This window comes from Elaeis guineensis, chromosome 2 (genome assembly GCF_000442705.2).
Source record: "Elaeis guineensis isolate ETL-2024a chromosome 2, EG11, whole genome shotgun sequence".
NCBI lineage: Eukaryota > Viridiplantae > Streptophyta > Magnoliopsida > Arecales > Arecaceae > Elaeis > Elaeis guineensis.
The window spans coordinates 97,220,137-97,281,084 of NC_025994.2; the positions used below are offsets into that span (position 1 = coordinate 97,220,137).

At 40.8% G+C, this 60,948-nt stretch overlaps 3 protein-coding genes, 2 non-coding genes and 1 pseudogene across 6 annotated transcripts; 5 read left to right on the forward strand and 1 right to left on the reverse strand.

Annotated features, from left to right (window-relative positions):
- Positions 1 to 4,218: 4,218 nt before the first annotated feature.
- LOC140855732 (peroxidase 3-like) lies at positions 4,219 to 6,195 on the forward strand. Its single transcript, XM_073252306.1, has 4 exons — positions 4,219 to 4,598; positions 4,675 to 4,866; positions 5,321 to 5,483; positions 5,567 to 6,195. Exons 1-4 carry the CDS (start codon positions 4,392 to 4,394, stop codon positions 5,980 to 5,982), a joined length of 978 nt encoding a protein of 325 aa, XP_073108407.1. The 5' UTR covers positions 4,219 to 4,391; the 3' UTR covers positions 5,983 to 6,195.
- Positions 6,196 to 6,412: 217 nt separating this feature from the next.
- Positions 6,413 to 11,362, reverse strand: LOC140855334 (peroxidase 57-like; annotated as a pseudogene).
- Positions 11,363 to 30,736: 19,374 nt separating this feature from the next.
- Positions 30,737 to 31,733, forward strand: LOC105052758 (NDR1/HIN1-like protein 26). Its single transcript, XM_010933700.4, has one exon. The coding sequence runs from the start codon at positions 30,843 to 30,845 to the stop codon at positions 31,503 to 31,505; it is 663 nt and encodes a 220-aa protein (XP_010932002.1). The 5' UTR covers positions 30,737 to 30,842; the 3' UTR covers positions 31,506 to 31,733.
- Positions 31,734 to 43,944: 12,211 nt separating this feature from the next.
- Positions 43,945 to 46,943, forward strand: LOC105052169 (protein NDR1). Of its 2 annotated transcripts, none has more exons than XM_010932896.4 (2): positions 43,945 to 44,796; positions 45,215 to 46,943. In XM_010932896.4, exon 1 carries the CDS (start codon positions 44,111 to 44,113, stop codon positions 44,744 to 44,746), a length of 636 nt encoding a protein of 211 aa, XP_010931198.1. In that variant the 5' UTR covers positions 43,945 to 44,110; the 3' UTR covers positions 44,747 to 44,796; positions 45,215 to 46,943. The 2 variants fall into 2 exon arrangements, with proteins under 2 accessions (XP_010931198.1, XP_019705314.1); XM_019849755.3 differs by having other exon boundaries at positions 46,078 to 46,943.
- LOC114913053 (small nucleolar RNA Z157/R69/R10) lies at positions 45,205 to 45,300 on the forward strand. Its single transcript, XR_003799079.1, has one exon. It is a non-coding gene; the product is annotated as a small nucleolar RNA Z157/R69/R10 (small nucleolar RNA).
- On the forward strand, positions 45,531 to 45,663 carry LOC114913061 (small nucleolar RNA snoR80). The gene has a single exon (XR_003799087.1). It is a non-coding gene; the product is annotated as a small nucleolar RNA snoR80 (small nucleolar RNA).
- Positions 46,944 to 60,948: the final 14,005 nt, after the last annotated feature.

Sequence of the window (60,948 nt, forward strand, 5' to 3'; positions counted from 1 at the left end):
CATCAAAAGTTATTTTGTGAGACAAGCAATCTGGAGACAATAAATCGGCATCCTTTCGTTTTTTCCCAAAAGAAAAAAGGATGTCTTAATGAAATGTATGCTGTGACAACTTCACATGTATGTATATTAGGCCATGATATTGCACTTCGAGGTCATTTGAGGCTCTGAAACGTCTTGTCAAGATATTTGACCAAGATATATCATTCGCGGACAAGTTAGCTATATGATGAAAGACAAAAAAAAATATAAGAGTAAAGATCTGGTTTTCTAGATTGTTTTGATAATTTTGTTTACTGAAAAATTCTTGAATTTAATTAAAATTTGTAAAGAGAAATCTCAGTTGAAAATAGAGCTCTTGTACTATAGTTTTATAAATCGGATTTTAAGAAAATAAAATGGGCAATACATACTCTCAAGATTTCATAAAAATTTATCTTTTTTTTTTTTTTTGGAGCGACATACCGAATGAATGGCAAGAATGATTTTTTTCTCCCCGATTTGATCAAATGAAAGCTAAAATTAAGATTTGGATCAACATGAATTAAGCTTGATTTGATACCAATCAGACAAATATGGGACCTAAATTCACTTCAAGCTATGGTCTGGATTGCTTTCTAGCCTCGAGCTAAGCCAAGTCCCTAGCGTAAGATGTTTGATAGGAATTTTGCCTGGTGCTTAGTCCAGCCCATTGACAAGCAACCTTTCAGAGGATTACTATGTGCTCATCATTAATCCAGCCCATTCATATCCTTATCCACCAACTAGCTCTTTATATGTCCAGTCAAAATGGAGCAAATTTATCCTAATAAGCACTTATTTAGATGTTTGGGCTCAAAATCTCAACGAATTCATGAGTTAGATTGGCAGAACTAGAAAAAATCAGCCTGGTTAACTTGTATTCACAAATACTGATGAACCTTTAGAGTGGGCCGGTCCAAATCCTATCGTAAGGATAAAGGCTCAACCCTTGGGTATTTGTTAATCAACCTTATCCAGGCTGATTTTTACTAATTATGCTGGCCCAACCAATGAATTCTATGAAATTTTAGACTCCAACATCCAAATAGATCCTAAATCTAAGAAATAACACATTTGGAATCGAAACTGACTTGTTCTACGATGCTGAGATTGTAATAGATAGCATTAAAAATCCAACCACAACTAAGAAAAATCCAACCCAATCTGAGAGACCACTATCTTCATGTTTAATGTGCTTCTCTGCTTCAACATACTTAAACCTAAACCCAAACCCTGATAAAGTTTACCCCTGTTCCCAGCCATTATTCTAGTACCGTTTCTTTTTCTTTTTAGAAATGTTCAGTTGACTGCTTTGGACTTTGATGTGTTCCATCTGATCTCATACTTTCACATCATATGAGCGAAAGCAGCTAAAATTCACTCAACCTAACCTCATAATCTGATCATAGTTGGCCTTTCACATCATATGAGCGAAAGCGACTAAAATTCACTCATTCACCTAATCTCATGATCTGATCGTAATTGGTAGTAGTAGATCATGTACTTCACTTCCTTCTAGACCTTGCAACAGATCAAGTGCGTCGTTCTAAACTTGTACTAACAAATGTGGTTGGCCGTGGTAAGCGAAGGGGGAATTATTTCAACAGAGTGTCTGGCTTGAAGGAAGAAAGCCTACCATAAACTTTCAAATGAAACCTTTCACGCAAAGTAAATTAGTATACTATATTTTGTGGAAATTCCACTTTTGTAGCTAGGATTAATTGAAGTGAAAATCTTTTAACTATAATGACAGATTAACAGGCTTTACGTTAGTCGGACTCAAAACGGTACTGCTCTTACCATCATCATTCTGGAACAAGAATTATTCTAGAGCAAATTATGCAAGTATTTTCATGACTAATCTTTACAGTGAACCCTAATTTTTCTAGTTGGTTTTTCTTAAAATTTGTGCATTTGTTGATACTCTATCGACTATCCAAGGCCAAGTAAACATTATGCATCATATGGGATTCGTTGGGGTAAAGGGCGAAGAAATTAGATATCTTTTCTTTTTTTTTTTTTCAAAAAAAAAGGAAGGAAAGAATATCCATCTGATATGACTTTTTCTTGAGATAACAATATACACTCAGTGTTCAAAGAATTTATCATTGAAGGTGAAAAGGATTGCAGAAATCAAGGAAAAAACCCAAAAGAATCCATCTAATATGACTCATGTGTTCAGAGAGCTCAAATATTTGAAAATGCCCCCTCCAAGTAATTAAAAAGTTTCATATAGTTGTATAATATTTGAGTAAGATTTTTTGGCTAGTCAGGCCACTTCAAATAGGCATGGTAAACAGGCTTCCCATTATAGATCGTACATAATTATTATGGTATATATTGTTGACATTTTTAGTAGTTAAAATTTTTGGGTTGAATTGAATAAATACTCAACTATTTATTTAATTATCTGGGTGCATTTCAATCATTTATTATTTAATTATCTCGATAATGTCTTGACTCATCTTAGTCATTATTTTTCATCCGGTGCTTGGTCGAGACACATATGACTTCTGAGGGAGGAGTGTTAAGCTTTAATATATATTATTGACCCTTTCAAATTAGCTTAAATTTGCACAATTTTCTTCTACTTATAAAATATTTTTATTATTTTAGCATTTTTCCATGTTCGCTTGATGCAAACTAGTAGTCAAGTGGGTCATGCTATCAAGCAATTATTTTAATAAAAAAATTTGTAGAGGCTATTTACACTCTCTATCCCACATTCATCCCATTCCATTTAGACTAGATCCAAATCCTTGGGCAGACCAAGATATCCTAAGAAAGCTCCCCTCAGCCTTGCCTCAATTAGCAAGGGATCGTACCAGCCCGCTGTCGGTGATGCACTTCCGGTGTACTGCGCCAGCTACCGAGGAAGTCCGTTTCGTAAAAATTTTCCAATGCAGATTTGTTTATGCGTCAAAAGGAGAGATCCCACATTTGATATTGTTTTAGTTGCAACTAAAAACTAAGCAGAGTCATGCAAAGAGAGATCGCTATCATGTTCCTAAACGTGGTATAATTGTTGATCAGGTCACATGCCAACTACTCCAAGAATTTAAAATTTTTAGATTTGGATCACGCCAAACTCACATTCCATCCCCCTGGATCTGTATGTCCACATTAACAAGGCAAGAATAAACCTAAGGAGGATTCGATATCAGGCTTTACAAGCAAATCATGTTTGCGGTCTAACTACCAACTTCTCTAATTTATTAAATGATCACGTTCTAAAGAAAAAAACCAATTTAATCCTACATTTTTTACCAAAACAATGTCATGCCTTATTCCACAATTTACTTCAGCAATGATTAAGTACTAAAATTGTAGAAGTACTTGTAATTTTCCCTGCCAATAGCACTACCACTATTATATTATTATCAAGCTTAAAATCAGCACCAGTGCTTTTAAGCTTGCTGTAGTATAATGGTGGCACTGCAATGGACAAGGTCCAATGCTTTCATTAGAGAATAGTTTGATCTAAGATATACCATCTTGGTTAACGGTGCCATCTTGTTATCACATCGGTACATCTAGTAAGGAGGCCATTCACCCACATTAATATGTCTTGGCACCGAATCAGTACGATACGCTCCATACTGTCCAATTCAGTATGGTATGTTGCATGATGTATCTTACTAATTGCACCGAAAGAGAGAAACAAAAAGGGATAAAAAAAAAAAGGTTTGAATTTATGGAGAATCATAGTTAGCATGGCCCAATCCTAACCAATTTAGTGTTGAAATACAAAATTGTATCCCTTGTGAAGTGGGTACGAACTTGGCGTGCACACAATTTGCATATCAGTAGAGTTACACATGATCTGTAATGATAGTGACAATGGTAGATTAATTAGACAGACACATGATCTGTAATGTGGTAAGGTCGTATCCCATTAATAGATGACAAACATAATAGGAAAAAGGGCCAGCTAACGAAGACCAGTTGGTTTAACCAAAACACTGCTCACGTGCCACCAGTTCAATCATAAACCAAAAGAGTGCATTTTTCAGTTCTACGAAAAGGAGTGGGTGAAGTCTTGATTTCTTTTGAAGTTAGATATCTACCGAAAACATATAATGAATACATTTACTTGAAGACCCCACAACAAAAGTGAGTGAGACACCTAAGACTGGTCCACGGATCAGACCTTATATACCCAACTTTGCCAAAGAAGCTCGCTCTCAGCTAATAGGACAGCATCTGCTCTCATGAAGAAAACTGCAACACGCTAATGGACAAAAAACAGAGGGGAGGCCTATAAATCTCTGGATGTTGAGTTCTATTGAAGCACATAGAACATAAAGAGAGTAGCAAGGCCCTTTTGCATTCAACTACTGATCAAGTTTTGCGATTTATCTTTACTTAGAGCAATGAGGAAGACAAGCATCCAGTGTTTTGTGATATGTGTAGCGTTGAGTTTATTTTGTGCAAATGCTGATCTCAAGTTGGGTTTCTATGATGAGACTTGTCCAAAGGCTGAGAAGATTATATTCGACTATGTTAAGAAACATATACCTCATGCACCATCGTTAGCTGCTCCTCTTCTTAGGGTGCACTTCCATGATTGCTTTGTCAGGGTATGTAAATGCATGCAGCACAATTCTTACTTCCATATGGTAGTATAAGCTGTGTGTTAATTCTCTTTTGTTCCAGGGTTGTGATGCTTCTGTTCTGATTAACTCCACTAGCAAGAATCAAGCAGAGAAATCAGCATTCCCAAATCTAAGCATTCGTGGTTTCGATTTCATCGATAGAGTCAAGAGCTTAATAGAAGCAGAATGCCCGGGTGTTGTTTCATGTGCCGATATTCTTGCCCTGGTTGCAAGAGATTCTGTTGTTGTCACAGTAAGGAACCTATACTTGGCTGGTCTTTTCCTGCTTTCCTTCTTATTTTTGGCTTACATTTTTATGAAGAAACTTCATCTAATAATTAGGAAATGCAATCAGCTCTATTGACTTTTGATTTGTGCCATAGAGATGAATGCAAGATGCCAAATCTACCTTTCTTGCCTGACCTTCAAGTATAAGGGACCTTAAAGGTACTAGTTGGTTTCAAGAGTCTGAACTAACCAGTAGGGCATGTCAAGCAATTTGCTCGGCCATTCTCTTGCCTGAAGTTGGCCTTGTACAAGAAGTTGGCACAAAGTTATAGGATCAATGTTAGGTTTGAAAGCTGGCCGTATGATATTCGTAATCTTCACTTAACCATAGGTTTATTCCTTATTACCTACGGTTGTGGAAACTTCTCTGATACTGAAACTTCTTAACTATTGAAGCTGTTCTTTTCTTATTGCACCAGGGAGGTCCCTTCTGGAATGTTCCCACCGGGCGAAGAGATGGTTTGATCTCAAATTCCATAGAGGCCTTGAAAAACCTTCCAGCCCCAACTTTTAATTTTAGTGCTCTCCAAACATCTTTCGCTAGTAAAGGACTAGACTTAAAAGATTTAGTACTTTTGTCTGGTAAGTCGCTAATGGCATGTAGTTAATGCTTCGTATAGCATAGATCTTTTCCATTATATGAAGGCTAATATGCTGCGCAACAGGAGCTCATACAATTGGTGTCTCTCACTGCTCATCGTTCAGTAGTCGCCTTTACAATTTCACTGGAAAAGGTGATGAAGACCCTTCTCTAGATAGCTTTTATGCTGCAAATTTGAAGAAGTACAAGTGCAAAGTTCCTAATGACACGACAACGATTGTTGAGATGGATCCGGGAAGCTTCAGAACTTTTGATCTTGGATACTACAAACATTTACTCAAGAGAAGAGGTCTCCTCCAATCTGATGCAGCTCTAACCACTAATACTGCAACGAAGGCTTCTATCATGGAGCTTGTCAGCAGTCCTCTTGAAGTATTCTTCAAAGAATTTGCTTTTTCTATGGAGAAAATGGGGAGGATTGAGGTAAAGACAGGATCTTCGGGTGAAATTAGGAAGAACTGTGCGGTCGTGAATAGCTAGATGGCTGCAAGTTTTGTTTGACCATTTTTGATTTGTGATTTTTATGGTGAATGATTTGTCTCCAAGGAGTACGCTTCAACCAATGGTTTGTGAGTTTTATGGTGAATAATTTGTCTCCAAGGAGACTTCCTGCAAGGATTTGTGCTTTTTCTTTTTTGTTCTTTTTGCTTATTTCAAATGAAGCATTTCTGTATCGTCTGAAAGTTCTTTCAAGCAACTGTAACAAACGTTATGTGCTTAAAGGTGGAGATTGGTAGAGGAACTTTCGAAATTAATCAAATGGAAGCTATCGTTAGATACCCATTCACTCTCTGGCACAACTTAAAAGATTCCTCCCTTCTCCTCATAAGATACAATTATATAACAGCAGGCTCTGGCACAATAAATCCTTGAAAAGAAGAGACCAGAACATAGGCAGAAGTAAAATGCATCACAGCTTTGTTGGTGAAGCTAATGACTTCCCTTTAGACAAAAATTTCCAAGGAAGGATAACCTACAAGCGTGACAAAAAATTGCAACCATGAATGGATGGAGCCATTGTCATAGTTCCAAGTCTTGGATGCTTTTAGTACAGGAGTAGGAGGTAGAACAGTTTGCCTGAATGCCAATATATTGTGAGAGGGAGGAACTCTCATGGTTCGACTCACTGTCTACAACTCACGCATGAATTAAGATGCAACTATAATAAAAATATGAGCTTCCAGCTGAGATAATTAAGAATATAAAGACAGACCATGAGATGCAATGAATTTCTCAACTTGTTGGATGTATCACCATTTACTCTGCGACAGTTCAGTCTGATCTCCCCTTGCTGTCCTGCGAGCACACCCACATTTCCAAGTTTGATCAAGGACTCTAAAAGTGTCTCCTGACAAATTTTGGATCGTTGGCATATTACGCAGCTAATCTACCTGTGAGATCAGCGAAAGCCAACTCTTGGTCTAGCTTTAGAATTGCCTTCTTATTAAGCACGCCAAGATAAAATGAGTTGTCTAGAGTAAAAGGAGTGGAGGAAACTTGACACAGGGAGACTTTTGGGTCTTTGGTTATGTTTGCAAGTTCTACAACATGCGGAGGGCATATCTGTTTGAGAGTTTCGAGCAAGCTTGGTTCAATCTGTGGATCAGCTGACTCAGTGTCCCTGAAGTTGTAAAGCCGATCGGTGAAGAATCCACAGCGACAGATTCCAACACTATGAGCACCTAAATTTGAAAAGGGAAAAAAAAACAGAATCAGCCAAACTATGTTATTTTATAGAAAGATGATGATCATGCATGCAAAGTGTTTCATGCAGGACTCCTTTGTGTTATGAACTTCAATTTTTCTCAAAAATCTGACGGCCACAGAATCCAAAACTTTTCATCAACTCCAAATTTGAGGAACAGAGAAAGGTTAATGTGTATGCAGAATTGCCTCCAATAAAAATGAAAAAAAAAAAAAAGTGCAATGCAGAATGGATGGCTTTGGAAGCAGAATGAGACAAGCTACAATCCTGCTTTTTTTCATTCTTTCATCACCATACATAATGCTTAACTACTCTTCCTGCACTTGTAAATCTACAGTTTAAAAATTTTTCTCACAGTTCTATTTAAATGTTTTCCTGACAGGAACTCTAATAACAGTATACATAAAATCTACCGGGGAAGATTGTGATCAAAATAAAAATTGACAGTTAATAAATCCAAGGGTTATAGAACAATATGCCATGTCTCATGACTTGAGAACTTCACAAAAAGCATAACTGCATGATATATATAATAACTATGTAATAAAATGTGCAACCAGAATTGACTCCATGATGATGGTTATGATGCCTTTATCACAGATTGAAAAACCAATACAACTGAAGGACTATAGTTCAAATCCTGGGTATTGCTATTAAAAATCGAAAAAAAAAAAAATCAAGCCAATCAAAAGATTGTTGATGAATCATACAGGCAAAAATATCATAAATTAATCAAGCTCTTCATTGAAATGATGAAAACATAATAAAAAGAGATAGATAAAGCCAATTCCAATCATACATGTATGGGACCTGCAAGCAAGAATGGAATCAAGCTATTCATACACCTCAAGGTATTACAGTGCAAGGAAAGTTGGATTAACATCTGTTAACATATCCAAGGTATCACATTTTTCGAGAAAATCTCGGGGTTTTATATTATAGGCTTGAAACAAAAAAGTGCGCATCACAACCTTAAATCAGATCTACCTGTAAGCAACCTAAAACCATAATCTACCCTACTCTATCAACGTAAACCATGTTCTATGGCAAACTACTGAACTACTTACAATGAGGTCAATTTACCTAGCAGTGTAGTGAGATCCCACAAGTCAAGATTTATGCTTTTGAAGGCATCTAGTGCTTCTTGAACGGAGAAAGTGGGACTTGGTAAGTGAACATCTTCCATTCTAGAAATCATCCCGTCCCTCCTCCCAGTAGGAAGAGCATACGCGGCTCCCCCTGATAGCGCCACCGCATCCCTTGTGGCTAGCGCTAGCATATCGGCACACGATACGACCCCCCTGCATTCCTTCTCTAGCTCAGCCTTTATGCCATCTATCACATCAAATGTTCTTAGTGTTAGATTTGGAGGAGCCTCTCTCACATCTCGACCCCAACACCCGAATCGGATATGTGATGGCCGTACACTCCTTAGAGCAAGTCCTAAAGAATATGCAAGGCCAAAATAAATCATTACAACCTTAACATTCATAACAATTAATTTCAGTAATAATTCTAAAATCTTACATAATTTCAATTTAAATTTCTTCAATTCTCTGATCAAGTACTGTGACACTCTATTTATCCTTCTGCTCACCCGTAAATTCAAGCCATAGCCAATCATGAACGTCCTGTAACTCTGAGAAGAAAAGAAAATGAAGGGGTGTGAGCTTTACAGCCCAGTAAGAATTTCCATATCACACCAATATAATAATATAATCTAAAAATAATGATAGGCAATAACACATAAAAAGTCGATGTTCACTGTCCAGAATACTGCAAGCATTTATAGATTATCTGTTTTATCAAAAGAGATGCATCATCATATGTTAAATAAGTGAAACAATTTTATTCAACGATTGTTTCATGACTTATCTTTCCATTTTCTTCTATTATCACATCATCTTTAATCCTTTTTCTTTTTGGCTTTAGCTTTAGCTTTGGCTTTGGCTTTGGCTTTGGACTACCAAGATCATGCGACGATCTTTTATTTAGATCGATTTCTGTGATCTTCCTCGGATCGAAATATTCATGATCTTTCTCGGATCAAAGTGGCCATGATCTTTCTCGGATCAAATTATTCATGATCTTTCTCGGATCAGATTCTTCATGATCTTTCTCGGATCATATTCTCCCACACATAAGCCTGTAGGGGCTGTCCCAAGCATAAGCTCCTGGCAAGCTATTCCACATGACAAGGTCAGTCCAAACCATATTTCTCTTTCTCTTTATTTTTCATGAAACTATAATATTTGACTTCATTAATCAATTCAAATTTTACAGTGTAATAAATATGTCATACCCATATAATCATGCCATCAATCGCTGATACATATATATTGATATAACATACTCATACTCAAAATCACATAAATAAATAACAGTGTCTCAGATATAACAAATTCATCGATCTCAAATCCAACGATGCAAAATCAAGGAGATAAAACCAATGGTAAAATAACATATATATTGATGATCACGTACAGAGATTCTTACCTTTATCGGTGACTGATCCAAGCACAAAAATCAATGTTCTTCTTTGATTTATGAATTTTTTAACAAAATATTTCACTCGATATCATTTGCAGACAACCATCTCTTCATAACCCTGATCAAATATAAAGATCATATATGGAGAAAATTACCGATAATCGATCTTAATAACACAGATCGAGGACCTCTCTTAGGATTAATCAAAATTAAGATTTGTTTAAGCATCTAGATCTTCCACTGATCCATAAGACTTCTAGAGAGAGAAAATCCATGAAGAGAGAGAAAATTCTAGAGAGAGAAAGTAGAGAGAGAAAGTGGAGAGAGAAACTTTCGTATCCTTCCGATGAGGCAGTCATGATCGAGATCATCAGAGGTCCTATCAGGGTGACTCAATATGAATCAAGTGTTACAAATTTCGAATAGGATCAGACTGGGATCAGATCTACCGCACGAATTTTGGAGTAATTTCAAATCATCATATTTTTAATTCAAATATATTCAAGGGTCTGTAATGCAATCAGAGAGAGAGTAGAAAGATTCTAGAGAGATAAAATCCACAAAAAGAGAGAAAGATCTAGAGAGAGAAAATAGAGAGAGAATCTAGAGAGAGAAAATATAGAGAGAGGAGAGAAAAAATTTTTCTCTCTTCTTCTTCTTTTTATTTTATTTTATTTTTATTTTTCTCTTTATCTTTTTTTTTCTTTCTTTTTCTTTTTCTTTTTTCTTTTCTTTTTCTTTTTCTTCTTCTTCTTCTTTTCTTCTTCTTCCCGCGGCCTCCCTTGGCTGAAACAGGGAAAGACCGTGAGGTCCCCCCCCCCGTGGCTCAGGCTCTGATGGCTTGGCTAGAGATCCGACAACGGCCGGCGATGGGGTTCGGCCGGCGGTGGCCAGCAGCGGACGGCCGGCAGCTCTTTTTTTTTTTTTGAAAAACAGAGGATCTTCTTGTTCATGGATTTTCCGACGATCCTAACGGCTGGCGAGGAGTCTAAAATCATGGGAAGAAAGAGAAGAGGGAGAGGAAGAAAGATTGAACCTTACCTGAACTCCGGTGGCCTCTTCGACCTTCAATTTTCGACGAACACGAGAAGAGGCTGTCGCGGCTTCTACGGAGAAAAGGAGAGGAATCGGGCTCGACGGTCGCCGGTGGAGGCTCGTGAGGGAGAGGAGAGTCTTATTTATAGAGAATCCTAGAGTTCTAAGAGGCCTAGAGTTCTTCTCCGATCGGGATTCATCGGAGAAGAAGACTCCCTTTGGGAGTCTCCTTCCGTCCCTTTTTTTTTTTTTTTTAAATCTGGGTTATTACAGCCTCCTTCTCTGCTATGTTATCATCAGTGCTGTCGAGAAGAACTGAAGCATCGCAGCCCTATTGCAGCAACATGGACGCTGACCAATCACAATCCATCAAAGAAAAAGGTGGATGATAAGCTAAAGAAACGAGGAAACATATGATACGAGAAGTTAACATACTCTAACAAAACAATCATGGAAGTATAGGCGAAGTAGGCCAGCAGGGACTGATGGGTCTTGCTGGAAATGCCTTCTGACCACTTGACTAACTATGAGTTCAGCTCTGGGGCATGAGTTTCTATAGAAGTGGATTTCTAGAGAGAGAGTAGTGGTGAGAAGATGGGCTAATAGGAGAGCTATGGCGACAGCAGCCATTTGAGAGCAGGCCGTTCTGTGCTGCGATTTGGTTAGGAAGATGGTGAGTGCTACGAAGAGAGGCGTGAGAGCCTTTTATGGGTGGTAGAGGACTTCATCAACTCGATGTGATTCTCTGGAAGTTGTGGGAGGTGGATTGCTTACTCTTCACTTCTGTGCTTCTTGGGATTCTAGAGCCAGTTCAGTGCTGGGAGAAGGTGCCCACATGGTTTTATGAATCCGATCGCGCTCGTTCATTCTAGGCTATGCAGCAATAATTATAGTGAGAGTTTTAACCTTTGTTTCAATTTTTATTCTTTTTCAAATGAGAAATTGTGGGGAGTGGCCGGGTTTGGCATGCCTTTGCCAGTGCATTGATAGAGAACTCCACTTGCACGTAATTAATCTGCCTAATTAAGATATTGTGATTTTTCATCACGGAAGGATAGTAAGGTATTAATTTAACATAGTAGATGCTTTGATGAGATGGCTTTACATACGCACTGCGAATTCTAAGTCTACAAAAATATCAATGTACTGACCTAGAAAGATAACGCCCGTCCTTGTTATTGTATTTTTATGTGATGGTTGTTCCATCAGCAAAGATACTTCTAAGTCTTCCGCTAACCAGAATCTGAGCGCTCCAAAAAAACTAGAATCTTTGAAGGAACGACCTGCGTTGATGCCTATATATATCTTGAACAAGAGCTTGCGCGAATGCCACTTTCATAAGATTCTCTCCCGCTCGCTTTCATTATATTGTCCTATGTAATATGTTCCTCATTTCATTCTTTCGATCAACTTAATTTTGGTGGTTCATCCACTTTTTGCAGTAAAGAAAAACGAAAATTTCGGACAAAAACGTTGGATGAACCATTCTTTTTCATTCTGTAAAATGTGAAATGTGAAAGAACCAAAACTATCATCTTTCAAGCAAAAAAAAAAAAAAAAAAAGCAACTTTATCATATGGGACTAATGCAAACGCCTCGGCTTTCTTCTTTTTTTTTTTTTTTGAGTAAAACACCAAGGCAAACATCTAGGTTTAACTTCTCTCGTTCCATAGTTATGTGATGCATACAAGATTGATTTCTCTTGGACTCAAATCCTATCCTCTACACGCCCCTACTTAAGTTTTCACTCACATGCACTGCAGATGCCGCAGGCTACCCGCTAAAATTGACCATTCTACCTTTGATTTCCATTTTTTCCGAAAATTCTTGATGGTAGGGATTTTGCCATGGTACTCCAAAGCCCTTTTTATTTTTTTTATTATTTATTTTTTTCGACTATTCTGTCTGTTGGGTATAAAGTACCCCCGGTCGAAGTTTATAAAAGACCGATCCCTCCAGGGCTCTTCCGGCTCCCGACCTTATGTGTGGCATCTTTCCGAACCTCCTCAACCATCCAGACTTCTTTGACAATGAACTTCTGCATTCATCCACTGGGCTACCCCAAAGGCCCTCAGGTCTCCACTGTTAGCCGACCTTCTACAGCAACCGACTACCCCTGAACTTCTTTCGAACTTCATCAGCATCCGAGCTTCCCCGACAATGAGATTTCTACAGTAACCAGACTTTACCCAAGTTTCTACGGCGATCGACCGCCTCCCGGATCCTAATCGAGCTCCCGCGAGAGCCGAACTTCTGCTACGAACGGTCTACTCCGAACTCCTACAGCGGGCTGTCTACCCCAGATATCTACTGTAGACTCCAGTCGAGCTATTCCGTAGCGAGTGGGCACTGGACGAACTTCTACAGTGGGACACTACTCCGAGCTTCCACGATAACTGGTCCTCGTCCGAGCTCCTACAATAAACGGTCCCCTTTCGATCTCTCACGAGAATCGAAGCCCGTCCGAACTTCTCCAACGGATGGATTCCAAACGAGCTTCTATGACGGACGAGCTCCAGCAACTGGGTCCCTGCGATAGCTGATCGCCTCCGATATCTGCCGAGCCTCCCCAGCGCTTTTCGAAGTCCATCGCCGGCCGACCTCCTACCGGCTCCCCATAAAATTGGACTTCCCCGACGGACGATCTTCGGATGAACTTCTACATCAGATAAATCTCAGACGGACTTCCCTAGCGATCGGACTTCTCCGAACTTCGTCAACAAAAAAATCTCCATCCGAGCTCCTACAGCAGGTGACTCCCGCCTGAAAGGTCAGCACTCGAAGCATCCGACAACAGTAGATTCGTCAGCGACCTCGGAACATCCGAGCCTCTCCTAGAACGATGATGTAAAGAGTCATTCTGCTCCATCAGGCATCCCAGCCGAGCTCCACTCTCTGTAACGGATTCTATGCAGCTCCACCACTCTCTGACAAATGCCGACAACGGACACCACTTCACTCTCCGCAACAAGCTCCACGTGGCCCTGAACGACCCCTGACGCCACTACTCTCCGTAATAAACTCCATGCAGCTCTGAGCGGTCCACTACCAGACGGTTACAGACGTCGCTGTCAGTCAGTTACGCCCTCCGTCTATGAATAAGGACCCCTAGATATGTTCTTCTCTAAACTGGTAACTCTATCTCGAAATTCTGTCAAAATTTTCGCTCGAGCACTCCATTTCTGTTGAAGCAGAGTACTGACTTGAGCATCGGAGGGTCTTACTGGAGCACCCCCAACTCCTGTGTAGACTTTCTTTGCAGGTCCCGACGGTGGCTGCGGTTATCCCAGCTCCAGCTTCTCCGACTCCGACAGAATTCTGCACCAACATAATTCCTCTAGCACGAATTGGCGCTAGAGAAAGGGCGGCGTGTGTCTTTGCAGTACCCTTGTTCTTAAAGGAGTACTCAACGGGACTGATTTCGATCATCTTCTCTGACATCCTCTTCTCCTTCTTCTACTAGATCTTCACCCGATGCCTCCCCACAGAGCATCCACCAGGCGATCCACGGCCTCCGCGGCCAAATCTTAGGCTCCGACCTCACCTCCAGTTTCCCAAGCTCCTCCTTCTCCTCCGACAACGGCGGTCGGCGCAGAGTAATTCGACCTGCTGGTTCAGTAGGTCAGAGGCCTCACTGAAGCGGTGCAGGCCATGCAACAGCAACAACAGTAGCAAGCATCGGTGCGGTTGAAGAGAATGTCGTCGGAATTTCAAAATTCGACGGTAGGGTGGGCCACTTGGGCCAGTCGCCCCGTCTTTCCCAGAAAGACAAATCTGAGGGTGGAGAGCCCTCAGTCCGATCATGATTCTACTCCCGGAGGATCTCTACCTTCATTCTACCCGAAGACCCTCGAGACCCATAGTCGAGAGGACTTTCTGGATCGAAGGCTCCAAGAGATGAACCGGCGGATCGAAGAACTCCGCCACACTCCCCCTACTTATGGTGAGGACATCTGTACTGACCCTCCCTTCTCTCAAATGATCATGCAGGAACCGATCCAGCCAAACTTCAAGCTCCCCCAATTCGAAAGCTATGACGGGACCTCAGATCCGGTCGGCCACCTAGAGGCCTTCTGGACAATGATGCTGCTCCATGGCGTGCCAGACGCCATTCTGTACCGAGCTTTTCCATCCACCCTGAAGGGAGCAGCAAGGAACTGGTACTCGACGTTGAAGTCGGGTACCATCTTTTCCTTTGATTAGATGAGCCACCAGTTCGCGGCTCATTTTGTTAGCAGCCGACGTCTCCGGAGAGGTTCAGAGTCCCTCATCAACATCAAGCAAAGGGAGGAGAAATCCATCTGGGCTTATGTCAACCGTTTCAACGTCATTGCGTTGGAGGTCCGAAACTTGGATCAATCGATCGCGATGGCCGCTCTGAAAGGCGGCTTTCAGAAGAACGACCTTCTGTTCTCTTTGGAAAAGAAGTACCCCAGAGATTTTATCGATTTATTAGCTCGGGCTGAAGGATATGCCCGAGCAGAAGAAGCCTTTAAGATGAAGGACGAGGAGATCACGAGAGAACGGCAGGTGGGAGACTCGAGCAAGTCCGCAGTTGAAAAAGGGCTGAGTGAAGCTCAGCCACGCTCTCGAACTCCTCCCGGGCACAGGCACGCCCGAACTCCTCCTCGAGCTCGTAAACAGAGAAGCCCAGACCATCGAGTTCGACGAGGCTCTCCTCCCGGGAGATTCCACAGCTACGCCCCTCTCAACGCATCGAAAACTCAAGTGCTGATGGAGGTTAGGGAGCAGCTCCCTAGGTCAGAGAGGATGCGCTCGCATCCCGAAAAATGCAACATGAACAAATTCTGCCTCTATCATCGTGACCATGGCCACGATACGGAGGAGTGTATTCAGCTCCGAGACGAGATCGAGGAGCTCATCAGATGAGGTCGGCTCGATAGATTCATTCGATGCCGACCTGAAGGAAGGGAAGATCGGTCTAGGGCCCTGCCGCAGTCGGAACCACCAAGGAGGGAGGAGCAGCCAGAAGATCGGCCCCCAATTGGGATTATCAACTCCATCTCGGGAGGACCCCGATGGGGAGCAGACCTTCCACAGTTATAGGGTTTGAAAAATCTATGAATGTATTACCAACAACTTTGCCCTGAATAAAAATTCTCTTCATATTTATGCATTCTTTCTTTTGGTATGAGCTTATAACGACGGGAGATAACTCCCCCATACAAACAAAATTAAGCGTGTTAGGAACAGGAGGAGAACCTCGTCCTAACATGAGCAAAGTCGAAGGTCCGATTTCTTAAAGATCGGATGGGGGGAGAGGCCCTTACAACGGTCCTTATGTGCCCCCACAGCCTTGTTAGGAACAGGAGGAGAACCTCGTCCTAACATGAGCAAAGCCGAAGGCCCGATTTCTTAAAGATCGGATGGGGGGAGAGGCCCTTACAACGGTCTTTATGTGCCCCCACAGCCTTATTAGGAATCAGAGGAGAACCTCGTCCTAACATGAGCAAAGTCGAAGGCCCGATTTCTTAAAGATTGGATGGGGGGAGAGACCCTTACAACGGCCCTTATGTGCCCCTACAGCCTTGTTAGGAACATGAGGAGAACCTTGTCCTAACATGAGCAAAGTCGAAGGCTCGATTTTCTAAAGATCGGATGGAGGGAGAGGCCCTCACAACGGCCCTTATGTGCCCCCACAGTCTTGTTAGAAACAGGAGGAGAACCTCGTCCTGACACGAGCTGAAACCGACTATCGGGAATAAGGGGAGGACCTCGTCCCAACGTAAACAAAGACTCGGTTGATCGACAAGGAGGAAAGCTTTCTCAATGACTCCTCCACACTCTCACAACCCCATCAAGAGCAGAGGGAAGATCCTCACTCAAACACAGAAGAAAAAGGAAGATGAAAAGAAAAAGCGACGAACTACACCGACGATAGGTGAAAAACGAACTACATCAAAGGCACAAGGGACCTCATCTCGACGAGAGAGAAAATCTTTGTCGAAAATCTCTAGTCCCTAAGGGCAAATCGATACGGCGACGATCAGAAACCTTCAAACTACGTCGGCAACGAACAAGACGGAAGACAAAAAAAGTTCGGTGAACGACGACTCAAAGTAAGAATCGACGAGGGATTACAAACTACGTCGACGCCAAACAAGATGGAAGACAAATGGAGTTTGGTAAACAACCATTTAATACCAGAATGGATAAGGTAATAGACAATTTTATTTTCATTTTGTTGGTGAGGTACACGTTACAAAGCCTTAAAGATCAAAAAATAAAAAAAAAAAAAGAAGACAAAGAGGCTCTAAGGAAGCTCAGTTTCTTCCGACTTCGAGCTCTCGGTTTCGGTCCTTGCTGTGGATTACCTTAAATTTTTGACTTCCTCTTCTAGTTTCATCTTTTTCAGCAGTATATCCTGGAACATTCGGTGGAACCACCGGTGCTCGTTCTCTGACTCTCGAAGCCTCCTCCTCAAGACCTCAGACTCCACCTCAGCATCCTTGACTGCCTGCTGCTCGTGGACCAGCTGAACTTTCAACCATCGTAATTCGACTTCCTCCCGCCCAAGGGCTACAGACAGTTCTGCCATAGTCTCCCTCAAGGAGCAAAGCTCATCAGAACCTTGTGCAGGGACAGGCTGGACTCTCTCGGACAGCCACCTCTGAAGGCGGGCAACTTCGTCAGTCGTCGTTTGGAGCCTCCTTCGGTAGTCCTCTACTTGTCTGCTCCAGCCGACTCGATAGGCGTCGTAAGTCATCTCGGTGTCCTGCAGCTATTTTTGAAGGTCGGAGAACCTCTTCGACCAGTCTTGGTCGCGGTCAGTCTGGACTGTGAGCCGGGACAAGCTTTCTTCCAACCGATCGATCTTCTCCCGTGCGGCCGCCAGCTCGACTTTAAGGGAGCTGATCTTAGAAGCCTGAGTCCAAGACCGGTCGCTGGCACATTTTCAGAGTTCCTCAAGCTCCGTAATGAAGTCGGCTTTCCTTTTGGTGTATTCCATGAAACTTTTCTTGTGGAGGTCCCGAAAGTGAGTAGCCTTCGCGGTGGCCTCGAATGGCTCTCCTTCAGCTAGTGAAGTTCGTCTTCCAGCTTCTTGGATTTTCTTGTCAACTGACGAACTTTTCTTTGGAGGTCTTGTATCATCGACTTCAAGAAAATATCCTCCGACAAGGGAAGAGCTTCGGCAGGACACTATCGTTGGAGGACAAGAGCGCCACGACTCAAATTAATGCAAGAAGACAAAAAGAAGGAAAAGAATACAAAAAAAAGGAGGAGGGACCCTCCGTAAAGACAAATCCGACTTTATTGATCAAATAAATTTCCAGTACAAGAGAATGAAAAAAAAATCATCACAAAGGAAAAAATACAAAACTAGAGGTTTCGGACCTCTGGGGCAGAAGTAGAGGGGGTCGGTGTCCCTGGAAGATCGTCAGCGGTGGCCACGGCAGTCGACGAGGTCCTGGCTGGAAGAGGACCGGCAGCGACTTCGGATGGTTCGGCTTCATCATTGGATGCCTCATTCAGGAAGCCGAGATCCAACTCAGAAAACCTCCCAGCCACCTTCTCTTGGCAGAGCTCGAACCCCTTGATTAAGGCATCCTGGCCGAACTGGACCTTCAGATCCTCCATCTCGGGGGAGGCTTTGAACTCCTCCACTGCTCGAGCCCTTGCCTTCAAGACCAGAGATGAAATCCATACTTTCAACTCGAAAATCTGCTCCTTCAACTCGGAGACCTGTGCCCTTAAAGCGGAGACCTCGGCCTCAGCCTTTCCTCTCTCCTCCTCCAAGGCAGTCCTCAGATCGGACGAGGTTTGTCCCTCCTTTTTCAGTGCCTCTTGGAGGCTTAGGACCTCGGTGATCTTCTCCTCAAGGCGGGCGGCCCCGGCTAGGCGACCTTCTTCTGCCCGAGCTGCCTCCTTCTTGGCGATCTTCGCCGCCTCGATGTTGGCGACGAGCTGGTGCCCAATCTGCAAGAAAGATCGGGGAGTCGACATAAGGGCTGAAGAATAAATTAAAGAAGCAAGAAGAAGGAAAAGGATGACTTAACCTACTTCGAGAAAAAATCTCAGAGAGTCCCAGACCCACAGCTCGGGATCGACGAGGACGATCCTCTCAACTACCTCGGACAGAATGCACCCTTCAACCAGCCTCTTTATTAAGTCCTTGTTATTGAAGGAATTTTCCCCCAGGTCTTCCTCGGAGCCGTCAGCCCCCTCGACGGCAACCCTGCGACTGCGACTCCTCCGGACTAGGGTCTTCTTTCTCCTCCTCCCTTCGGCCCTGGATGCCCCCTCGGGACGAACCTCCGAAATGGGACCCTCGGCCGGGGGGCTCTATGAAGGGGCTCGGGCGACTTCGAGTTCGACGTCGGAAGGGGCTTCGACGGCGACGGGCATCGGAGCAGGCACGACCGAGCTTGTCTCTTCTGTCCTGACTTTCTTCACCGACCCCGAAGTTGAGGCGTCTTTTCTCTTGTGGGTCTTGAGACTCTGGGCTAACCTCTGAGCCACGCTTGCATCCATGTCTGCGATAAAAAAAAATTAGCATGGCTCCGAAATGGAACAAGAAGAAGGGGAAGCAAAAAAAAAAAAAAGAGAAGAAAAAAAAAGAGGGAGAGATACCGGCAGGGTTAAGGGGGCTCAGGCCGACAGTGAACAAAAGTTGTTCCCTCAGAAGGTCGGAGAGGAGGGGGGCTTGATAGGTCTCGAGCTTTTTGGAGGCCTCGAGGTTGTCCCTTTCCAAGGTAGAAGCCCGGCCGACAGAATCCCTCAGGGAGCCCCAAGGGAGTAATCCTAGCTCCAAGGTCGGGCATCGGACATTGAAGAACTTCTCCTTCCAGTTATGGACAGAAGAGGGGGCACATTTCAGCAACCCCTTTCTACCGAACTGAGAGAAAAAGTACCACCAATCCTTTATCGAGGGATGGTGCTTGAAGGTGTAGAAGTTTCTAAACAAAAAAAGAGTCGGTCGAACTTCGGCTAAACTACAAAGAGAAAGAAACCCTATCAAAAACCTAAAGGAGTTCGGCACGACGGAAACTAGAGAAATCTACAGAAAACGAAAGAGAGCAACGATAAAGGACGGCAGCGGAAGCTGAAATTCGGTACGAAAGGCCTCCTGGTACAGACAGAAGCGGCCGGGAGGAGGGGCGCTAGCCCGATCAGATGGTCCGGGAAGCTCCAGCTCGTACTCCGGAGGAACCCCATACTGAATCCTTATCAGTGAGAGTTCATTCGGAGTCAAGGAGCTGGGGATGGTGTCCGGTGAAAAGGCCAGACAGGGTTCGATCCTAGCTATGGGTTCGTCTATGATACCAGTACTATGGAGAACTGGGGCTGACGAACTCCTAGAACTGCTGGAAGAGGATATTTTGGATCAAATGGAAGCCACAAAAATCTCAGAAAATCGAAAAAAATAGCAAATAGGTCTCCGAGAAAGCTAAATGAACAGAATACGAAGAAAAAAAGATGAAAAAATGTCAGGAAGTTTCAGAACTGACCTAGATTGACCCCAAGAGTGCAGGGAGACGGCAAGGATGATGGAGGTCGATCCGGAGGATGCCTAAGATCGAAAAGGATGCTAAAGGAAACTGAAGCTCTCGGGGAAGAAGAGGGAAACCAAGGGATTCTCTCAAGCAAGGTGGAACCCCTGAAGGAGGAGAACGTGTTTAAATAGATCCCAGGATCCGGCACAATAATGATTGCGGATCTCCTCTGACCGGCCTGCACTCGTCGCGTGTCCCACTCACCTCAACAGATTGTTGGAAGCGGCTGGCAGCTGACAGAGTCATTATTACGCTGTACCTAGAGCCATGCCCCAGCGAGAATTCCAAAAAGAAGAAACCTTTTCCGAAAAAGCTCCAGTACCAACGTGCCGAACGTCAAAATACCTGGCAACCATCGAGTGCGGAAATCGAGGAGAGCAGTTTTGGCCATGAGAATTTCTCTGTACTTCCTTCATTCGGAACCCAAACTCAGAATTAGGGGGATCGGTGTTGGATATAAAGTACCCTCCGACCGAAGTTTATAAAAGATCGATCCCTCCAGGGCTCTTCCGACTCCCGACCTTATGTGTGGTGTCTTTTCGAACCCCCTCAACCATCCGGACTTCTTCGACAATGAACTTCTGCATTCATCCACTGGGCCACCCCAAAGGCCCTCAGGGCCCCATTGTTAGCCAACCTTCTACAGCAACCGATTACCCCCGAACTTCTTTCGGACTTCATCAGCATCCGAGCTTTCTACAGTAACCAGACTTTACCCAAGTTTCTATGAAGATCGACCGCCTTCCGGATCCTAATCGAGCTCCCGCGAGAGCCGAACTTCTGCTACAAACGGTCTACTCTGAACTCCTACAGCGGACTGTCTACCCCAGATATCTACTGTAGACTCCAGCCGAGCTACTCCGTAGCGAGTGAGCTCTGGATAAACTTCTACAGCGGGACACTACTCCGAGCTTCCATGACAACTGGTCCTCGCCCGAGCTCCTACAATAAACGGCCCCCTTTCGACCTCTCGCGAGAATCGAAGCCCGTCCGAACTTCTCCAGTGGATGGATTCCAAACGAGCTTCTATGATGGACGAGCTCCAGCAACTGGGTCCCTGCGATAGCCGATCGCCTCTGATATCTGTCGAGCCTCTCCAGCGCTATCCGAAGTCCATCGTCGGCCGACCTCCTACCAGGCTCCCCATAAAATCAGACTTCTCCGGTGAACGATCTTCGGATGAGCTTCCACATCAGATAAATCTCAGACGGACTTCCCTAGCGATCGGACTTCTCCGGACTTCGTCAACAAAAAAATCTCCATCCGAGCTCCTACAGCAGGTGACTCCCGCCTGAAAGGCCAGCACCCGAAGCGTCCGACAATAGTAGATTCGTCAGCGACCTCGGAACATCCGAGCCTCTCCTAGAACGATGATGTAAAGAGCCATTCTGCTCCATCAGGCATCCCAATCGAGCTCCACTCTCTGCAACGGATTCCATGCAGCTCCACCACTCTCTGACAAGCCACGACAAGAGCCGCCATCCTGCTCCACTCTCTGCAATGGATTTCATGCAGCTCCACACTCTCTGGCAAGTCCCGACAACGGACACCACTCCACTCTCCGCAACAAGCTCCACGTGGCCCTGAATAACCCCTGACGCCACTACTCTCCGTAACAAACTTCACACGGCTCTGAGCGGTCCACTACCAAATGGTTACAGACGTCGCTGTCAGTCAGTTACTCCCTCCGTCTATGAATAAGGACCCCCAGATACGTTCTTCTCTAAGCTGGTAACTCTATCTCGAAACTCTGTCAAAATTTTCGCTTGAGCACTCCATTTTTGTTGAAGCAGAGTACTGACTTGAGCATCGGAGGATCTTGTTAGAGCACCCCCAACTCCGGTTTAGACTTTCTTTGCAGGTCCCGACGGCGGCCGCGGTCATCCCAGCTCCAGCTTCTCCGACTTCGACGGAATTCTGCACCAACACTATCCAAGATAGACCGCACTCATTTATCCGCCTACAATCGATTTTAACCAGCCATGTGCATGAATGGTACAGTAAATAATCTAAATTATTGAAATGATTTGAAAATAAAAAGATGACTTGATGTTGTAAATAATTAAAAAGTTTAGGGATATTGTGGAAATCCATTCTCCTTCCTTCACTTTCCTTCTCAATTTTTCTTCTCCTTCCCTTCCAATCGTTATGGCCTCCTCTCTCCTCAACGCCTTGATTGATCAAGCCCCACCCCTCTCCTCCTGCCCCAACCACCTCTTTCTCCATCTCCGGCCAGCAATCAAGGCTTGCCCACCTCCACTTCTTCGTTTTCTCCTCCAACCACTGTGGCTCCTTCTCTCCTACTGTCTCCTTCTCAATCTCCAGCCAGCAATCAAAGTCTGCCCCACCCTCGACTTCTTCATCTCTGACTGTTATGGCTGGCTTGATCACCTTCTTCTCAATCTCCAGCTAGTGCGATCAAGTCCTATATGACCCTCTTCTTTCTCCTTCACCTCCAACTGCTATAGCCGCCTCTCCCCTCCACCTCAATCACCTCTGATCAAGCCCTGTCCTTTTCTCACTATCTTGATTGCACCGCTGCAGTCGCCTCTCTCTACTGCCTTGATTGTCTCCTTCTCAAGATCTAACGATTCCATCCTCCAATTCTGATTTCAACGTTTTGAAGCTCGACGAGCAGCCTTAGTAAAGGAGAGATGGGCGAAGGAGGATGAGGAGGGGGCAGCTGAGGCGACAGTGGGCAACGACGAGGAGAATGGTAGATTTTATGGTGATGTAATTTTTAAAATATTTTTTATAATAAAATATTATAAAAGAGTATTGTAGGGGTAAATATTCGAAATTATGATCTTGGAGGAATTCTGACAATCTTATTCGATCTATGGCCGAATATCAGCTGCATTGCCAATTCTATTCAGATGACGATCAATGATTTCAACCCGATGCTGATCAAATGACTTATTTGGCAATATGGTCATTTATAAATCGATGATTATATCAATATTCAACTGATTGTCCTATTTGATTAATGGTCGAGAATTTGAGAAAAAATCGTAACGCACGATCTGAAAGATCGATGGTCAACGAATGGTTACGATATATGATACGGATGTCAACTGCTCATAACTGAGATATCGTGAGTCATAATAACTGTCGATTAAATTTATCTAAATATGGTAACTTTCATATTTCTATAAGTTTAAAGACAGAGATTAGAGGACAACAACAGACGCCGGCGTTATATAAGAAAACAAAAGAGGAGGGATAAAGAAATTTTTTTTTAAGGGAGATATATAAAGTTCTCATTTTTATATTTTTTTTAAATAATTTTTAATAAAAAAATTTAAATTTTTAAATAATTCACGTGACCTCGAACCGAGGATCCTATCAGAATTTAGCGGCAATAAATACCGTTATAAAAATTTTGATAGCTGAAGCAGTATTCCATGAACAGTCCTCGGATGCAGCCCTGGAGTCAACCCTTTCAACACGGACTTGTGTTGCCACCATGTGATTATATGCCTCGTACAACTGCTACTTAAAGGGTGCTTTTTTTTTTGTTTTAGATGAAAGGGGAGGCTTTTTCCAGCCGGTATTTATTAAAGGGTGTTGGTGTAAAATAATTGAGAATGTCCGGTGACGGTGAGCTGTGGAAAGTGGAAAGTCGGGTTACTCCCGATAATACCGGCAGTTGATCTTGTGTAGAACGTTAAAGTCAATTAATCTGCATTGTCTTCTTTCTCATTAGCTTAAGCCTATGGGATAGGTTCTGCTGTACATATATATTTACAACCTTGAAGAACTTTTAAGAAGCTTCTAGAAGCATCTGGAGGCTTCATTGACTACTCTTCGGGATTGTATTTGTATCGTTCGCGTGAAAGAAGGATCCACCTTGTGCCGGAATCTACCGTCGGACCATCCACTGCGCGATCTGGAATCTGTGCGCGTCAGTGAGGGTGGATTTCAGTGCCTGCGCGATCAGTGGAGTTGGTGACCTCGTGGTGGATTCGCACAAAGAAAGATGGGTTCTTCTTCCGCGCTAAGGGTATAGCCACGGTCCCTACGGACTTGTTTGACCTGAAAATAATTGGATAAAAAAAAATAAATTTTATATTAAATTATTATATTTAATATAAAAAATAAAAAAATAAATTTTATATTTATTTTTCGTAGAAAAATGGATATTTGATAAATTTTTGAATGATGATAATCTATATTTGATAAAAATATTTTTAATAGAGCTACTTATATAATTATTTAATTTATTCTGATGTTTTTTTAAATTTATTTAATATAAAATTTTTGTTAAAAAAATTAAGATAAAATAGTATTATGCAAAAGATTACATGATAATAGTCATTATATTTAAATTGATGGAGATGATAATGCTATCTTGATATTAAAAAATTATTTTATATTGAAAGATATATTTATAAATTTCGCTACATTCTCATATAGGATTATTTCAAACCAAATGTAGTAATTTTTTTTCAATATTATTTTTTAAAATAATTTTTGACCAATCAAATATAATAATTTTTTATAATAATTTTTTTTAAATAAATAATTATTAAAAATTATTGAAATAGTCCATGATCAGATTTTTTTTAAATATTATGTTTTAATACTTATTTCCCAATCTACCCTCTTTCCAACTTATTTCTCAAAATACGGTGGTTTGGATGATGTGGAGCGGACGTGACGAATCTGCATATTAAAGATGTGGTTTCTGCTTAAAACTTCATCTTCAACATGCGATTTCAAATGAGGTAGATAAAAAAATTTAATTTTAAATTTAATTTTAAATTTAAAATTAAAATCACATATTCAATATGTGGTTTTAATTTTCAAGATGAAATTGCATATTCAATATGTAGTTTCTTTTTTTTTTTGCCATTTTAGAGCACCGTTATTTTTTTTTATTTTCAGCTTCGTATCGAACCGAGGGGCTTCGTCGGGACCGGGGAGGGAGGGGAGGGGAAACACCGGTCGGCTGGGGTAGTGGCCAATGGTGGGGGCAATGGCGTGCGGCGCCGGGGGACGTGGGGTGCGGGCGCAGCGGCGGAGGAAGGGTGCAAGGGGTTCCGGGTGGTGGGGGGCGGCTTTTGTGTTCGTGCGGATGGACGTCGAGGCCCGGAGGAGGGGAGAGGGGTGTGGTCATGCAAAGTTGGGGGCAGATGGTAGTGGAGCAGGGCCGCAGCGGACGGCAAAGAGGACGGCAGCGGGACAGGGCCGCGGGTGGCGCCGCCGTCGGAAATGAAAAAAAATAACCGCATTCTAAAACGATAAAAAAAAAAAAAAAAATCGCATCTTGAAGATGCGATTTCATCTAGAAAACTAAAACGGTATGTCCAATATGCGGTTTCAATTTTAATTTTAAAATTAAAATTAAATTTTAATTTTTTTATCCATCTTATTTGAAACCACATGTTAAAGATGAGGTTTCAAGCAGAACCGCATTTTCAACATACGATTAGGGCTGGAACTGGGCCGGGCCTGATCGGGTTCTACCCCTGCCCGAGCTCAGCCTGAAATAATTTTTTGGGCTTTGAGTCAGGCTTAGACTCGATTTTTTTGAAAAAAATACAAGTCTGAGCCCGGCTTGAGCCCGGGCCCGAGACCGGCTTGAACTCAAATGGGCTAGTCCGCTTCCAAATCTATATAAGGTCCAAACCCAATAGGGTCTGGGCGAGCCTATTGCGGAGGGAGGGGATGGTTGGAGGCAAGGGAGAGGAGGGAGGAGCGGGAGGGGGAGGTCGGTGGGGGGAATAGAGTACCAAAGAATGCTGCCTACCAGAAGGCTCCCATTGCTGTGCCGCCGAGCGTCCCCTCCGTCGAGAGCTCCTACGGCGGCATTGCGGCCGACGGCTTCAGATCGCCGCCCAACACATTGACGGAGCCCATCTGGGACACAATCTAGCAGGATCTGTCGCGGATTGCGAGCAATCTGAAGTTGATCGTCTTTTCGAACTTCTTCCGAGAGGATCCGAGCAAGGCGCTCCAAGATTGAGATCTCTAGAGCTGATGATCGAAGAGCTCCACCACCATCAACGCTTTCGACTCCCCTCTATCGCAGCCACCATCTCCCACAGCCAAGTCCACCGCCGCCTCCATCTTCGGCATCGACGCATCATCTTTTTCCAATAGCGGCTCCCTCCGATCAAGAGGGAGACTTCCCACTCCGATTTGATTGTACCGGAGTCCAGGCAAAGACGGAGGAGGGGCTGGAGGGCAGAAAGAATATCGGGCCTGACTTTGGGCTTGGGCCTGGGTCGGGCTCAGGTCGAGCGAAAGGTCTGCCTGAGCCTGGCCCGAATAGTTTTGGGCCGAGATCAAAGCCCGGCCCGAAGCCGGTCTGGCTCGATGGGCCTTAGGCTGGTCCGAACCCACTTCTAGGTCTACATGCGGTTTCGCCATGTTTGCACCATCTTATTCAAATTATTATATTTTAAAAAATAAGTTGAAAAAAAAATAGATTGAAAAATAAGTATTTAAAAAATATATTAAAAAAAAAAAAACCGTCCATGATCCGGACAAACGGACACTGCGTATATCCGGACAAACGGACTTGCTTTGCTTTGCTCTCATGGCGGTTGCCTCAACGGTCAGCAGGCACGGTGCACAAAAAGGAAGTAAATATGAGAAAGAAGTGAACGTGAAATCCCCTTGATAGTCAATACAATGAAAATTTCATAGTTGGAGAACGCATCAAGTATCCAGTAATCTTCCAGCTACAAACATTGCCTCCTTTTTTTTTTTTTTTTTTTTTTTGAGAAGCGAAAAAAAGCCCTCTTCTTCGATTAGCATTTAAGAGGAAAAAGAATAGAAAAAAAATTAATAAGAAAATAGTTTTCATATTTTATAAAAAATAAAAATTCATAAGAGAGGTGAATTTTGAGATTTCCATATAATAGAAATTGATGACTTTTTTTTTTCAAAAAATTCTTTTAAAATTCATAATTGAAATTTTATAAAATAATAATATAATATTTTTATTAATATTAATATAATATTTATATTAGTATAATATTATATTTATATCTAGATTCATACATGTATTATATTAAAATATTAATATTATATTAATATATATGTTAATATATATATTAATTTTATATTAATATATTAAATTATTATGATCTAATATCATATTATAATATGCAAAAATATATTATTTTATATCTATTAAAAATATAATAGATATTTTATATAATTTTTTTTAAAAAAATAGATGCTTAATCGAATATAAGCTATTTTTAAATAAGCTATCTTTTTATGGTCGATCAAACGTATGAAAATCATATTTTTAAAAAATTATTTTTTAAAAAAATAAATATTTTTCGTGGGCGAAATGAGTCTTAAAAAAATATATGTCTCAAACTTTGAATCATGAGGGGGCGGAACTATAGGGATTTCTTTAAAGCACCATAATGTAAGCAAAAAATTAATCCTAATGCATGGAAACCTCACAAGGTGTCCCATCACAAGTTATTCATAAGATATACCTGAAAATTTTGACTGCAGTTTAACTTGTTAAATTTAGCAGCCTGAATGAGACAATGTCTGATCCAAGCGACTGAGCTGTGACCCAGTCATGTTCAGAAATAGAATTGGGCAATCCTGCCAATCTTTATTGGGCAAGAAATAGAATTGGGCTAACGTGCACCCTGGACAGGGTTGAATCTTTTGCACAAAAGAAAGATCCACCTTCCTGCACAAGGGTCCACCATTGGATTGCTTAATCGCTATTTTAAAATTTATACAGGTAGATAAATAAAAAAATTAAATATATTTTGAGATTTATATTGGATGTAATTTAATGATTAACGTTGTGAAAGAAGATTAATTATTTTTTTAATATGAGAGATCCAACTTATATCCGTATAAATTTGACATCATTGATCCACAAGTGACCCAAGGCTTAAGTTTGGGGGATACTAAAGGTTTAAAGGACCGAAAGATATTACGTAAAATGTACTTTACAGCATTACAAGCTTAAGGTGGTACTTCATCCCCTCTGAGTGCTTTCTTTTCTGCTCTCGCGTATCTGCTCTCTGGTGTTCAGAGTTACACCACGGAAAGGATACTTGATGGTTATTGATTCTCTCTCTCTTTGGACCACGACCTACCCAGCCCACAATAAGTGACCGGATTTAAATCAACATCCATGTAAACTTGATGCAAGAAGAACCTAAAGGTGAACCTACTTCAAAATTTTTAAACCAATTATAGACTACTTCAATGAAAATATGATGTCCATGAACAATGGTTGTAGCTAAAAGCAAGGAAGGATGCATGGCCATGATATCTTGCCTATAAAAATATTTTAATAGTTAGATAATTTTTTTTTACCAAAAAAAATAGTTAGCTAATTTTCTGTTGCGCCTTTCCATGTTACAACGTCTAGAGAAATTAAATTATATTCTTATCAGAAAAACTGCTAAATGTTAACCAACAATTTGGTACTTTATATGACATATAAATTGGCCTATCTATCGTGATTGGATATGTGGCAAGCAATTCTATAAAGATTTGAATTTAGATAGTCATGACTTTGCGATTAGGAGGAATCCAAAAATGGAAAGATAGTTATGGCTCATAAGAAAGAAAGTGATAGTTTACAAAGGAGGAGTTATGTCTCATCCACTAATTTTTATTTCTAATTATAACGAATTTTTGTTCTACACCTATATAAATAAGGCTAAGGGATCCAAAAAAAATATGCTGAGAGCGTTTGGTATAAAGTGATCCACCCAGGATCAAAGGTGATATGGGTGGAGGTGATGAGATTATCAGATTTGATTACACCATAGTAATCCTATATGGCAGTGATTTCAAATCACCTCCACTTCTTAAATCACCGTCCAATGCAATGATAGAAAATCTGTTCTGAAGGACGGATATCCAACATCACTCGATTATGGTGATCTTATATTAAAATATATTAACCAAAATATCTTTATGATTGAGAGACTTTCGGCAAGAGAAAAAAAAAATTTTTTTTGCCATGATATTTTTTTTATGTGCGTGGGGTGGATAATTGAGATGTCTTTTTTACGAAAGAGAAGAAATGCATGCAAATGCCTGGGCCATCATCTTTATGAAAAAGAAGGAAATCCTTCATTCCCTCAGCATACTTATTAAAAAGAGATAAAATCTATTTGATTTTATTCTAAAATATTTTTTATCCTAATTCTCAATTCCAACTCCCAAGTAAGTTGTCAGGGGTAATTTTAGTATTATATAGTCTGTGATCTTGAATTCCCATAGCGTACCAAACAAGTAGCTTGTATATATCCAGAAATCTTTAATCACTACACTAGGTAAATCAAACATAGTGATCTTAGATCACTAGAGATTAGATCATCCCAGGATTTGGATCATCAGTGATTTTAGATCGCCCTGCTGATCCAAGTTGGATCACCAAACATCTCCTAAGGAGCGAAAATCTTATAATTCAAAGCTTTGATAGCGTGAGGCTCTCCAGCTCTCAACTATCACTCCTCTTTTCTTTCTTTCTTGTAGGTCTACAGGTCTACAAGCAATCAAGATGAAACCCAAGATCAAGATTGAGGTAAAGGTTGAGGCCAAGGTAGAGATCAAAATGAAGTCCAAGGCTGAGACCGAAGTGGAGACCAAGATCGAGACCGAGGTAAAGCTTGAGGCCAAGGTGATGATCAAGCCTAAGGCTGAGGTGAAATCTGAGGCGAAGGTGAATTCCAAAGCCAAGCTCTCAAAATTGAATTCCTAAAAGCCAACCTCTCGAAGTTGAGCTCTCAAAGGCCGATCTCCAAAAGCTAACCTCCCAAAAGTCCAAAGACCGACCTCCCGAAGCTGAGCTTCTAAAGACTGATGTAAAAAGTCCAACCCAAGAAGATCAATTAGAATCAAACCGACTAGAACAAGATAATATTTTATACTACTCTAATTCTCTATTATATTTTCTTTATGGTTGTTTTTCTAAAACTCAATCAAATTTAGGCATCAGAAGATTTGATCGGAGCTAATCTAGCGAGTTTTTCTTTTCTTTCTTATTGTAGATCAACAGATTGATCGGTGTCTTTCAAGCCACTATAATCGGACTAGATTTTGGTAGCAAAAAAATCTAATCTTGTTTTAGAAGATATCCTAGGTTCAAAATTGAAGTAGTCATATTTCATTTTTTTTTAAAAAAATAAGATAGTATCTTACCCAAAAAAAAAAAAAAAAAAGGTAGTATTGCTAATTTCATTGGTCCTACGTGGAACATAAAGGGGAGCGGTGATTAAAATGGAGGAGTCAGGAGCATGGATAACTTTTATAATGCATGATTTAACCTAAAACTGAATTGGTTCAACCCCACGCTCCAGACCAACTCGGGATGGGGTTCAATTTAGTTTGGTTCAAGGATCAGCTTAACGAACAAGAAAGAAGCAAAGTTTCAGTGGAGGAATATTAATATTCCTTTCTTCATCAGCCCAAACAAAGTGAAAGAGCAAAAGTTTTTTCTTAAAAAAAAAAAAAGCTTCGAAAAAAAAAAAATCTCCCCAACTCCGACAGCCTCCACAGCTTACCATCTCCGTCCTCTCCCCACTTCTATAAAAGTATCCCGTCGCCGTCCATTCACGAGAAACCTACCTTGCTCCGAAGTCGCATAAATGTCGTCCGCGTTCCGGTCACCGGTCCCGACCCAAACCCGGTCCCATCACCATCGGTTCAGCGCCAGCCGGGTCCGGGAGAGCCTGACAACGCGGTTCGCCATGTGCGTCTGCTCGGTTCTCCTCTCCCTCCTCCTCTTCGCCGGCGTCATCGTCTTCATCCTCTGGCTCAGCCTCCGCCCCCACCGCCCCCGCTTCTACCTCTCCTCCTTCTCCGTTCCCGCCGTCGCCCAGCCGCCGTCCGCCCTCCTCAACTCGCCCATCTCCTTCAACGTCACGGACCGCAACCCGAACGGGAACATCGGCATCTACTACGACGTCGTTTACGCCTCGGTCTACCACAGGGACCAGCTGGTCGGGTCCGGTCCGGTCCTGAACCCGTTCTACCAGCCGCACAAGAACACCACGGTGGTTGTCGGGGATCTCACCGGCACGGCGCCTGCGGCGGGGGACGCGCTGGCGGCGGAGCTGTCGGGTGACGCGGCGGCCGGCCGGGTCGAGTTCCGGCTCGAGTTGAAATCGGTCATTCGGTTCAGGGTGAAGACTTGGGACACGCACCACCATACGTTGCACGTGCAGTGCGACGTCGTGGTGGGTTCCGATGGCAACCTCCTGGCTGGGTACAGGGACAAGAGGTGCTCCATCTACTTCGGAAGCTTGTAATGCTGTAACTTGTTTGTGTGATTAGCCCCCTTCTAACTTGGTCTCACATCTCTCGTGTGATTGTAACATTACATTGTTTGTACTGTTTTGTATGCACCAAAATAATGTGTCGTACTAAGAATAGGGAGCATCTGATAGATGGATGTGATCCCACTACACAATAATTTTTTTATTCATTATTTGATTTATTAAATATATTTATAATTTTAATTGATTTTTTTTGATACTGGCAGACGATCGTAACAATGATACGAGAGCAGTCCAAAAAAATAAGATATACAAAATCTCGCAAGATCAGACAATGATCTTCAAATTTAATCATTAGAGTGCTCTGTAATATATACTGTAATTTAATCTGCAACAATATTTTTTTTCTGATAAATATGTCAAAAAATTTAGTTGATTTTCACTCTTCGCCGCGTGCACGAAGAGAGGAGGAAGCAATGGTTTTTTTTTTTTTTTTTGAAACAAAATGAATCACTGGTGGAGCAGTCTAAATAAGGTATAAAAAGTGATTCCTTTTTCTGTTAAAAAGAGATAGAATGATGCGCCGCAAATTTTATTGAAACAATAAAACGGGTGGGGATAGCACTTCCACTATAAACAAAAGATGAAAACAGGGGAAACAGAGAAGAAGAGACAACCATGTCCTTGCTCCATGATGTCACCTCTTGCCACTTGGGCAAGAGATCAGGATTCGATTCCCATTAAGGTCACATTCCAAGAGTAAGTATAGGATGGAAAAGGTAAGGATGAGCCTTCTTAGTCCCAAATGGAAAAGATGGGGAATAACCCCACCTAGATAAAGAAGATTGAGGGAAAGAAGATGAAAGTAGTGAGTGCTAGATCAGCCCTATATTAAATAATAGACTGGCCTTGTAGTAGTAAGAAGAAGAAGAAGGAAAAGAAGAAAGAAGCTGAGTAAAGTAAAAGTGAGTGCTAGATCAACCCTGTATTGAACAACATACTGGCCTTATAGTTTTTAAGTCACAACGCACAGGGCATGGGCCCTGAAGAGGAGTGTCATTCAATAGGCCCGAGTCCTGGATGCTTGTTGAACAATTCAACTAAATAAAGGCGTAGCAATAGATTAGTGGCATTGGTTCACTCATTTTTCTTACTTTCCTATTCTCTTTTGAAATCAAAATTATGTAAATAAGTCACTCTTACTATTTGCACGATGGGTAGTTTTTTGAAGGGGAAGATGGGAGAGCTAATTAAGGTTTAGATGAAACTCTGTTTTACTTATTTGCCTTCAGTTTCGTTTTGACGATTCAGTTGTACTCATCATGTGAACTGGATGTTGCCAGACGGAAATGCAGAGTTTCTATCTTTGTTTAACCCTTTCAAAAACTAGTCCTTGTGCTTTTATTGGTTTCCAATTCATGAGAAGATATAAGCAAATGATGGTAAGGAATTGCTCACAGACTTTAATCCATTTTTTGGGTTGAAAGAAAGGGCAACCAAAAGTTTTATCTTAGATACTTGTTGCATTACAAAACTGCAGTAGAATCTTTATTGTGGTTAGCGACCTTGCAGTCAATGAAAGATGGAACACAGCAACCATTTATCCAGAGAATATAACAAATGCTAAAACAAAAGAGCTGGGTTAGATTTCTATGACTTTCATCACAGTGCATATTATCCAGAGTGCAAACTGTCATGGAGACCTTTTATAGATAGATAGACATTAGACACTTTCTATGAACAGGTGCTCCTTTCCAGAACCAAAGCATAGTGAAAATAAGATGGTTCAACTAGATCAGAACAACCAAATAAATATGATGTCAAGCCAGAATAAAATCAAAACAATGTAATATAAAAGTTTATAAATGATTGAATTTAAAGATATAAACAACAAAATAAGATGAGCAAAATAGATAGACAAGGTGTTTCGACTTTACTCAAGCTTTAGTACTTAGCAATAACAAGATGGACAGGTGGAAGGTATCAAGACATCAGAAATTAAAGATACACTTAAGGACTTCAAAGTCGTGCTTTATAATAGAAGAAACCGCCTGTAATTAAGTAGGGTGAAGATGCTTCATGTTTTGTACTGTTGTTTGTGTTCCACCAGGATGATATAGAACCTCTGATGACTAGGATGATGAATGATTGTGGCCATTTAATGGAAATTCTATTCTTCCGCGAGCTACTGCTCAAATTCTCATTTTGTCTGAAATAGACAATTGCTCCATCTAAAACATAGTATATAAGATGATGCTTCGGTCGATCAAAAATTTGTGCGAAGCTTCCTTCTTCCTATTAAAAAGAAGAAAGAAGGAAGCAATGGATTCTAAAAAAAATAATGAATCATTGGTGGAGCAGTCTAAATAATGTATAAAAAGTGATTCCTCTTTTCTATTGAAAAGAGATAGAATGATGCGCCGCAACTTTTATTGAAAGAATAAAACGGGTGGGAATAGCACTTCCACTATAAACAAAAGATGAAAACAGGGGAAACAGAGAAGAAAAGACAACCATGTCCTTGCTCCATGATGTCACCTCTTGCCACTTGGGCAAGAGATCAGGTTTCGATTCCCATTAAGGTCACATTCCAAGAAGAAATATAGGATGGAAAAGGTGAGGATCCTTCTTAGTCCAAAATGGAAAAGATGGGGAATAGCCCCACGTAGATAAAGAAGAATAAGAGAAAGAACTTGAAAGTAGTTGAGTGTTAGATCAACCCTATATTAAATAATAGACTGGCCTTGTAGTAGTAAGAAGAAAGAAGCTGGGTAAAGAAAGTAGTAACTGCTAGATCAACCCTGTATTGAACAACAAACTGGCCTTATAGTTTTTAAGTCACAACACACAGGGCATGGGCCCAGAAGAGGAGTATCATGCAACAGGCCAGAGTCCTGGATTCTTGTTGAACAATTCAACTAAATAAAGGCGTAGCAAAAGATGAGTGGCATGGTTCACTCATTTTTCTTACTTTCCTATTCACTTTTGAAATCAAAATTGTGTAAATAAATCACTCTTACTATTTGCACGATGGGTAGTTTTTTGAAGGGGAAGATGGGAGAGCTCATTAAGGTTTAGATGATACTCTGTTTTACTTATTTTCCACCAGTGTCGTTTAGACCATTCGGTTGCTCATCAAGACTCATCATGTGAACTGGATGTTGCCAGACAGAGATGCAGACTTTCTATCTTTGTTTAGCCCTTTCAAAAATTAGTCCTTGTTCTTTTATTAGTTTCCAATTCATGAGAAGATATGAGCAAATGATAATAAGGAATTGTTCACAGACTTTAATCCATTTTCTGGATTGAAAGAAAAGGCAACCAAACGTTTTATCTTAGATACTTGTTGCATTATAAAACTGCAGTAGAATCTTTATTGTGGTTAACGACCATGTAGTCAATGAAAGAGGAAATACAGCAACCATTTATCCAGAGAATATAACAAATGCTAAAACAAAAGAGCTTGATTAGATTTCTATGACTTTCATCACAGTGCATATTATCCAGAGTGCAAACTGTTATGTAGACCTTTTATAGATAGATAGCCATTGGACACTTCCTATAAACAGCTGCTCTTCCAATAGAAGAAATCTATTGGAAGCCCAGTAGAAGAAATCTATTGGAAGCAACAATCAAAGATTACTTGACTAAAAGAAGGTGATAAGAATACCTCATTCTTTTATAAAGTGGCATCAAGTAGAAAAAGAAAGAATCATCTTGATGTTTTGTTAGATGGCGGTGTTGAGTTTTCTAATCAGAAGGACATTGTTTCTATTTTTTACTCATTCTTTAAGAATTTCTTTGGATGGAAAACAGCACTTAAGTTAAAGATCAATTGGAGCCTACTTTTTGACTCGCCACCCCGATCTATCTGAGTTAGTGAATGCCTTTACTATGGAGGAAATTAGAGAGGCAGTGTTTTCATTTGACGGTAGCAAAGATCCAGACCCCGATGGATTTACTATGAAGGAATGACTTATTTATCCTTTTGGGAGAGTTTTATAGAGTACACCTTAACTTGAACCGTCTCAACTTTGCCTTCATCACTCTTATCCCGAAGAAGGAAGGTCCCATTAGCCAAGGACCTTAGGCCAATTTGCCTCCTAAATTGCCTCTACAAGATTATAACAAAGATTATAACCAAGATTATAACAATATCAGTCAGCATTTGTAAATGGGAGACATATCATTGATTGCTTCCTCAGCATACATGAGATGGTGGCATATTGCAAGTGCACAGGTGAAAAATGGTTGCTTTGTAAGTTGGACTTTGAAAAGATTTTTGACAAATTGAACTAAGAGTTTCTTTTTGAAGTGCTGCATGCTAGAGACTTTCTTATCGGATGGATTGAATGGATTCGTCGTCTTCTTTCATCAGCCTCCATTTCTCTATTAGTGAATGGTTCTCCTAGTAGATGGATAAAATGCAAGTAAGGCCTTAGGCAAGGGGATCCAATCTCACTTTTCCTCTTCAGTCTTGCAGTGGATGTTCTTACTCGATTGCTCAAAAGAGGGGATGCATTAGGGTTAATTGAAGGAATTGGTGACCTTAAGGAGTACAGGGGTATTTTGAGCTTACAGTTTGCAGATGATATACTTTTATTTTGTGCTGAAAAATAGGGAAGCATGTTGGTAGCCAAGGCCATCTTGTTGGCATTTGAAACTACTTCTGGGTTGAAAATTAACTTCTACAAGAACTCCATTCATTACCTGAACATGAATGATGGGAGGCTTCAAAGTTTGCATCTTGGTTGAACAGCAAAAAAGAAGATTTTTCATTCATTTATTTGGGCCTACCTTTGCATTTTAGGAAGCTTCTCAAGCAAGGTTGGTTACCTTTAATTGAAAAAGTGAGTGCGAGACTTTCTACTTAGAAAAGAAAGTTACTTTCATGGGGAGGCAGGTTAACCTTGATCAATGCTGTGATGTCGACCCTACCTTCATATTATATGTCCATCTTCAGATTGTCAACTTAGGTTATTAGCAGAATTGACAAGATGAGAAAAGCTTTTTTATGAAAAGGTTGTAATGAAATTAGTGGGTTTCACTGCCTGGTGAGCTGGGAGGTTGTTTGTAAGTCTAAAGATCAAGGGGATTTAGGTATCAAAAACTTGTCCCAATTGAACAATTCTTTGCTTGCTAAATGGTCTTGAAGGTTTCTTCATGGGGCAAATGGTTCTTGGTAGCACCAAATTGCAAGAGCTTACTACTCAAGAAAGAAGTTTGGAATGCCAACGAGAACATTTTGGGGCTATCTTCTATTTGGAAGGATATTAGTTTGAAGAATGAAGCTTTTTGAAATTGTGTGGCTTTTAAATGCGGCAACGGGAGGTCAATTAGATTCTGGGAAGATGCTTAGGTTGATGAAATTCTTCTTAATTATAGTTTTGATGATCTTTATGTACAGATATTGAAGTTTAACTTGTCGGTTGCATCATTTTGGAATATGAGCACGTTGAGGTGGTATGTCCTGTTGATAGATCTTTTGACAAGATATGAGTCATATCGGTTTCAGTTGTTGAATAACCTTCTTTCTTCTATGGTATCGTCTCGTATTGCAGATGTTCCTATTTAGAGGCTGGTACACAATGATCTTTTTTATTATTATTTTTTTTACAAGTTCCTAAATTTTGGTGGTTTGAGATGTCCTTTTCAAAATGCAATTTGAAAAACACCGAGTCCAGAGAAAATTAAAGTATTTTTATGGTTGGCAGCCAAGAATAAGTTACAAACCGGTGAAGTACTTGCTAGGAAGTGTTGGAATATTAGTATTGGTTGTTGCTTTTGTGGTGCCAACTTTGAGTCTATTAATCATTTTTTCTTCCATTGCTCATCTACAAGGAGTATAAGGACAACCATAAAATTACAGTTGAATCTTAAAGGAAGACCAGTTAACTTTCTTGATCTTTGGACATACTGGAAAGGAAAGAACAAGGGCAAGTGGGCAAAGAAGATGGGGTATCAACTTTTTGCAGCTGCTTGTTGGGAGCTGAGGGAGAGAAACATCCATATCTTCTAAATAAGAAGAATTCAGTATTCTCAGCCTTACAAAAGCTGCTCCAATCCTTTTTTGATTGAAGGCATCTGGGTTGTATTAAGTTTCAGATATAACATCAAGAGTTATGGAATAGATTGCAATCCTTCGCCATGCATCCCACTCCCTAAAGTTTCTTCTTGGGGTGGGATATGAGTTTTGTTTTGTCCATAAAGTTTCTTCTTTAGGTGGAATATGGGTTCTATTATTGTCCATAAATCTTTTTCTTTGTGTTGGGCTCTAAATAGAGCTAATTGCTCTTTGAAACTGTATCCATAAATTCTAATCATTTTAATCTAATAAAATGGGGGTAGTACCTCCCGTTTGCATCAAAAAAAAGGAAAAATAAGCTGGTGTTTATCACAAAAAATAAGGTAGTTCAACTATGTCAAAATTAACCAAATAAATATGATGTCAAGCCATAATAAAATCAAAACAAAGTAATATAAAAGTTTACAAATGATCGAATTTAAAGATACAAACAACAAAATAAGATAAGCAAAATAGATAGACAAGGTGTTTCAACTTTACTCAAGCTTTAGTACCTAGCAATAACAAGATGAAGAGGTGAAGGTATCAAGACGTCAGAAATTAAAGATACTTCAGGACTTCAAAATCGTGCTTAATTTATAATAGAAGAAGCCATCTGTAATTACGTAGGGAGAAGATGCTTCATATTGTGTACTGCTGTTTGCGTTCCACCAGCATGATACAGAACCTCCGATGACTAGAATGATGAATGATTGTGACCATTTAATGGAAATTCTATTCTTCAGCGAGCTACTGCTCAAATTCTCATTTTGTCTGAAATAGACACTTGCTCCATCTAAAACATAGTATATAAGATGATGCTTCAGCCGATCAAAGATTTGTGCGAAGCTTCCTTCTTCCTACCAGAAGCAATTGGTTGAACAAATGAAAACTAGACCAGTACCAGTCTGTAACATCCATTCTAAAAAGCTCAGCCAACAAGTGGCAGAAAAGACATTGCACCAAGCAAAGGTCACAGGAAGCCCGAATACCTAACACACTACAAAACCAAGAGGACATGCAGTTGTATGGAAGCATCTCTCCTAGTGATTAGCTGCTCAATGGCTGAATCGAGTTCAGTCGCACTTCAAGAACTCAAATCTTTTCAGTCAATCCACTTAAACAACGACAATATAGTTACACAAATTGGCTGATGCTTCAGCTATCACACTCCTGAAAATTAAGAAGGGTTTGAGTCCACTTGAATGTTACATCTCAAATATCTGGACAAATAATTCAGATTGCCTCTCTTGTTATCCCGGTAAAATTTAGACCTGTCAATCTGAAACGATATAAACTCAGGCCAACATGAGACTCCATGGAAGATCATTGACACTTTGGCCAAGAGTGCATTGATGGTGGATGTCTAGTCAAGATACTACCTCTCAGGATCTTTTCGATACCATGCATTGCAGCAGGAAGAAAGAAGAAATAAAACAGAAATAATCAAATACATGGATCAGCCAAAAAAGAGCTCGCCTCCACGAGGCATGCAAATTTCACTATGAGAAAAGAGAAGAAAAATTACAAGAGGAGATCACACCCTCAACTCTTGTACACCCAATCTCTCCCTCACAGAAAGTTTTTTTCTCACAAAAGCTCTCTCTAGGAAGACCTCCCTGAACCCCTGAAGCGATCGCTGTCCGCTATCCAACGGCCTCCCTGAAGCCTCTGTTCCTGCTCCTCTCAGCACTCTCTTCTGTTCTAGATTCTTCACCGATCAAAGCCACGCAACACGCCATCCTCAGTTCCTGTGTATAGGCCTCTTAAAGGCTTAAAAACCCAGTTAGATTAGGACATTGTTTCCTTACAACACCCAGAAAACCCCTTAAACTGTTGAATCATGACCGACAACGTCTCAGACCACTCGATCACGCACTTGTCCACGAGAAGAGTCCGTAGATTGTGAGAAACGCCGAGGAAATGGCATTCGGTCCATCATGGACCTTGAGAAACCAAGGGAAAACACCCCCTCGGTCCACAAGGCCCTCTATGCACCGCCCGGTCCACGGTGGACCGGGCTATTCGGGCTCCCGCGCGGGCGTGCGGGCCAGGGCCGCGCCTTGTGCGTGCGCCCAGTCCTGGGCCATGCTCTGTGCACTAGGCCCACCCGGGCCGCACGTTGCCATGCCTGGGCAGTGCGCGGCCGCTCCACCGCCGTTCCGTCGGCCCGCCACCGACCGCCGTCGATCCTCCGCTGCTCCGGACTTTGTGCCAACTTCAATCGGACGTATCTCCTTCATCTGGACTTTGTTTCGGATGGTTTTGAATTCGTTGGACTCCATTTTTCATCATGGATCTCGCTGTAGACTCAATATAGATCAAATCTCAAGATGTCAAATTCTAACAATCTCTACTTCGATTCGACATTCGATCTCCTCCTAACTCTGAGAGCTTCTTGATCACCTCGCCCCTATGTCCTGGGGTAATCACCTGCTGATCATGGATAGGCAAACATGGGACTCGAGCCAGACTGCTCGATCCTATCTCCATCGTATGCTGTGCTCTTCCTGACTTGAGACCTGCTCGGGGTATCATCCTGCAACAATAGGAATCTCACCTTGTGATATCATCTTTCATCTTTTCAAGTCTCATATCTTGTACCCGATCCATCTCCATCTAGAGCTCCACCTTGCTTTGGGCTCCTTCTGGCTCCTGAAGCTCCACCTCGTACTGAGCTCCCCATCGGATAGTAATATCCTCTCATCTTCTTTTTTCCCTCCAGAACAATCATATTGCTGCGTAGCACCTTCAAATTTCTCCATCAGCTACCGTCCTGTGGCCTCTCGAATCCAGTCTACTCAGTGAGATAAGATTCTATCTGAAATCAGATATGTATCGGATCTCTCCTAATTTTCTCACTGCACCATCATATGTCCTCCAACTGACCGTTCCGATGCCTTTGATCGCACAGTTCGATCCATCTGATAGATAAACAGTACTATCACTGTTCTCTAGAAAGGCAAACTACTCTGCAATGTATATAATAGGTGCATGCAAAATCTAAAATGCACCGTCGAGAAGAAATAGATACCTCGTCAGATATCTTTAGGACATCACCCTTTGAATCGCTACTGGCCGTTGCTACAGTAGCTCTCATCCGATCTCTGAGTTGGAAGCAATCTCTGACTAGATGCCCCAACTCGTCACACCAGTAACATCTAGTCTTGCTCAAGTTTCTCATCCTGGACTTGGACCGCCCTCATCGTGATCTCCTATCATCCTGTCTACCGTCTCCTACTCCTCCAGAAACTATCAAAGCTGAGCTACTGTCACTTGAGCTCGAAGCTAGGTTCTCCCTCTTGAGAACCTCATTCTGGAGAATCACCGTGGTGACCTCGTCCATCTTGATGGTGCTTTTCTCCACTAAAAGAGCAGTCACCAAAGACTCATATGAAGGGGGAGCGACGCTAGTAAGACCAGCACTCTGATCTTCTCCTTAACTTTCTCACCAACGCTGAGGAGGTCGGTGAGGATCTTATGGAAGTAGCTGAGATGCTCCGCACGTTTTGTCCCTCAGTCATCTGCAGCTGGCAAAAATGCCTTCAGAAAAAAAAGAGTATTAGTGAGAGATTTTGCCATATGCAACTTTTCGAGCTTCGACTACAGCACCGTCAGGGAAGTCTCGCTAGGCACATAGATTATCACTTCATCCATTAGATACATGCGGATGGTACTCACCACCTGCATCTGGAGCCACCTTTAATCTTGCACCTCTATGGTGGTCAGCTTATTCTCGCATAAGAGAGCATCAATCAACTCTTATTGGATAAGCACGTCCTTCACCCTTATCGCTACAAGGAGAAATTACTCTTTCCATCAAACTTGTTGATCTCTATCTTGATTGATCCTGTCTTCTCCATCTTCAATCTTGCTCACCACCACTGTAATCTGCATCTTTGTACCGCCTCGCTCTGATACCACTTGATGGTGGATGTCTGGCCAGGACACTACCTCCCAGGACCTTTTCGGTACCGCACGTTGCAGCAGAAAGAAAGAAGAAATAAAACAGAAACAATCAAATACGTGGATCAGCCAAAAAAGGACTCGCCTCCACAGGGCATGCAAACTTCACTATGAGAAAAGAGAAAAAAAATTATAAGAGAAGATCACTCCCTCAACCCTTGTACATCCAATCTCTCCTTCACAAGAAGTTCTCCCTCACAAAAGTTTTCTTTCTACGAAGACCTTCTGAACCTTTGAAGCGACCGCTGTCTGCTATCCAATAGCCTCCCTGAAGCCTCTGTTCCTGCTCCTCTCGGTGCTCGCTTCTGTTCTGGGTTCTTCACCGATCAAAGCCATGCACCACGCCATCCTTAGTTCCTATGTACAGGCCTCTTAAAGGCTTAGAAATCCAGTTAGATTAGGAAACTATTTCCTTACAGCACTCAGAAAACCCCCTGAACTGTTGGATCACAACCGGTAGCATTTCAAACCTCCCGATCGTGCATCGGTCCGCGAAAAGAGCCCGTAGACCGCAAGAAACGTCGAGGAAACGGCGTTCGGTCCACCGTGGATCGTGAGAAACTGAGGGGAAACACCCCCTCTATCCACAAGGCCCTCTATGCACTGCCTGATCCACAGTGGATCGGGCTATCTGGGCTCCCTCACAAGCACGCGTGGGCCTGGGCCGTGCCCCGCGTGCATACGGCCAGACCTGGGCCTGCTCTGCGCGCTGGGCGGCGTCCTGCCACGATCGAGCTGCACGCTGCCGTGCCTGAGCTACGTACCGCCACGTACGACCGTACCACCGCCGCTCCACCGGCCCACCACCGATCCTCTACCGTTTCAGATTTCGTGCCAATTTCAATCAGACGTATCTCCTTCATCCAGACTTTGTTTCGGATGATCTTGAACTCATGGAACTCCATTTTTTATTACGGACCTCGCTATGAGCTCAATATAGATCGAATCTCAAGACGTTAAATTTTAATATGTATTAGTAAAAGGGCAGATAGAAACGGTGGAATTTTAGATCCAAAATTCATAAAGCTGACGATAAAAGTCTAATAGGAATCCTAACAGAACTTTAAGGCAATAAAGAATTTTATTGTTTTGTCTCGCATGTGGGGCACAAACACAAGTTATTCGCCCAAATACTGGCCTAAAAGGATTGCTTGTTTAATTTTTAAATAAATTTTACATTACGTATCTTAAGCAACGAATTTGCATGCAAAAGTACCAAATGATCAAGTTGTAATCATCTATGATAGCTGTATCCAAGGAGCCTACATTAAACATCCTTTTTCATTTTTTTCCTGGAAGGAGGTTTCAGGGTGGTCTTTCAGAATTATTGGGTGACGGCTATCGTACATGCAAAAAAAAGTACTCAATCTCCCTCTTCCTCTGCAATTTGTCAAAAATCATAAGATCACTCTGCCCCGAAAATGAAACGAAGTTCACGAAGCCCCACTTTCGTCCCAAATCCCTCTAAGGCCATTTGCTTGCACCGTCTCTTCGTTTGCGGTAAACATGTCGCATAGAAGTCATCTTGCCTTCTAATAAATAGTCCATGCATTGAGAGAATAATTATATCATGACAACCCTACTCTAAAATCTATGGGAGGAAGTACATTTTCTTCTATCCAAAGTTACTGAAAATTGATTCTGTTGTCACAAAACTCATGACTAAGATCTGCGACGGACTGAGTTGGATGAATGGAGCTGGAGGTACACCTACATACGATTTGGAACCAAAACCTACTTGCCGCAGTGTGTCCGATGGAAACCTTTGATGCTTCATCAACTGGAGACTTAAAATAGTCGGAAGGGAGAGAGGGTGGAGATGATTTAGGATTGATTCCCTTCTCTCTTCTTTATATAGAGGAGACATTGTCAACCATGATTTGAATTTTTGGGATTTAACCGTGGCATTCGATAATGGGATCGGATCATTCACACCCATATTGTGCACAACTGTTGTGGGCGGTTGTTATGCACGTGATGATGGAAATATTGGTCATGTGCGCACCGGTGAAAGAAATGGTCCGGATCGCAAGAGTCCAGCTGGATCAAATCTAGTTGACATGGACCAAGTTATGGTCACTTGGGGGACGCACAGCAGGTTCTTTATTACATTTTGAATCAAGAATTTAAAAACTTATGGTGGACCCACACCAGATTCTTTATTATATTAACTGAATCAAGAATTTAAAAATATATATAATCTGGTAGGAACTATTATAAATTAGAAAGCGCTAATAACTTCTTTGTTATTTATAGTAGATATAATTCCTCGATAGATGCTGATGGATGCCCAACTTTGTAAAATGATTGGTGAATCACACGATAACTTTTCCTCATCCACGACACGCAATCCGAAGCGGCAAACGTTCCTCGTCATTCCACAAGAGGTTATTTTTATGATTTCATGTAGTGAGAGACGAACATTAATTCTATCCAACCAAATCAGCGTAAATCATCACCAAATCGCCCATTTTCAATCAGTAAGACCTGCCTAAATAGACGGTAGTTGATGGAGAGAAGTACCTTGGTGCTACGGCATCAAATTCTTATTTTCACTTTAGAAAAGTAAAAGCTCTCCAATTCCGAGAGAAGGGGAGGAGGGCCGATCATGTCCGAAGCCGGAGGCCTGTGCCGCTGGTGCGTGGGGTGCCAGCTCACCATGGGCTTCATCGCCCTCTTCCTCTGGCTCTCCTACCGCCCCATCAAACCCCGCTTCTACGTCACCTCCTTCTCCCTCGCCGCCGGCGCCAACTCCACCGCCTTAAAGCTCCTCCCCGGTGACCCAATCGCCTCCTTCGTCCTCGAGATCGAGAACAAGAACAAGGAGATGGGCATCTACCACGACCCCCTTAACATCTCCCTCTCCTTCTTACCCAACTCCTCCTCCGCCGCCGGCGCCGCCCTCATCCCCGCCTTCTACCAGGGCCACCAGAAGACCGCCGACAAGTCCGGCACCTTCTCCGGCCCTGGTTTCCCGGTGGCGAGGGCCCCCTGGGCGGCGGCAGTCACCAACGGGACCGCCGTCTTCCGGGTCGGGTTGGAGTCTGCTTTTCGGTACAAGGTCTTCGGGCGGAAGACCCGCCACCACTCGGTGCGCCTGGCCGGTGATGTGCAGGTCGATGCCGCAGGTAAGAAGACCGCGAAGAAGGGGATCCGCCTTAGTTCCGCTGTTCCGCTGGTCCTCTCTTCCCGCTCAATCATGGTCCTCGGCGGCTCTGCTGTATATATTTTACTCACATATTGATATTGAATTTGATTGATGCAAGAACGGACGGACGAGATTTAATCACTGTGGTGAGCCTATTTCTCCCCTCTTTTCTATTCTGTTGTCACCAGGTCGAGATTTTATCCGACCCATTTACGAGCCCCATCTCCTATCGAGGCGATCGATGGGGACGACCAGCCGTTAGATGCCAATTGGAGGGCCTTGATATATTAGATGGCAAACCCTAGCTGACTTGTACCCACAGACAGACTCTCTATATATATGCTCGGTGCCGCATCCCCCGAGTAGGCCGCCTTTTTATTCCTTTGCCTTCCCGGAGTCTCAGGCCATTTTGTGGCGACAGGATTGCAATCTCTTTCGCTTCATTTTTCTTTCTTTAATTTTTCTTACTTCGGCGTTGTGTCCCACCAATCTATTGCTGTTTATACATATTTTTACGTATTTCTATGATTTCTCTTAGATTTTTTTACCGTTATTTTGGTGCAGTGATGAGGATATCGTGGACTAGAGTTTCTGATCTGGTATATAATACCAGCAGTTGAAGACAAACCCTTGGCTGTCTGAGCACTACATAATTCCCCTTAATCTATCTTTTTTTTTTTTTTCGGCTTCGTGTTTTTATGTTTATCTGGTTTTTGACAATATTTTTGTTAAATTACATTCCAATATTGTTTTTTTTCTTATATGTGGTAAATGAATCTTTTTCTATTGAAATAATGTCAGTAGTTAATAGTACAAGTATATACCATGTTAGCCTGCTCGTAATCGTGGTTGATAGGGAAGATTTGTGAACGCGTCCATTACCAATTCTAGTGGATGGCAATAGTTCCTCTAAGCATAATGGCTCGGGCGCTAGATTAAATTTATGTGGCTATCCTGGTCTCTGGCTTGATTTATATGGGTGCCATTCGATCCTGAAAACACCACATATAGTTCTTCCTTCCTTTTTATTTTGAAGCTGCAGCAGAAATAAATTTAGTAAATTTTTATTATCTTGTAAAATGAAGTTCCATAGGATGTCTATTGGTTGGAGAACCAGCTAGACTGGAGGGGATCCGAGCTCTTATGCATGATCTCTCTGTTTACTGCCGATAAAAGGAAGAAATTCTAAGATTCTGTCTTGGGAATGTTGGAAAAAAAAAAAAGGAAAAAGCTTTTAGGAAATTGTTTTGCGGGATTGCCCAATTTAATTGTGTTCTATTTTCGTTAGATTCTGTTTCATTTATAATTGTAGACTTGTAGATATCCATTTCGTTTGTTGAACTTTTTCATTTTTAATTCCCAATCACATTTTATTCCGAGGTCCAGATTTTAAAACTTTTCATTATCTACTTGTCGTCTTGATTCAGGTACTTGGAAATGGGTGATCTACTAACGATCATGAAGGAAATTTGTCAACTTGCGTGTTTGTTGTACGGACATTTTTCTTTTTCTTTTCTTTTTTTTTTCCTTCCTTCACTAAAGGGAAAGGGTTTTTAAAATTCTTTAAGGTGTTTCACTATCTAATTTCATGTACTGTGTTGCCGAAATTTTTACAATTTGCTCTTTAATTCGCATCATGGATGCCACTAACAATTTGCATACGAGTTCCAGACTATGGGTGTATGGATGTGTGTATATATGTCTATTGGTTGCAAAAGGGTACAACCATGCAGCAAATTACAATCCAAGAAAACCAAATCCTTGAGCATTCGCTACGAGCCTACGACCTTAGCAGCAACAGTAGCCCAAGTGAGTACTCACATTTTGATTAAGTTTTATTCTTAGTTTACTACCTCGGATAAAGCATGAGAAGGAGAAGGGGGCTTGGGGTATGGAGAGCAGAAGGGGCGTTTACGGCCAGCAAGTTTACCTACCATTGGAGTTTTGCCGCCACCTAATCGAACTCGGGCACTGCCCTGATGAACTTGGGGCAGGCTGTTCCGAGTCATGCGCCACTAATAAGCCAGGCTAAAAGACTGGGCCTCATATGGGCTATTCTAGCTGGTCAATTGACCAAGCTGGGCCAGGCCACACAGCCATCATAAGTGGCAATTGCTCCAAGAAAAAGGTCATTATAAAAAAACAAACATCATCATCACGCTCTCATGTGCCTGCTAAAGGCCAGAAGGCCTGCGTTCAACTTATCATATATTATTTTAAAGTAATGTTCCGTGTGTGCATCCTGTTCAAACCCATCTTGTTTGTTGCAATGTTATCTGGACACTTGCATCTAGCTTCGAAAATCTATTCTGGATATGTATCTACGTTGGATGTTTATGAAGTTCTTTGGTATCTATTTTTTTTTTGGATTGGAGGAAAGTTGAATTCTTCCTGTAGTGAGGGAGTTGAACTCTTTCAACAATAAGGTTGATCCTGTGAAAAAAATATTAGGAGTAAGTGGTTGTTCATTTTTTCAACTTTGTTAATGATATAGATATTGCAAGAAATATGCGACATATTATTGTTTGTATACATAAATTAATTAGAAAATTTGGAATGAGAAACATCTATATTAGAACATTTACAGAAATAATTTTTTAAATATTTTTTAAATGTTTAAATAGATAATATTTAAAGATATAAATGTATAACTTATTTAAATTGGGTTTATTTTGATTTTGAAATCTTCAAAGATCAAAGTAACTCTTGCTATATGCTGGTGGAAGAAAAGATAGTCAAAGAAAGCTTTTATGATACGATAAATGCTGGTGGAAGAAAAGATAGTTCAATAAAAGCTCGGTATGCTTTCCTATCTTCTTAGCCTTCCAGAAGGCATCCACAAAATCCTTGATGTACCTTACCGCAACTGGGCGAACAGCACAACCAAGTTCAACAGCACCTTGAATATATAGTAGACACAAATACTATCTACATACTAAATATGCTTGAAAGTAAGAATACAGGATGCTATTCGAAAAAATTAATAAAATTCCTGCGAATGCTGGTCATACGACCAAGAAGCCGAACAAATGAGCTACGAAAACACGAGCCAGAAAGCTGGAAATGGCTTAAATAAAGTTTAACAAAAAAACATTAAAAGAGCTAACGGTAATGGAAGGAGGACAGTTTTTTTTTTTTTTTTGGATAGACGGAACGGTGATGGTTAATACAAACTCTTTGTGCCAGATAACTATCAAATTCACCCACCGCGCGAGTCGACTGTTCTCACTACTTCTCAAAAAGGCCTATGTGCAGGTTGCTGACATTATTAATTAACCACTTCACACTTTTACTGTATATTTAGTTGGGGTCGTGATGGAGCATGGATGAGATTTGAAGGGTGGATTATTTCTATTTATCATTTAGTTTGAAAAAATTTAGAATTGATGGATAAAAATAAGGGATTGCCCATCCACCGTGCTCCACTAATTTATATACTTCTAAATTAGAAAGATGCAAGGAAAGATGGATGAAGCACATACAAGATAGATTTTTACACTGACAAAATTATCTTTCATTAATTTTTTTTGACAAAATTATAATACTTCTTCACTTTTTTATTCATATTATATACATATTTTTTATTTATTTTATTTATATTATTAAATTTTATTACTAATTATTTTAATTTTAGTACATAATTTTTATAATTATAATTAAATAATTAGAATCTTTTTTTTTTCATGTATATTTATTGGATTCTTCTTTCTAATTCGAATACGACTAAGTTTCTGAAAAAATATGATTAATACAAAAAATTATAAAAATATTAAAATTTTATAGGAGGTAGATTTCGACTTCTATATCAATTTTGTCTGCTGTCACTATATCTAGTTCTTTATGAATTGGAAGATAACCTTTGGTCAAAATCTTTCTTGAAAAAAAAAGTTTCAGTATGGCCAACCTATTTCGAGGCCCAAACAATGCAATTTTGGCTTGATTTAGTCCTCTTAGGGATTTGTTTAAAATTGTAGATCTCGAAAAGATATTCAATTTTAAAACAAAAGATCATATCAATTGGGTATTGGGCATCGTATGACTAAATTATTATCTTTTGAAGTTTGGCACATGATTTGAACTTTTGGTATCACAGATCTTGCTTTTGGACCTTATCTAATCCTCCTCGTAGTGGTCAAAATGACCCACATCAAATCCAATAATCCTCCTAGATCTAGGCTCCCATTGTTTAGGATTTTTAGCTCTAACTAAATTAGAATTTAAGGTGGGAAAACGTTTGCTTCCCCATCTTGCAATTCAACCATTTAGCTTTGCTCGAAGATGGTTTGTAGTTTGGCTCTTTTTTACTCTTGGATCTCAATGAACAACCTGATGCGCTTCTATATCTAGACTTCCTAGTATGGATACTCTTACCTTCTTCGTCGATGATGACTACGGTGACTCCTCATCTATCTCAATCTTGATTAGTCAGTTTGTAGAACTAAGGGGTGAAAACATGACATCTCATGTGAGTAGTATTGATTTCTCATACCATCATCATAAATTTGCTACATATATTAACAAGTCATTTTGCTGGGACAATAGGTACAAAGTTTGGTCTATCTCAATCTTGATTAGTCAGTTTGTAGAACTAAGGGGTGAGAACATGACATCTCATGTGAGTAGTATTGATTTCTCATACCATCATCATAAATTTGCTACAGACATTAACAAGTCATTTTGCTGGGACAATAGGTACAAAGTTTGGTCTGCAACCCTAACTTCTAAACTAAATTTTCAAAGTTAAGGTTCTTTTGACTTCCAGGATCTAAAATAGCTTACTGACTGAATATAACTTGACCTACTAACTATGTTTTTCACATCTCCAAATCTACCTCAATTGCTGTTTCGAGTTTCTTCGTCATCAAGCTCAATTTGAAGTTTGTTTACTCAAGCTTGGGTAGCTTCTAAACCTTCATAGCATTGATGACCGCCATTCCTTTCTCCTTGGAATCATCATCTTTTGCCTTCCTCCTCTTGGGATGCAACTTAGGGTGAAGTTTTAAACACTTCTTCTTGATGTGTCCCGAACTATTGTAGTGATCACAAAATTTTTTTTGAGTCATGTTGGTCTGCTTCTTGCCCTGGTCCCTCTTTTGGCTTAATCTTTTACTGTCCTTTTTGAATTTGTCACCTTTATTGCTTTTCTTAGATTAATTCTTCTTCTCAATCCTGATGGCCTTTACATTAACTTTACTGATATTTTTAACTTGGAAGAGCTTCAGCTCCTTTTAGATGCTCCTATAGAGACCTTCAATGTACTTTATAAAAATTGCATGATCATGAATAAAGACTTCAAAGAAGATTGCTTGCTTATAAAACTTGGTGGTGTAGCCTTGGTTGGATTGATTATACTTCTGCCACAAGTATTGCCACTTGATCTATTGATCCTCCTCATGACCAATTAGATAAAACTGCTTCTTGATTAGGCCATTGAATTTGCTCTATATCAAGTTAGAAATGTTGTTGTTTCTCATGTATAAATTCCACTATATAAGAGCATGGCTAGAAAGTTTGAAACGATCAAAAGCCACCGTTTAGATACTATTGTATTCATATATATTAAAGCAGATTTCTAACTAGTCTAGCTAATTATCTAGTCTTTTCACATCAATGGTTCTATTATATACAGAGGTCTCGACTCGAGCTTCAACTTTAAATGGTTGAAAAGAGTCATTTTTCGTACCTCTAGATTGCTCATCCTCATTAGATGGAGGATCTTCATCTCTAAATATCGAAGATAACTTCACAATATCAGTTACTGGTGCTTATGCTTGCATTGAATATATCATCAATCTAGAGACGATCTTGATGAGTTAGAAAATCTTTTTCCTCTAGTTGTATCTAAGATGTTTCTTCATCTTATTATCCATCGAGAAAAAACTAGCACCTATACTCATCTTTATTCTTTGATGTTCTTAAAACTGGATAGCCTTTCTTCTAGTTATTGTATTGCTTGCGTGTCTGGGCCATGCACTAAAGCCCCCTATAAATATAAAGGACTAATACTCTGATATTAATCTAATCTGATTGGAGAGAATTTTTTTTTTTTTTAATTCGCTCAACTTGAATATCTTAGAAAGAAAATAGAAGAAGATAAAAAAAATTATGAAACTAGGGCTTAAATCTTCTTCTCTTTCGTTGATTGATTCTCCATCATAAAATTTGATATACATAAACCCTATTTATAATAATGAGATTTTTTTCTTGCATAATTTAAATATGATTTCTATTCCTAATTTCTAAAAGAACTTTTTTATTTTTAGAAGGACGTCCATCCTTAAACAATTTTGTTACATTCCTCTTCCTAATTTAAATAGGACTAAATCTTTAAAAACTATGATCAATATAAAAATTATGAAAAAATGCTAAAATCCTACAAGAGGAAGATCAGACTTGTACATTAACTTTACCTTCTATCATCCAGTCTAGTTTTTTTACAGTTGAAATATAATCTATAGTCAAAATCTATCATGAAAAAAAAAGTTTTCGTTTGACCAGTCTGTTTTGAGATCCAAATGATAGAATTTTGATCTGATTTAACTTTTTTGGAGGCTAATCGAAAGTTGTAAACTCAAAAAAATTATCTAATTTAAAAAATATCATCTTAATTGACTATTGTGTGACCAATGTTATCATCTCCTAAATTTTGACACACAATTTGATTTTTTGATACTGTAGATCTTACTCGTAGACTCTATTTAATCCTACTCATAGTGGCAAAAATAGTCTATATCGAGTCTAAGGATCCTCCTGGTCCATACATTTTTCTTGTTTGTTTTTTTTGAAGCAAGGACTAAACTAAGTATATAGTTATTTAAGATGAGATTGTTGCAGCAATATGGACATGCTTGTAAGGTGTGGCCTAGCACGTTGATAAATTGCTTTCAAACAACTCCAACAGATTACTCTCCCTTGGATGCCCCTGAAGCGAAAATTCAGTGCAGGGGCAAAATGGTAATTTTAAATTTTTTCAAAATTACTATTTTACAGTGAAATTATTAATTAATCTCATTAATTAATATTAATTAACCCTACACTAGGATCTAAATATGATACAACAGCATGCATTTAAATTTAAAATTCAAATTTGAAACAGTAAACTTTTTACTGTACTGTGTTCAGAACACATCACCTTTTGCGGGTAGTCGATCACCGCAATCTGATCACCGACGGAGGGCTCTGATTATCACGTCACAGCCACACTAGTATCTGACCTCTACGAATCGTCCACACGAAGCTCCCGTCTGATCGGCTCCTCACGAATGCTAGTTCGTGATTTCATTCTTTTGATAGCTGATATTGATCGAACTCCTTCGATCGATGTGTGCCGACTCCTCGGATGCTCCGGATCGTATGCACGATTGGTTGAGAGGCTGATGGATCTTTCTCTGAAATTTGGTGGACTCACGACACTCGTGGCACACCAATCTCACTTCCCAAACCCTAGGTAGAAACCCTAGGGTACACACCAAAAACCCTGCGCCCAATCTTCTTTCTTTTCTTTCTTTTTCTCTTGGAAGGTTTTGGATCTTCACCTCACGCACAAGGCTTCCTCACGCCCCACTTTCTTTCTCAGAATTTTTCTACGCACGCCCCAGCTCCCTATCTCTTTTAAAATAGTTCAAAACGTGTCTTATCCGCATGAGAGAATAAAGATAAGTGGTTACACATTTGAATTCAAATCAAATTTGAATTCAAACTAAAACCAACTCATCCCTATCCACTTGGGCATGAGAAGAGAAGGTACGATTCTGCTTTGTGCGTAGAAAGGTTTCACGAGAAACTCTTTCTCGTGTGAGATGTGGAGCGCTAAAGTGGATAATGTCATGTATGATCAAGAGATAAGTTATCCATTCAAATTCAAACACGCTTTGAATTTGAATGGCTAACTAATCATCTTTATCCAAATATTGGCGTACAAGAGTGGGCGTGAGAAGGACTTTGCGTAAGAAAAAATTCACGAGAAGTTTCTTCTCGTGAATTCAAATGGGCGCAGAGATTTAAGGTGGTGCAGGGATTCAAATTCAAATGGTGGTTTGATCTTAATTGAACCAACCTAATTAGACTAAATTAAACCCAACTTAATTAAACTTAATTAGGCTCAATAAAATCTTAATCAAATCAGAAATTGACTAAGCCCAACTCCTGATCAAATCAGGGACCAAACCATCTTGACGATTAGGTCAACTCTTAACCTAATCGGGTCAAACCCAACTGAATCCAATTCAATTGGACTTGATCCAAAAATAATTACTCAATCAAATGGAGTTAATTAGCGATCAAATCACTAATAAAATCTCTCATAATTATTGAGTCCAAATCCGATGGGCAATCGGGTATCAAAGTCCATCAATATGAAACCTTGATCGAAGAGTTCAAATTTCAAATTCAAAATTTAAAATTCAAAATTTTGACCCCGGTACCCAAAATGTGTGGAACACATGATCAGAGAATCCTAATTCTCAATCATAGAGTCTTAGACACATAAAACTCATAATCAGCCATCAAATCAGAAAGAAACCTCTAATGTGTGTGACCCCGCAGGTTCGAACCTAAGCCGGTAGCACAGGAACTAATTTCTGTACTAATCGAAGTGACCATCTAGCAATGGTACCCGACGACCGGATAGATCGAATAGTTACAATCATAATACTCAGAACCTATGTGAATATGGTTACTGTATAATTCATCCCTTTTGACCCTTGTGTTTAGGACGACTCAGGGTTAAACTGTCAACCCTGATGAGATCATCCGAATCGTGCTCAACTCAATTAGTCCTGTGACTTCTCACTAGGATTATCCTGACCAAGGTTTTGCTAAATTGAAACACGACTGTACACAGCTCCTAAACTGGAGTGGTCAATCCCATCTTGACACACGCACCGACAAGTCAAGTACTTGACTACACCCAGCAGCCTTCCATCACTGAATTAGAAATTCAGGTAGTCCAGTGCCTAAGTGCAGTGAGTTGCTTGCAAGTCACCGTGGCAGTCTCAGGTCGGAGGGACATTTATACCCATATCCCATCGGAGCAAATCTTGACAGTAGAAATAGCTCCGGAGTCGGTCACGTTCAGTGCAGATGTACCATTACATCTCACCTGTATGCCATACCAGTGTCTCCACACTCCTTGGTTATGAGGACAACCAACCCATATGGCACACAACGACCTATGCTCGATAAACATTGTCGTCCTAGGTAACAACGTATCATTTGGTCGCGAACAGGTTTAAGGACTAAGCGACAAATCCTTCTTTGTCGAGTCTAAATAGTCCTAAGGACTTTACCACAATACAGGAGTTCATTAAAAGATGAAACATTTATGATGAAAAAAATATCAAAATAACTTTTATTTATTTATAATTCATGTACTAATACAAAAGGAGCACAACAGGCTGATGATTAACTTTGGGATACTATTCTCAATAGCTCCATCCTAGTTTAAGGTCTATTTTCCATTGCACATACTGGACCTAATCGAAGACCCTAAGTGAATGCATCAAATATTTCTGAAGACAGAAAACTTGGTAAAATACTTTTCAAGTGGAAATCATGTCTTAGGGATTGCACAAGCATCAACATCAGAAGTACGCTCGCTGAATTGATAGAGATGCCACAGAAGTGGCCGAATCGTGAACGGTGAAAAAGTTTTGTATCCTACTTTGAGTGGCATCACATGTTCCCGCTTATAAATGGACTGTGCTGGCCGGGCTGGCTTTAATTTGCCATCTCGGGTAAGAATTATCAGGCATTCTATTGGAGTTGTCAATTTATTGCATGCTCAGACAAGAATTCCACTTAGATCTTCTCCTCGTTAGCTAAAATTATAAGAATGTTTTATATGAACTATCTTAAGTGCATTTTGAGCTGCATACATTATGATATGATCATATTTTGATGGTATAATTTAATTAAATTGATTAAAATCTTAACATGAGATAGAGATTAAATAAAAAAGGGTATCGAACTAGCCATGTTGGTTGCTTTAATTTAAACTATGAATTACGGGTTACCTTAATGATCATATCCTCCACTAAAAAATCGAAGGCTTTGGATTTCTCGAATGATGTACACCCTAATTTAACCATATACTTATATAACAAGATTTCATTTTATTATATGTAAATAAAGATTCAATCGAAGCTTTTATCATTTTTTTTTGTTATATTACTTGTTTATGTACTATAATCTTAAGATAATGGATAATAATTGTGTTGCGGCCAACTTCCTATCATCTGTCGTCAGGAATGGACACTTGCAAAATAGCATCCACGCAGATCGGATTTGTGTTCGGTGGAGATCTCCCGATGTCTAAATCAGAGAAAAACGTTGGTGAACAGGAGTTGAATGTAAACAGTAGCAGAGATTTGGCCCAGAATAGGCTTACCAGCCCTGTTTCCCTTACTCCCCTTTTATAGATGAGATTTTCGTAACCATCGGACGTGGTCCCATATTTTATGGCACTAAATCATCGGACCACAATCACGTAGTAGATCGATAATTTTCACTGATCACACCGTGATATGCGGCCGGTAACTGTTCGCGATGGTTAGCCGACCATATGTTGGTAGAACCGACTATATGTCGGTAGAATCCATGAGCGACCGTCAGCTAGTAGTTCAGTTATGCCGATGGTTTAAGTCGTCTGCTATTGATCGGTAGTAGTCAAATTATTAATCGGTCAGCCGGCAATAGGTCGGTGCGGTTTGCTCAGTTGGTCGATGAAGAGTCGGAACCGCATATTCAGCCGATGTAGGTCAGAGTTGTATGTCCGGTCGGTCGGCTATTGTTGAGTCGAAGTCGGTAGTCAATTGACCTGAGTCGGAGGTCGATTGACTTATCCCAACAGTTATCTCCCACTCCCAAGTCCAAAGTGAGTCGAGTGTATATTATCCCGAGTTTGTCACGTTGGACGAAGGAAGTTATTTTTTATCACATCAAATTTTGATTTTGATGCCGTTTTCTTCGAGATATGGATGATCGACTATTTTATCATATTGACAGGTACAGTCATCTGTCACACTGATCGGATGATTCGATATCAGTTGTCAGTGTCAGGCGTCGTTTCAGAAAGTCGATTCGACGTCTGATGATATGATTCTGGCAAGTAGATTTGTTCCATGTGTCCGAATGTTATTGGGTTGGATTATTCATGCGGATAGAGGTGATGTGGCTCAATCTGAGGCAGGTGCATCGAACCGCCTGATTAATGATACAGATGTTGCCACGTGTCATCATCTGGTAAATTTTCGATTTGACCGTCTTCATCTTGATCATTGAGGGATCCTATATATAGGGTTACTATCAGCCAAATTTTTACTTTTCATTATTTTTGGTGCTGGAACTCTGTCGGATTGTTGCCCCAATGCCCAATATTATCGCTCCCAACTTTCAGATCAACTTCATCTTTTTTTTTTTAAATAATCCAATCTATTCTCTGTCTGCAGTTGATCCACGACATGTTTGACCTGGAGGTCGGCTACACGAAGTTTGCCGACTTCCGTAGTGCATGGAAGAATAAGGTGACAGCCACTGATGCTGAGAAAGTGACTGCACTTGAACAACTCAAATCAGCAGCGGAGCGGGAAGCCAAACTTTAGGAGGAGGTTTCTTGACTAACTGACGACTTGGCATTCTCAGGGGCGGAACTTAAGTCGGTTCACGGGGCTATTTTGGCTCTTGAGTCACAGGTCAAGAGCAAGAAGCATTCTATCCACCGGCTTTGACGAGAGTGAGACAGATACATCGAAGAACTCGAAGCCGAACATGGACGTCATTGGGCCAGCCTGAAAAGATTGGCACTGGCCGAAGAAGAATTATCCTCTGCTCGAGCTGATACTGATTTGGCCAAGGCGAAAGTAGAGTCAGCAAGAGAAGCACTGGGTCAGGCAGTTGAGGATTTTCGAGGTTCGAAAGAATGCAGGGAAGAGATCCTCGAAAATGGCTTCGCTTCGTACTACGTCGAGTATGAAGACGGCCGAGATGCGATCAAAAAACTATATCCGGACCTCAAATTGAGCAGCATCATCCTTCCAAGATCAGAAGATGGAGTTGCTAAAGAAGAAGGCGCTCCAACTCAAGAAGAAGCATCGATTGAGTCCGAAATCGTTCAAGTCGAGGATGCTATACCCGAGCAAAGGAATGATGATGAAGCTTAGTCGGTGTATTTTGCTTTTCTTTTTGTAATCAGATACCTATAATCAGACTTCGATCTAATTTTGTAACTTCTTGTTTTGACAATGAACGAAAATATTTTTCTTCTAAGTTTGAACTTGGTTCGTCTGGAATATTGTCTGCAATGTTTAATGTACAGTAGCCACCGAATATTAATCAGTGATCCAATCATTCGGTAAGACTTGTAGAATATCCATCAGTCGTGTAATCATTTTGATGTAATTAATAGAAATTAGGATAACGATTATAGGTCAAATATCCTATGCCCGATATTTGGTCAGGCTTGTACGTCGAATTATTTGATAATCGGTGGTAAGCCGAATACCCCTCAACTGGCTGTAGCCTAGTCGGTGTAATTTCAATCCAACCTTGGTCGTTTTGGTATTTTATTTCACTTAGTTAGGACTAAATCAGCATATTAGTCTTTCGACTGTAGTCAGCTTCTACAGTGACAATACGACATTGAAAATCGAGATATTATCGACGATTCAATTTTTGCGGTGAAAGCCTGTGTAGTCGATATCGGTTGAGATTATAGTCGGTATGTCAGTTTTTATATGAGAACCGAAATACAGTCATCACCGAAGCAGTTGATTCTTCGATTTTTATAGTGGAGGCTGAGATAAACTTCGTGTCAAAGTACAGTAGATAGTTCGACTTTGGCAATAGAAGCCGACATATAGTCAGTAGTTGATAAAACTTGTCAAAGGCTTACGATTCTAAAATTCTGTTTGTATTTTACATAATGTACATTCGACAATTTTATTGATAATACATTTTCAGATTGTCGGCATTTCATGTTTGGAGAATCGCTGATCCTTCGAGAGTTTCTAGCCGATATGTGTCCGGTCTAAGAGTTTTGGATATTTTGTAAGGTCCTTCCCAGTTCGGAGATAATTTTTCTTGATCCAGAGGTTTTGAGATTTTTATTTTTTTTAAGACCAAATCTCCTAATCGAAAGACCTTCGGCTTTACTTTTGCGTTGTAATATTGGGCTATCCTTTGCCGATATGCAGCCATCCGAACTTAAGCTTGCTGTCAGAGTTCTGGAAGGAGATCTAAGTCGGCTCTCCGATATTCAAAGTTGCTCGGCTCACTATATTGCTCCACTCTTGTTAACGGCAATCCGATCTCAAGCGGTATCATTGCTTTTGTCCCATAAGCTAAGTTGAAGGAGGATTCTCCAGTTGGTATGCGGGGAGTCATTCGATACGCTCATAAGATCGAATATAATTTTTCTATCTAGAGGCCCTTGGCTTCATTCAGTCAGTTTTTAGCCCGTGTAGGATTATCTGGTTGGTTACTTCCACCTCACCATTGACTGTGGATGGCCGACCGTTATGAGTTTGTGCGTAATATGAAACTTCGCACAAAATTTTTAAAATTTTGGTTGTCAAATTATCGATCATTGTCGGTGATGATGGTATGTGACAAACCAAATCTGTAAATGATGAATTTCTGAATAAACTCTTCCATCTTACTTTTAGTGATTTGTGACAGAAGTTCAGCTTCTATCCATGTGGTAAAGTAGTCGATGGCGATCACTATGAATTTTCTCTGTCCAGATGTCAGGGTAAAAGGATCAAGTATGTCAATCTCCCATTGCACGAAGGGCCATGGTGCTATAATCAACGTCAACTGACTAGCCGGTTGATGTTGTATATTTACATATTTTTGACATGATTCACACCTTCGAACAGGTTCAACTGCGATTTTTTTCATGGTGGGCCAATAATATCCTTGTCGAAGAACTTTATAAACTAGAGACTTGCCTCCTAAGTTATTTTCGCAAATCCTTTCGTGCACCTCTCTAAGAGTATAGTCGGCATCTGTAGGTCCTAAACACTTCAGCAAGGGGAGAGAGAAAGATCTTTTGTAAAGATAACTATTCATTATTACATATTGAGAGGCCATCCATTAGAGCCGTTTAGCCTTTAAGGAGTCTGCAGGAAGGGTCCCGTTGGTCAGGTATTGAATGATCGGATCCATCCGCTTGGTTCGATAGTGAGCTACAATACCTCCTCGACTTTATCAATACTCGAATGTTCGAGATATTCAACAAATATCCGACCCAGTAAGTTGAAAACGGTAGTAGCCAGTCATGAAAGTACGTCAGCTCGAATATTTTCGATTATGAGAATATGAAAAATCTCAAAATATTTTAAGCTTGTCGTAAAATCTTTCACCTTCTGAAGGTACTTCATCATAACGAGGTCGCGGGCCTCAAATTTATCCTTGACCTATCCAGTGATCAGTTGTGAGTCGGTGAAATCCTTCAAACTGTAAATCTCAAGCTCTTTCTCAAGCCGACCAAAAGTGCTTGATATTCAACTTGACTATTTGAGGCTTTAAAGTTGAATCGAATGACGTACTCGGTGACTACCCCTTCGGAATTCGGGAGTATGAGGCCAGCTCCGCTATCTTGTGCATTAGATGCTCCATCAATATGCAGCACCCAGGTTGACTTTAAGTTGGGTTTGGGAGTCGTAGCTTCTTTTATTTTGTTGTCATCTGTATCTTCTGGCTTATTGTTAAATATAGTTCATTCAACGATAAAATCGGCTAGGACTTATGCCTTCATGGACGGTCGTGGGCAATATTGAATGTCGAACTTGTCAAGCTTCACTGTCCACTTTGCCATTCGACCTGACGTGTCAGGTCGATGTAAGATTGCCTTCGGCAGTTGATCTATCAGAACTACAATTGGATGGGCTTGGAAGTATGGACGAAGTCGTTGTGCCGATATGATTAGGACGTAGATCATTTTCTCCATTTTTAAGTATCAGACTTCGGCATTGTGAAGTGCTTTGCTGGTGTAGTAGATAGGTCGATGGATTCGATTCTCACCCTCCTGGACGAACACCGAACTAATCGCTTCTGCTGAAGTTGCCAAGTAGAGATACAATGTCTCCCCGACCTTTGATTTTCTGAGCAAAGGTGGAGAAGCCAAGTATTATTTCAAGTCTTTGAAAGATTATCGGCATTCATCTGACCATGAGAAATCTTTCATCTATCATAAAGTTTTGAAGAATGACAAGCATCTCTTGACTGACTTAGAAATAAATCGACTGAGCATGGTAATTCTTCCGTTGAGTTGCTGTATCTCTTTTTTTGAACTGGGATGCTTCATGTTGATAATGGCTTTAATTTTTTTGAGATTAACCTCGATTCCTCATTGTGAAATAAGAAATCTGAAAAATTTCTCAGTGGTTACGCCAAATGCATACTTAGTCGGGTTTAATTTCATCTGATGCCGTCGGAGTGTGTCGAAAGCTTCCTCTAGGTCCCGAACATGATCTAAAGTTTGGAGGCTCTTCACCAGCATGTCATCCACATATACTTCAATGTTCCATTCGATCTGTGTCTTGAAAATCTTGTTGACGAGCCGTTGATAGGTAGTGCCAGTATTTTTCAGACCGAAAGGTATTACTTTGTAGCAGTATATGCCTTTGTCAGTCACAAAAATCGTGTGCTCTTCATCTTCTGGTGCCATGCGAATTTGATTATATCCAGCAAAGGCATCCATAAAATTCAAAAGTCGGTGGCCAGAAGTCGCATCAACCAATTGGTCAATCTTTGGCAACAAGAAGCTGTCCTTCGGACAAGCTACATTCAGATCAGTATAGTCGATGCGGATCCTCCACTTTCCATTGGCTTTTCTTAGTGTTACTATATTGGCAAGCCAGTCGGGATACGTAGCTTCTTTGATAAAGCCTGCTGCGAGAAATTTGTCGACTACTTCATCAATGACCTTTTGTCTTTCAGGAGCAAAAGATCGCTTCTTCTATCTCACCGGCTTAACGTTTGGGTTAATGTTAAATCGATAAGTTATTATTTCTGAAGGAATCCTGGGCATGTCGGTGGCCGACCAATCAAAAATATCGGCGTTGGCTTTGAGCAATTTTATTAGTTATTGCCGCTCTAAGTCGGATAATTGTGATCCAATTCGGATCGTCTTTTCAGGATCTTCTTCTTTTAACGGGATGGAAATATGTTGTTTAGCTGGTTCACCCCTCTCTTGATTTTCCCCTTTGATCCAATTTGTCAACAGATAAAGAGTCTTCAGATTTATTATTTTGGATGGAGACAAAAAAGCAACGTCGGACGAGTTGTTGATCTCCACG

Excerpts from the sequence above, each read along its gene's own strand:
- LOC140855732 (XM_073252306.1), top strand. The coding sequence starts at position 4,392 with ATGAGGAAGACAAGCATCCAGTGTTTTGTGATATGTGTAGCGTTGAGT. Across the intron at positions 4,867-5,320 it reads GAGATTCTGTTGTTGTCACA|GGAGGTCCCTTCTGGAATGT; the intron begins GTAAGGAACCTA and ends TTATTGCACCAG. Across the intron at positions 5,484-5,566 it reads AGATTTAGTACTTTTGTCTG|GAGCTCATACAATTGGTGTC; the intron begins GTAAGTCGCTAA and ends GCTGCGCAACAG.
- LOC105052758 (XM_010933700.4), top strand. The coding sequence starts at position 30,843 with ATGTCGTCCGCGTTCCGGTCACCGGTCCCGACCCAAACCCGGTCCCAT.
- LOC105052169 (XM_010932896.4), top strand. The coding sequence starts at position 44,111 with ATGTCCGAAGCCGGAGGCCTGTGCCGCTGGTGCGTGGGGTGCCAGCTC.